The sequence below is a fragment of the Gastrolobium bilobum genome, unplaced genomic scaffold (assembly GCF_033153095.1).
Source record: "Gastrolobium bilobum isolate Gb01-03AN ecotype WA unplaced genomic scaffold, APGP_CSIRO_Gbil_v1 utg2184, whole genome shotgun sequence".
In the NCBI taxonomy this organism is placed as follows: domain Eukaryota; kingdom Viridiplantae; phylum Streptophyta; class Magnoliopsida; order Fabales; family Fabaceae; genus Gastrolobium; species Gastrolobium bilobum.
In genome coordinates this window covers 614,720-686,808 of record NW_026899222.1, presented here as the reverse complement: position 1 = coordinate 686,808, position 72,089 = coordinate 614,720, and the positions used below count along the sequence as shown (strand labels likewise).

The 72,089-nt window shown below is 34.1% G+C and overlaps 6 protein-coding genes across 6 annotated transcripts; 3 read left to right on the top strand and 3 right to left on the bottom strand.

Annotated features, from left to right (window-relative positions):
- Positions 1 to 92: 92 nt before the first annotated feature.
- LOC133288479 (disease resistance protein RRS1B-like) lies at positions 93 to 4,718 on the bottom strand. Its single transcript, XM_061486235.1, has 4 exons — positions 4,622 to 4,718; positions 1,229 to 1,739; positions 278 to 608; positions 93 to 188 (listed from the first exon to the last, which is right to left on the bottom strand). The coding sequence occupies exons 1-4, from the start codon at positions 4,716 to 4,718 to the stop codon at positions 93 to 95; spliced, it is 1,035 nt and encodes a 344-aa protein (XP_061342219.1).
- A 7,548-nt stretch (positions 4,719 to 12,266) lies between these two features.
- Positions 12,267 to 12,947, top strand: LOC133288478 (uncharacterized). The gene has a single exon (XM_061486234.1). The coding sequence runs from the start codon at positions 12,267 to 12,269 to the stop codon at positions 12,945 to 12,947; it is 681 nt and encodes a 226-aa protein (XP_061342218.1).
- A 32,482-nt stretch (positions 12,948 to 45,429) lies between these two features.
- LOC133288516 (1-acyl-sn-glycerol-3-phosphate acyltransferase-like) lies at positions 45,430 to 48,544 on the top strand. The gene is made up of 6 exons (XM_061486301.1): positions 45,430 to 45,597; positions 46,134 to 46,494; positions 46,731 to 46,880; positions 47,254 to 47,352; positions 47,436 to 47,528; positions 48,182 to 48,544. Exons 2-6 carry the CDS (start codon positions 46,174 to 46,176, stop codon positions 48,416 to 48,418), a joined length of 900 nt encoding a protein of 299 aa, XP_061342285.1. The 5' UTR covers positions 45,430 to 45,597; positions 46,134 to 46,173; the 3' UTR covers positions 48,419 to 48,544.
- Positions 48,545 to 51,202: 2,658 nt separating this feature from the next.
- Positions 51,203 to 56,191, top strand: LOC133288504 (heat shock 70 kDa protein 16-like). The gene is made up of 10 exons (XM_061486283.1): positions 51,203 to 51,234; positions 51,464 to 52,753; positions 53,044 to 53,256; positions 54,019 to 54,114; positions 54,199 to 54,348; positions 54,621 to 54,821; positions 55,288 to 55,434; positions 55,504 to 55,632; positions 55,717 to 55,847; positions 56,045 to 56,191. Exons 2-10 carry the CDS (start codon positions 51,584 to 51,586, stop codon positions 56,130 to 56,132), a joined length of 2,325 nt encoding a protein of 774 aa, XP_061342267.1. The 5' UTR covers positions 51,203 to 51,234; positions 51,464 to 51,583; the 3' UTR covers positions 56,133 to 56,191.
- Positions 56,192 to 57,551: 1,360 nt separating this feature from the next.
- On the bottom strand, positions 57,552 to 65,421 carry LOC133288513 (uncharacterized). The gene is made up of 5 exons (XM_061486298.1): positions 65,000 to 65,421; positions 63,782 to 64,502; positions 63,295 to 63,679; positions 58,102 to 58,164; positions 57,552 to 58,021 (listed from the first exon to the last, which is right to left on the bottom strand). The coding sequence occupies exons 1-5, from the start codon at positions 65,280 to 65,282 to the stop codon at positions 57,947 to 57,949; spliced, it is 1,527 nt and encodes a 508-aa protein (XP_061342282.1). The 5' UTR covers positions 65,283 to 65,421; the 3' UTR covers positions 57,552 to 57,946.
- A 1,186-nt stretch (positions 65,422 to 66,607) lies between these two features.
- Positions 66,608 to 71,022, bottom strand: LOC133288499 (uncharacterized). Its single transcript, XM_061486274.1, has 3 exons — positions 70,433 to 71,022; positions 69,372 to 69,500; positions 66,608 to 68,669 (listed from the first exon to the last, which is right to left on the bottom strand). Exons 1-3 carry the CDS (start codon positions 70,820 to 70,822, stop codon positions 67,119 to 67,121), a joined length of 2,070 nt encoding a protein of 689 aa, XP_061342258.1. The 5' UTR covers positions 70,823 to 71,022; the 3' UTR covers positions 66,608 to 67,118.
- Positions 71,023 to 72,089: the final 1,067 nt, after the last annotated feature.

The window sequence follows — 72,089 nt, the reverse complement described above, 5'->3', positions numbered from 1 at the left end:
ATATATATGTATATATATATATATATTAAGAAATTGGTAGTAAATATTTTTAACAACTAGTATTAATAAAATAGATATTAATTAAAAGAATATTATGGTACCTGGTTTTCAAGGACCATCCTTTCAAGTTGGCCACGTGTTTCAAAGCTAACCTCCATTTCTGCACTTTCTTCGAGCCCTCTCCCAACCTATATTCATGTGCTTTCATGGCTTCGCAATAACTATTTTTCTGATGCCTTACCTCTGTCGGTTCCACTTTGTAAAAGATCGGCCAGACCAATTGGTTTGTCATCTTCCTAGAGTCAAGGATCCTGACAAGTTGATCAAGTCTCGACGACGAATATGCATAGTTTTCAGATAACACAATTATAAAAAACTTTGATCTTTCAATAGCTTTCATAATAGATAGTGGAATTTGGTCCCCATCCTCCAATCCCTCATCATTCATCAAGGTTTTGAATCCCTCCTGTTCCAAAGCATTATACAGAAAACTTGTGAAGGAGTAGCGGGAATCTTTTTCACTAAAGCTGAGAAAAACATCGTAGCTGGGCGTGCGTTGGGCGACGCGTTCCACAACCTTTTGGATAAGTTCAGATTCGTACCGTTTCCTGCAAAAGTATAACTGTATAAGGCCTTTTAATTCATCCATGCACAGTTCTTGTTTTCTTTCTATTAATCAGAATTACTACTACAATATAATAAAACTATGCTTGAGTAATCAATCTGCACAAAGACAGATTGTGAAACCATAGAAAACCACGCTGAAACTCAAAATTAAACAAAACCTTTACAACACATACAATATTCCTTGTCTCCACAACATTCCTGGTTAATTAACAAGGTTACTTTTTGAAACCATAAATAAAAGATGGGAGATGCGACTAACCTCCCAGTTGACAGATATTCAAAATAAACAGTCATATTAGTTAAGAGATATAGTTAAGCCTTTGGTTCCGGGATGAGTTACTGCATGACACCGTATTAGAGTAGATGACGAAGTGGTCACGACTCCCGAGTTCCATTCTTATAACCCTTTTTTCAAATAAAAAGTTGAATTTAAACTAAATATAACCAAAAAAAAGGGTCTAACTGTGTTAAGAAATATAATAAAATTATTTATGAGCCTCCTCGTATCTCCTTAAACATTTTGGGAGAATTGGTTACATCATAATATTATTAACAACTAATACCAGAATACATTTTGGCTGAAAATATAGCATGGACATACCCAATTACCAACAGCCATCGATCATCTAATAAGTTGGCGACTTCAGACAAAGCTGACCTCCATTCCAGCACCTTCTTATGGTCGTCTTTGAACATATTTTCATGTTCTACCATGGCTTGGGCATAGCTACCTCTCTGATGTCTTACATCGGATGGATCTACTCCGTAAAAGATCGGCCAAACCAGCTGGCCCCTGCTCTTCATACAGTCAATGATCTTGACAAGTTGAGCAAGACACCGCATGGAACGTGCGTAGCTTTTGGAGAGAACAACGATCGAAATTATCGATTTTTCCAATGCATTGAGAATAGAGGGTGAGGTTAATTGGTTGCCACTCCTGGGTCGCTCATCATCTCTGAAAAATGTCTTGATTCTCTTGTCGCGCAAAGCATTGTAGAGATTAGCTGCGAAGTGATCACGGGTATCGCTGCTATAACTGAGAAACACATCGTAGGGGGTGGCAATGGCCCCTTCATTCGTCATAATGTTCCTTAATGATACGATAACCAAGTCTAGAGTACAAGCAGAGTGCTAACACTATAAAAGAATGGGATTTGACTGATAATTAGGGAGGAGGGTAAAGATGAGGTTCTGCCATATAGATCCATAAGTCCCGCGCCAAGTTGAAAATAAAATAACACTGTTGACTCTTCTAAGTTCTAAGCATCCCTCACATACACCTCCCTCGGACTGACCTTCCCACATCGGACTAGAAAATTGATTGATAACATCACTCATATCAGATAATCTGTTTTCTATAAATTATTTAAATAATAATAAATATTAATTTTTTATATTAACTTAAGGTGTTTGACAATTCCAAAACCATGGGCGTAACATCCGATAGAACCAACCAGGTAAGCACATATAAAAATAAAAATAAATACAAAATTAAATTTGATTCAAACTACTTTAAAACTAACACTATATAAATTTTATATGACTTAAAATTAATTTGATTATAAACTTTGAATTATAAATAAGTATTTATTAACTGAACAATTAAGTTTATAATTACGACAAAAATATTATTATACACATATATCACAATATAAATAACAAAAAATAAATGAAATATAAAATAATTAATTTATAAATACAGAAGCAAAATTTTGTTGAAATTTTCATCATAAATTATTTGTCGAATAGATTTTGAAAACAAACAACAATTGTCATTAAATTAAAAGAATATATATATCATAGTAGGTTTGGGGGACATTTTACTAAGAAAAAACATATTTTTGCCTTTTCATGACCTGAATATCTATAGCATAACAACTACTCAAATTAAAAGGTTGGACGGGAAGGAAAAAAAAGATTGGAATGTGATTATGTAGTAAGAGAAAATTAAGGATTAGGTGGGACCTACGCGGTTTTGCTGGTAAACTGCTCCTTCATTTTCTTGCGAATCATGAGTCACAAGATCGGTTTTCGAAACCAAGTTGAAAATAAAAAATATGATGATGGTATATCTCGTCCCCTTCTTCTCTTTCTACTTTTATTTTCCAACTGAGAAATTTCCTTCCGTAAACGTTCTCAGTTCTCACTATATAGACAATAAAGTTTCTACGTCTGTGATTATAAATATCACACTCAATTGAATAAACAATTAAGAAGATTTTTATAAAGAGGAATATTATATTTACAAATTTTTTATTTAAAATTCTTACAAATTATATTATATCTGATTGCAATACATTCTTGAGTAGAATATTAATGTATTATCGATCATATATAATATAATTTGTAAATTTATAAAAAAAAAAAAAAAATTATCGATATAACCCTACTCTTTCAATTAAACCCAATACAACCCGGGCGAGTACACTTAGGGATGGCAAAAATGAGTCAACCCGTCTTAAATGAGTCGGGTTGGATTTGCCTAAATGAGCTGCCAACCCGACTCAACTCGACCCGATACAACTTAGACCCAAACGAGCCAGTCTGCGGGTTAAACAAGCCAGCTCGCGGGTTGGGTATTTTTTTTTTAATTAAAAAAATAATAATATGATTGTATTAAAAAAAAAAATTAATATGAAAACTCCAAAACTGTCATACGCTCACATCGTCGTCACTCGTCACTTTGTATGTTTATTGCTGTCAAGTATTTTTTTTTTTTCATTTTATTTTGACCGTTTGATTTTATTTGGCTTAATTTTAATCGGTGGAAGATGAAAGCTTACATTTTGAACTTTAAACTTGTTTAGTACAAGTACATAAATAAGACTAATTATACAAAAATCAATTTTCTTGAGCCAATTCGCGAGCCAACCCACTGGCATCATTTCGAGTTAACCCGCGAGCTTTTTTTGAGTCAATTCGCGAGCTTTTTTCCGAGCTAACCCGCGAGCTGATTATCGAGCCAACCCTAACCCGGCTCGGGTCGAGCTGGGTTGAATTTTCTGGCTCGTTTATTTTTTCGGGCCAACCCTAACCCGACCCGTTTTTTACTGGTTGAATGCGGGTTGGGCCGGGTCGAGCCGGGTTGGCCCGTTTTGCCAACCCTAGGTACACCTCCCTCACGGAAATATTTAATATGCTTCAGGACCACCTAATGATTTGGTACTCCCTCTCGCAACACTATTTTTTTTTTTTCCTTTTTTATCTCTGCTATTTTTCTTCTTTTTCAATTTTACTCTTCTATTTACATTAAGGAACCACCTAAAAAATAGTGATCCCAGACCACAATAAATTCTCTCCTCCATCACGCTGCCGTTAGCTCGTTACCGTTCCCAATACGACTAAGAAAATTAATTTTTCTTAATATCGCTCATCCAATAATCAGTTTTCTATAAGTTATTTAAATAAGTTAATAATGTATTATTTATTTATTTTATGGTAATAGTTTTCTCATATCTATTATCTCCTACATATTTATTTATGTAGGTAGGATCCACTTTCATGGAGAGAAAAAAAATAGAATAAAATACATCTTGAATTTGTATGTGTAAGATACAGATTTTTTCTTTTTTAACATAAGAATAATAAATTCCTTATTTCTATTTATTTATTTTACCTAAACTTCTTTTTTTTTTAATTTCTGTTCCCGGGAACATAAATGAATAGAAAATTCGTTTGGTAAAATCGATTTGTTTTTTTGTTCTCAGGATGAACTAGTTTAATTTTTGTGTCTGGGAACAGAAAAATGAATTAAAAAAATTCTGTTTTTTTGTTTCCGGGCACAAAATGAGAAACATTTATCTCTCTCAATCACTCTCCACCTCTACCATTTTTACCACCACCACCATCATCCCGACACAACCACTGCCACCATCGTCGACGCCGTTGTCGTACCATTAGTGTCGTCGTCACTATCCCTCACCACCACGATGCTACTGGCACCATCATTATCACCTCCACCCATCACTACCACCGTCACCACCATCACAACTACCGCCGCCGCCACCACTATCACTGTCACCTTCACCACCACCACTACCGCCATCAACCATCACCACCATCTTCGCAATCACTGCCGTCACTGCTACCATCGTCATCACCATGTCACTGCCACCAACACCATCGCCACCACTACCACGACCACGACGTCACCGCTACCATCACCACCACAGTCACCAACCACCATTACCATTGTCGCAGTCACTACCGTCACCACCACTATCGTCGCCGCCACCAACCACAACCACCATCGCCACAGTCACTACCGTCACCTCCGCCACCATTACAGCACTCCCGCCATTACCATCACCACGTCATCGCCACCACTACCACCACTGCCACCTACCACCATCGCCACCGGCGCCGCCATTGCCACCACCGCCACCATGATGTCATCACAACCACCACAACCATTGTCGCCGCCACCAACCACCATTGTCGCAACCACTGTTGTCACCTCTACCACCACCATCCCCACCACACTACTGTCGTCGTCGCCACCATTACCGCAGCCATCGCCGCAGCCACTGCCATCACAACCACCATCACTATCTTCACCTTATCACTGTCACCATCACTACCATACCACCCCCTGCCGCCACCACCACAACCACACCATATGAAAAAGAAAGTGATGATCGAAAAAATTTATATTTAATAGGAATTTTTTATTGTATTATTTGTTGTGTTATCAAACATATAATTCTCATTCTCGAAAAAAAAATAGAAGATGTTATCAAACATATTTTAAAAAAAAAAAAAAAAAACTGTTCCAAGACACAGAAATAAAAAAGAATTATTTCATTTTAGAAACAGAGAAGTAGAAGAGCTGGGAACTGAGCTTGATGATGGAGGAAGTACTGGTCAATCAAACAAATGATAGCTTAAGAGCATTGGATTGCAGTGCCAGATTTAATGCTAAATTTGATCATTTGTTGGTAAAAGTCTGGCATATGAAATATTTAGGGTTTCATATGGATCTTTGTTGGATGTTAAATCTTGTTAAACTTGTTTGGATTTTTATGTTTGTGGAGAAAAACTAGCTTGTTAAATTTATCCTTCTTATGTTTAAACTAAAGAGACAGCACCTTCAGGTCGGGTGTTAATTACTTTTTCTCGGCAAAGTAATTGTTACCCAAAACTTAATTTAATGTTTATTATGTCATTTATGAAGTCAGCAGCACTGTGTGCTTTGTGGGTGCTCTCATATATATCATTCAAATCTATCATACGTATCTGTTGCTTATCTTGTTTTTGCTTTATTTATGTATTTTCGCATACTTGTGCTTCCCAGGTACATGAGAATATGAGATCAAAGGGATGCATAATAATTATTCTATTCTAGGTTCTCCGCTTTGTTCATCCTGCAAAACCTCATCACATTATGCATATCATCAACATATGCTATCATTCAAGACATATATATGCTACATATTTTTGTTACGTAACAATTACAAGTCAAAGCTTTGTTTTATTACCTGCACAAACTTAGTCATTTTGGAAGATGTGGAAGCAGATGCAGAATGTTCCAGAGACCGTAGCATAGGCATGGGTTGGTCCAACTCCTCCTCCTCCTCCTCTAAGTCAATAATTTCGATTTTCTTCCTATTGCTGGAATTATTCACTATTGGAATATCATTCAAGACTCTTTTTCCTCTTCCATGAGAAGCTTGGGTCATGACTTCAGATTTCGGAACCTGAGTAAGACATTCAGGAAGAAAAGGAGCAATGTGTTTGGGGAGCATGGGAACACCTAAAATAACCTTATTTTCATCAACAACAGGAAAATAATGTTTGGTATCGCAGATTAGCCCCCTCAAAGTTCTTCCAGAATTAACATCTTTAAAACTGACCCAGAATCCATCTCTATATATTCTGTCAACTACAACTGAAATTTCCTGGCCCTCCTCGACGACGTTCGTTAGCTCAAATTTTAATGTTCCCCTACTTTGAGGTTGTTGAACAGCAGCTTCAAATCCAGGAGGCACCAATGCATTGTCATCTCCTTCAATATTGTGGATTATCCTTGGATTCAACATAATATACTTACTCCCTTCTTCATCAGGTCTTGGGTATTTCCGCGCACGACTACGTTTGACAGCGACATCTCCTGAATCAACAGGGTTGTCATGTTGATTTGATTTGCTCATTGCTCCTACAGTTAAATAATTAAAAACTGTTCATTTATCAGCTACTTGATGAAGCATTAAAGCTAGATCAACATGATACAATAACGTAATTTTCTCACCAAGATTCCCCCGTAGCATCTAAGATATGTACCTATGGTCATCTTATATCCATGACATAATAAAAAAGCTTGTTCTCTTATATATAAATCTTTTTTGTATGCGTTAAAATTTATGTTACTTTGAAACCCTATACCTCAAACTCCTTGATTCAAAAACAGGTCCCGTTCAAGAAATATATGCACTTTACATTAATGCAAGATTAATTAAATTAGTGCCCCTATTACAATCACTTGCATTAAATTTATTCTGAGTTTGTTTGCTGAAATTCTAGGCTTCCAGCTGCCTCAAAGTTTATTCAAGTTAACACAAGTGAAGAGCTCATATTCTTTCTCCATCAAGTATACGCAACCTGACCTAATTAACTGCAAAGGTCAAGCAATACCTAAGAATGGATATAGATCCTGTCAAAATTTAATATGATTTTGTCATGCCTTAGATCACAGCCATCTATTTACAAATCAATGGTCCAACTGCAAATCATATATTATTTTGTAAAATGATAAATCACTTTTATTAATGACTGTTGATCTGTGAATGGATGACTACTATCTAAGACATGACAAGTTCATGTCAAATTTTGACACGAGAGAATCATGATCCATATAGCAAAAGTCTCATATATAACCAGGTTGGAAGTTGAAAAATAATGGAAAACTTTATAATACAAATATGATGGGAAGCTAGCATATATAGCCTAGATGTCCATCAACTGAACATTTTTGCTTGAAAACATTCAATATTGTGAAATTTTATACGTACGTGCAAACTAAATATGAGACTAACGAGGTGATAAAAGGGATGGCTTAAGTGAACAAAAGTTAATGGTAAATTCTCTTGTGCATTCCTCATTTCTCAACTAATCTGCTATATTTATTTATTTTCTTCATTACTTATATATTCTTAACATTGGTTAGCATTGAAACATTATGTCTCCAGTCAAATCAAAAAGAGAAACAAGTGCACAGCACCTAAACTCATATTCTCTAGGTTTTGCAACCCTTGGTACTTATCCCAAAACTAGAGCACCGCAACCAAACTCTCCCATTTCCTTCTCTTCCATACATCCAATGGCCTCAGTTCCTATTAAATCGCACTCTATCATTTTTGTTATTCTATATAAATTTTACATGCAATTCAATCAACCCACATTACTTTTATATATAAAAAAATCTTACGTCATTTTTTTAATAAAAAAATGTAATCATCAAAATAAAATTTAAGAAAATTGAGCATCAATAAAACGAAAATTCTCATACTTTAGTATTTGTTTTGATCAATAACTAATAAAATACACAAAATCTGCAAAAATACACAAATGATAATTCATGGCATAATTAATACAATAAATTGTTAAGAAAATAAAAATCCTCGCCAACATACCTTTTCGAGAGGCGTAACGTCGGCAGCAACACGATTACAGGAACTCCTGGGACAAATTTCAAAATATAAAAGTAATCAAAAAAAAGTTATTAAATTCAACATCACATGAAGTACAAACCAATTAACTCTAATAAATAACCACTATAATCCGTTACAATATTTGAAAACCCTTCACACACGCGCACACACATATATATATAAACCCCGGCCCTCCCCAAAAAATAATAACAAGAGAGCTTGAGAATAACATTGACAAAACCATAAAATATTTTTAATTAATGAGAGCTGGAGATATTACAAGACAGCATACGGTTTAGAGTGGTGGGGTAAGGAAGAGAATATTTGTGATTGAGAAAGCAAAAAGATTTATTTTTCAGAAAACTATGAGATTGATTATACACAGAAGAAGAAGAAAAGATGAGTGTTTTATACTATTGAACAGTTGTCTCAGCCAGCTCAGAATGAGGGACATGCAGACACTGCATAACGTATGTTAGAGCAACGCTTCTGACAAAACAAGTTATTATTTTGAATAGGATAAGTTCAAACTGAAAAAGTATATTCTTCTTTTTTTTAAGATGGGGGTTTCATGATATTATTTAATTCACTTTTAAATTTTTCCTCATTTATTACTATTAATTAATATCTATAAATAATACATATGAATTAGAAATTAATGAATATATTTAATATCAATTAATTGATAGTATAAATGGTAAATAAAAAAAAAAATTTATTAATAATACAAGAATTATTAATATAAATTAAATATTAAAAATATTCATATTTGTATTCTATTTTTAATATTAAATTCAAAAATGAAATAAAATAATATTCATCTGATATTTAAATTATTATAATATTATAACACGCACGTATATATATATATATACATATATATATATATATATATATATATATATATATATATATATGTATATTATTCTTTTAATATCCACAACAATTAAAATATTAAAGTCAAAGAATGGGTTTTAGTAACGTTAAAACGGGAAAAATTGAATTTGACTTGACTGCAGGATGGAGGAAAAAATTTATTGGACACGGTCATCAAGGCTTCACCTTTTTAAGAAATTTTAGTGCACATAAATATATTATTTTTGTGTGCAACAAATTAATTAATAAATTATTTATTGTTATTTAAAAATATGAAAAGTTTGAGAAGATCCTCTAATGTTTAAATTTTACATGATAGTTTATCAATAAAATAAAATAAAATTCACATGACTTGTTTTATGTAATATTTTTGTATCTATCTCTTTTTTTATTAATGATAATTGGACACACCTATTTAATGCATATATATGAAGAAAGAGATAAACCAAAAAATTTCATATAATTAGGTCATGAAATTTTAATATGACAGGATCCACTTTCAATGTTTGACTGGCATAAATTTATGAAATTATTTAATATGTTAGTTGTTTAAAGGGAAAAATGTGGGAATAAGAATTTAAATATTACTTTTTAAATAAATATTTACAAAAATATAGCTATTTTATAACTAAATACGAATCTATTATACTTAGACACATTCATAATTGGATGTGGCCACTCACACCCAATCCCTCGCGTAACCCAAGAAAAAGACACGCCCTATAAAAACGTGACAAGGTAGGAGAGAGACGCACCGAGTATTGGGCGTGACCCAAAACATTATTTTTTTTTTCTCGCCTATTTCTTTTCCAAAAGACCGTTGTTTTACTTTCACCTTCTTCTCTTTCTCGCCTTTGACTAAGGGTCCGTTTGGATGAGCTTTTTTTTCTTTAAAAGTTACTTTTTTTAAGAAAAAAAAAAAAGCACTTCTCACTTTAAGTTCGTTTGGATGTCTGCTTTAAAAAAAAAAACATAAGTCACAAAAAAAGTCAAAAATCTGTTTTTTTTTATAAGCTGAAAATTCTAGCTTCTAAAAATAGCAGAAGTCAAAAGTCAAATATTTTTTTCAAAAATTAAATATTATTATAAAAATATAAATAGCTTTAACTTTTGTAAAAAATACTTTTAAAATAAAAAAAGATAAAAGCTATTTTTTTTTAAAAGCGCAAAGAAACGAGCTCTAAATTGATTAAGAAATGCATCCTCTCCAGCTCACGTGGGATTTTATCCGTCCAGATACATGTCTCCCTTAATAGGAGAATGTATTGGCATAGTTAATTTATTAAGAGTGCTAAAATCGTCGAAAAAGATAATAGTTAATTTATATCTGGACCGCGCTGAATGTTAACCAGAAACACATCTGTTATTACAGGGCAAAAAATTTGTTCCATCTTGCAAAAGCTTCGTAGTGTTTAATAATATTGTAATTATCATTCACCTGGGTATGAAACTGCAAACAACTAGCATAACATCGAATGATGAAACATGCGCTTTATTGATTTCATCATTTATTCAATTTTACAGCAAAACAAACATTACAATTTGTAAAAGTAAAAGTACTCTCTGGATATTTGAAAATATTGAGTAGGAAGTTGTTAACTTCTGCATAAAAACTGCGAAGCGATAGCCAAGGAATAGAGTAGTACTAGACTACTAGTAGAGAGCGCTACACGAAACTATAGAATAGAAAGGTCTTCACAATCAGCGATCAAGGATAGAGGTCGATACATGAAACTATACGAAAAGCTCAGTAGTCATTATCCCCTTCTCTCGACACAAACTTAACAGCTCTGTAAAAGGAGCAAACTTTTTCTCCCGACCATACACAATTTCATTCCTTTCACCTTCTTCTCTTTCTTTGTTGAATGTCATATGTAAGAAGCATAAAAAAAGCAAAACATTAAGAGGCCAAAAAAAAATCTTTTCTGTCATGTCCCACGAGCGTGTCTCTCAAGTCTCATCTATCACGTCTCCTGTACGGCGTGTCTCTAGGTCACGCCTAAAAGCTGAGTGTGAATAGTCACGCCCAATTCTATACATATCTAAATACAATATATTCGTATTTAGTTATAAAACAACTATGTTTTCGTAAATATTTATTAAAAATATAATTTTTAAATATTTTTGTCAAAAAATATGTATCCTTTCAAATGATGGTTTAAAAAAAGGGAAAACATTTTTTCATGTTGCATGAGAACTCAATTCTCCTGTTGTGACCTTTCGATTTGCGTGCAAAGCTTTTTTTTTCTTTTTTTTTTAATAAATGTGGGACTCACCACTAGTTGAGTCACAACATGAGAAAATCAAACCCCTTAAAAAAAACACGTAACAAAATAGTTTTTCGCAAGAAAGATAGGTGTGGTATCTAACAAAATCTGTTTGATAAGTTTAAAGAAATTAATAGGTCTAAATCATGCCCTTTTTTTTAATAGGTTCGATCAATCTTATAATTTAACTTATATTATATTTTTAACAAAAAAAAAACTTATGTTATATTAACATGTCAGATCAAATTTTAAAAATATCATATATATAGAACTAACTAATTTGAATCAAGTAAATACAAAAGCACAGTTGGCGCGCGTAGTCTCATGCGTGCGATTTTTTTCTCTCTGTTAGGGTTTGCTGGTTCGTGACTATTGCTGAGTAAGAGAATCAAGGTAGGAGATGGAGACGGTTGATGATGGTTCGAAAGGAGTGAGAGAGCGCACGACTGAGGAAGAGGATTTGATCCAAAGGAGTGTGAAGAAGCCGAAAGGTGCTGTGGTAGTAGATGAGCATATGAATGATGAAATGCTGGAGAAGTTGGATGATGGGGTTTGCGAAGAAACCAAAGCCATTCTCCCTGAGAGTGCCAAAGCTAAGCAGGGAGGAGTTGGTAAGAGGGTTATTTCGTACAAAGACAAGTTGCTGAGACTGAATGGTGGAGAGGGAAATTCGAAAAGTGAGGAGGATGACTGGAAGGAAATCCAACGCAGGGATGAGGAGGAGGATAGTTGTGATGAGGATCTGGTTCAAGGACCTGAGGAGGATCCTTTGTGCCCAACTCTCCAGTTTTCTAAGAGTGAACACAAGGAGAGTTGCAAATAGTGGCGAAAGGCTCTTATTATAAAGTTGATGGGAAAGAGAATAGGAACTCGATTCCTGATGGCTAGGTTACAAAGGCTTTGGAATCTGGTATCGACTTATAAACTGATAGATTTGGACAACGGATATCTTCTTCTGCGGTTCCATGATGATGGGGATTATGTGCATGTGCTGGAGGATGGCCCCTGGATAGTTATTGATCACTATGTGGTGGTACAAAGGTGGCGTCCTTTCTTTGACCCGTATTATGAGGGCTTCAAGAAGATGGTTGTGTGGATTAGGGTCCCTGGGCTTTCGATTGAGTTTTATACTGCTCATTATTTGTGGAAGGTTGGAAACTTATTTGGTCGAACTCTTAAAGTTGATAGGAATTCTCTAAGGAAAAATGAGTTAGGGGATGCAGTTATCACTGAGAGAGCAAAGTTTGCCAGGATTTGTGTTGAAGTGGACCTCGGGAAGAGTCTGCTATCGAAGTTCAAAATTGGGAATAAGATATATCAGGTGGGATATGAAGGCATCCACTTAATTTGCTTCAAGTGTGGTGTTTATGGGCACAGGCAGGATCAATGTGGGGGAGAATTGCTCCCAAAAAAGGGGAATCAGATGGAAGAAGAGCCTAAGGGGCAGACTAATATGGAGGAGAAATCTGGTGGAACTACTAAGGAGAACTGTAAAGAAGAGGAAGCTTTTGGGAGTTGGATGGTGGTTTAAAGATCTAACAGGGGAGGGAAACCTAGACATGTTCTGTTGAGTAAGGCTATGGAGAAGGAGGAAGGTCCTATGGCTGTTTTGACGAAATCTGTGGAAGGGAGGGTGGTCACCAGCATGGAAGAAGGTGAAGGGAGTTATGGTAATCAGACATAGCCTATTATTAAGGAGGCTCAGACTCAAGTAGAAGGTCCTATCAAGACTGAGGTTACTAAGAAAGCTGATTTAAAGGCAGGTAGTTCAGCTGATTTAAAGGTAGGTAGTTCAGCTGAGAAGGGTGGTAGTAGTGGAGCTTATTGTCCTGAAAATAGTCCAAAGAATGTTAGGATGGATAATAGTTTACAGAAGAAAGGTATCCTAAAAGAAAGCAGAAGTAAAAGTGGGAGTAGTGGAAGTAAGAATTACAAAGGAAGCTCACTTGACTTAAAGAAGGGTGATGTGGAAAACTTACCTCTGAATGCTACTTTGGGGGGAGCTGGGAAGAAACAGAGAGGCAGAGTCAAGGCTATGCCATCTGGAGGGAATGGTAATTCAGGGGAGGAGATGGCAGCTCAAGTAAAAATCAAAGGTAAAGGGGTTGAGGCCCCTGTATTGTTGAATTCTTTTGCTCCTCTTCAGGAGGATCTGGTTCTGGAGGAACAAGTAACACCCTTGGAGGGTGTTAAGACTATTATTAGTCTTTAATTTTTTGGGATGAGGATCCCATACTTCCCTAGTAGCTGTTATGTTTATTTGCTCTTGGAATTGTACAGGTGTAGGGAAAAAAGAATTCCCTGCCCTCATTAAAGATTTAAAATATAGGTTTAAGCTTAGTGTTTTGGCTTTGTTAGAGACAAAAATAAGTGGAAGTAGGGGTGATAGAATCATAAATAAGCTGGGTTTTTCTAAAACCTTTAAGCATGATGTTGTGGATTTTGTCGGAGACATTTGGCTTCTTTGGGATGATAGGAAGACTAAGGTGGAAATTGTTGTTGTACATAATCAGTTTATTCATACAAAAAATTTTCATGTGGAGGAGGAAAAGAGTGAATTTGTTACCTTTGTGTATGGGAATCCTAGAAGGTTAGAAAGGCAAGCCTTATGGGAAGAGCTGGAGCCCATTGCTCAAGAGGTGGATGGTCCTTGGGTTGTACTAGGTGACTTCAATTCAGTTCAAAAGGCTTATGAGAAAATAGGGGGAAAAGAAGCCTGCTGGAATAGTATGAGGGAGATGAACTTGTGTTTGGCCAATTGTGATCTTCAGGACATAGGGTTTAAGAACCTAATTTTACTTGGAAGAGGGGAAAACTTCAGGAAAGGCTTGATAGACCCTGTGCTAATGAGGCTTGGAACCTAAGCTGGCCGAATAGGTTCATGTTTCATCTTCCTTATTTCAGCTCGGATCATAGACCTATACTGCTGGCTCATGAGCAGAAGAATAAAGCTGATGTTAGGGAGAGACCATTTAGATTCCTAGCCTCTTGGATGACTATGGATGGGTTTGAGGATATGGTGGAAACCAGCTGGAATACTCATCATGATTGGGACTCGGCCAGAAATGAGTTTGAGAGGAGGGCTAAAGAATGGCATCATAATGTATATAAACAAAATACTAGAAAGAAGAATATAATCTATGCTAGGCTTCGAGGGATTGATAACTACAGGAGGGGTAGATATGACCATAGCATGGAAATTCTTCAGAGGGGCCTTTGGAAGGAGCTGCAGGAGATCCTTATGAGGGAGGAATTGGACTGGTTTCAAAGGTCCATATGCCATTGGTTGAAGTATGGAGATAAGAACACAAAGTTCTTTCATTCAGCAACTATATCTAGAAGGAGACATAACAAAGTGGTTGCTTTAAGAAATGAGGATGAGAATTGGGTTACTGATAAGGAGGAGCTCATTAATATGGCCAGGAATTATTTTGTAAAGTTGTTTGCTCCTGATGAAGAGGAGACTGAAGAGTTTCCTGTGAAAGGGTTGTTTCCTACTCTTAGTAATAGAGAGAAGGACTATCTTGCTAAAGTGCCTACATGTGAAGAGATTCGTGGAGTGATTTTTAAAATGTGAAAGTTCAAAGCCCCAGGGCCTGATGGTTTGCAGGTTGTATTCTTCCAGAAACATTGGAATTTGGTGGGGGAGTCTATTTGCAGGCTTGTTATTGATATTTTTCTGGATCCTATGAAGGTTAAGGAAATCAATAGATCATTGATTTTCCTTATTCCTAAAAAACATAGTCCAGAAAATATGAAAGAGTTTCGGCCCATAAGCCTTTGTAATGTAATGTATAAAGTGGTAACTAAAATTATAACAGAGATTGAGAGACTTTATGCCTAGGGTGGTGGGCCCAAACCAGTGTAGCTTCATCAAAGGGAGACAGAGTGCAGATAACATTATTATAGCCCAAGAAATTGTGTATTCTATGAAAGAGAAGAAAGGGAGGGAGGGGTGGATGATGATCAAGGTAGATTTGGAAAAGGCTTATGACTGCCTTAGTTGGAAATTTGTTGAGGATACCTTGGAGGATGTGGGTCTTCACAAGAATCTGTCAGATCTGATTTTTAATTGTATATCATCCAGCACAATGAATCTTTTGTGGAATGGTGGTTTAACAAAAGATTTTATTCCTCAAAGAGGGATTAGACAAGGAGATCCTATTTCTCCATATCTTTTTGTCTTGTGTGTTGAGAAACTGGCTCATCTTATTCAGCTAGCTGTGGATACCAGAGCCTGGAAACCAATCATGGTTAATAAAAATGCCCCTCCTTTATCTCATTTATTTTTTGCAGATGATATCATCCTTTGTGCAGAAGCCTCTATGGATCAGGTTTATGTTATTAATCAGGTTCTCAAGTTGTTCTCTGCTGCTTCGGGCCAGAAAGTCAATGAAGAGAAATCCAGAGTATTCTTTTCCAAGAATGTGGGTTTTACTAGAGCTAAGGAGATCAGTGAGTGCTTGGGTTTGGGCATTACTAATGACCTGGGAAAATATCTGGGTGTTAATCCAAATCATAGAAGGGTGTCCAGAAATTCTTTGAACTATGTGGTGGAAAGGGTACATAATAGGTTGTCCTCTTGGAATCAAGCCTCTATATCTTTAGCAGGGAGGATCACATTGGCCAAAGATGTCCTGGAAGCTCTGCCAGCATATACAATGCAAACCACTGATGTCCCCATCAGCATTTGTAAAGAGGTGGAGAAGCTGACTAGAGGTTTTATTTGGGGATCAAGTCCTAACAAAAGGAAGGTTCATCTGGTAAACTGGGAAAATGTTTTCAGGAGGAAGGAGGATGGAGGCCTCGGTTTGAGAAATCAGAGGCTGATTAACAAAGCTTATGCCATGAAGATTGGTTATGGGGTAATGTCAAATAATGGTGCTCTATGGGCCAGGATTCTAAGAAGTAAATATCAGGTGAATGCTGATTTAATTCCAATGCTAAAGGAAGCTAGAGTTAAGTCTAGTACTTGGAGAGGAGTGTGCAAAAGCTGGAGTCATGTTCAGGATGGGGTGAGAATTCATATTGGCAATGGGAATAAAACAAAGTTTTGGTCGGATAATTGGGTCCCTGAAATATGAAAGATTATAGATAGAGTTGTTGAGCCAATCTCGGAGGATACAATTAATTGGTGGGTGGTGGACTGTGTGGATGATGATGGAGGCTGACAGTGGTCAAAATTCAGTAAATTCTTGGATGATGAGGTTTCTATGGCTATTTCTAAGGTGAACCCTCCAACTGAGGCAGCTGGGGATGGCAAGGTGATTTTGATTCACTCCTTCACAGGTATTTTTTTCATTATATCTGCTTATAATACCTTGAATATCCCTTTGGATAATGGTGATAGTAGAGACTGGATGCTGGCTTGGGAGTGGGAGGGACCTCAGAGGATTAGAGCCTTCCTTTGGCTACTTGTTGGAGAAAATTTGCTCACCAATGAACAAAGATTGAGAGGAATTTGTGTGTGGAGGCTAAGTGTATGAGATGTCAGGGGGCTGTGGAGAATTGTGATCATATTTTTAGGGAATGCAACTGGTCGAGACATATTTGGCAGCTGTGTTTTGAAGGCATGGAGTTTAATTCTTTTTGGGAAGGGGATTTTAATAGTTGGATTGCGAGAAATTTGAACAGGAAAAAACAAAATACAGAATGGAGGAGATGGTTTGGAGTTATTTGCTGGTTAATCTGGAAGGAGAGAAACAATATGGTTTTTAATGATGAGTGGGAAACTCATTCTGAGATTGTGAATTATGCTCACTCGTTCATCCATAGCATAACAGTAGCTGAGAACTTGCTTTTCAAGGCTGGACTGCTTACTGTGAACAGGTCTTATATGAATTTTCAATGGGAAGCTCCTCCCCCTAATTGGATCAAGCTTAATTCTGATGGAGCATGCTCGGAGAAGAGTATTAGGCTTAACTGTGGAGGAGTTGCTCGAAACTGCCATGGGAATTGGATCTCTGGATTTTCAAAGAGACTGGGCAGTGAAAATGTGCTGATGGCTGAACTATGGGGAGTGGTAATTGGCTTGGAATGAGCTTGGGTGAAGGGCTATCAGCAGGTGATTGTTGAAATTGATTCTATGGATGCTCATAAATTGATTACCCAAGGTTGTGAGGTATCACATCCTTGCTATATACTCATGCTTAGGATCAATGAGATGCTGGGGAAAAGCTGGATGGTGAAGACTGTGCATGTGCACATAGAATGTAATAGAGTTGCTGATTGGTTGGCCAGTCATGCTCCTAAAGTGGATTGGCATGCTGTCTGGTATAGTGAACCTCCTGAGGGTTGTAGAGGTCTTCTATTGAGAGACATTGTTTTGTTTTGTTTCCCTGTACAAAAAAAAAAACTAATTTGAATCAAAATCTATTTACACTCTTATTATTAGTTTCCGTCAACTGAACATGTTTGCTCGAAAACATTCAATATTGTGAAATTTTATACGTGAGTGCAGACCAAACTAAATATGAGCCTAATGAGGTGATAAAAGGGATGGCTTAAGTGAACAAAAGTTAATGGTAAATTCGCTTGTGCATTCCTCATTTCTCAACTAATCTGCTATTTTTATTTTTGTTTTTGTTTTTCATTACTTATTTTTTCTTAACATTGGTTAGCATTCAAACATTATATATGTCTCCAGTCAAATCAAAAAGAGAAACATGTTCACAGCACCTAAACTCATATTCTCTAGGTGTTGCAACCCCTGGTACTTATCCCAAAACTAGAGCACCGCAACCAAACTCTCTCATTTCCTTCTCTTCCATACATCCAATGGCATCAGTTCCTATTAAATCGCACTCTATCATTTTTGTTATTCTATATAAATTTTACATGCAATTCAATCAACCCACATTAGTTTTATCTGTAAAAAAATCCTACGTGATTTCTTTTTTATTAAAAAAAATGTAATCATCAAAATAAAATTTAGGAAAATTAAGCATCAATAAAACGAAAATTCTCATACTTTAGTATTTGTTTGGATCAATAACTAATAAAATACACAAAATCTGCAAAAATACACAAATGATCATTCATGGCATAATTAATACAATAAATTGTTAAGAAAATAAAAATCCTCGCCAACAGACCTTTTTGAGAGGCGTAACGTCGGCAGCAACACGATTACAGGAACTCCTGGGACAAATTTCAAAATATAAAAGTAATCAAAAAAAGTTATTAAATTCAACATCACATGAAGTACAAACCAATTAACTCTAATAAATAACCACTATAATCCGTTGCAATATTTGAAAACCCTTCACACACGCACACATATATATATATCAACCCCGGCCCTCCCCCAAAAATAATAACAAGAGAGCTTGAGAATAACATTGACAAAACCATAAAATATTTTTAATTAATGAGAGCTGGAGATATTACAAGACAGCATACGGTTTAGAGTGGTGGGGGTAAGGAAGAGAATATTTGCGATTGAGAAAGAAAAAAGATTTATTTTTCAGAAAACTATGAGATTGATTATACACAGAAGAAGAAGAAAAGATGAGTGTTTTATACTATTGAACGGTTGTCTCAGCCAGCTCAGAATGAGGACATGCACACACTGCATAACGTATGTTAGAGCAACGCTTCTGACAAAACAAGCTATTAATTTGAATAGGATAAGTTCAAACTGAAAAAGTATATTCTTCTTTTTTTTTTAAGGGGAGGGAGGTGTTCATGATATTATTTAATTCACATTTAAATTTTTCATCATTTATTACTATTAATTAATATCTATAAATAATACATATGAATTAGAAAATTAATGAATATATTTAATACCAATTAATTGATGGTATAAATGGTAAATTAAAAAATATTTTTATTTATAATACAAAAATTATTAATATAAACTAAATATTATAAATATTCATATTTGTATTCTATTTTTTAATATTAAATTCAAAAATAAAATAAAATAATATTCGTTTAGTATTTAAATTATTATAATATTATATATAAATATATATATATATATATATAATATATATTGATTACCAAATATATATATATATGTGTGTGTGTATGTGGTTAATGAAGGATAAAGTTATCTACAGATATTTTCGTAATTTTGTTTATTTTTTTATCATATATATTTTATCAAAACACTTTTCATTAATTCACCTAAAATTATATAAATATTTTTTATTAATCAAAAAAGATATAGTTTTAAATATAATTATAGATAACTTTATTTAAAGTGATTGTAGAAATGTTTTTTCTATATATATATATATAATTCTTTTAATATACACAACTATTAAAATATTAAAGTCAAAGAATGGGTTTTATTAACGTTACAAGGGGAAAAATTGAATTTGACTTGACTGCTGGATGGAGCAACAAATTTAATGGACACGTTCATCAAGGCTTCACCCTTTTAAGAAATTTTAGTGCACATTAATATATTATTTTTTTGCAATAAATTAATTAATAAATAATTTAGTGTTATTTAAAAATATGAAAAGCTTGTCAAAATTCTCTCATGTTAAAATTTCATATTACAGTTTACTAAAAAAAAATTCACATGACCTGTTCATGTGATATTTTTGGATCTATCGCTTTTTTTATTAATAATAATTGGATCACACTTTTTAATGCATGTGAAGAAAAAGATAGACAAAAAAAACTTACATCACTAGATTATCTGAAATTTTAACATGAGAAGATTCACTCTCAATGTTTGACGGGCATAAATTTATGAAATTATTTAATGTTAGTTGTTTTAAGGAAAAAATATGTATCCTTGAATGGTTTGAAAAAATAAGTAACAAAATAGTTTTTCGCGAGAAAGATAGGTGTGATATATCTAACAAAATCTGTTTGATAAGTTTAAAGAAATTAATAGGTCTAAATCATGCCTTTTATTTTTTTAAAAATAGGTTCGATCAATCTTATAATTTAACTTATATTATGTTAACGGATCAAATTTAAAAAATATCATATAGAACTAACTAATTTGAATCAAAATCTAGTTTAACATAATCTATTTACACTCTTATTATTAAATCGAGTTATTGCATCCCTTAGTGAGTCCAAATGACTCAGGACCAAAGTATAGTATTGAATATATATTAATGGTTTTTTTATAAATAAATAAAAAGACAAATACCAGTGAAGCAGTAATATGAACTACAACGCAAAAGATGATTTTCATTAAGGTCTAAGAGAAACTGAGAACTGGCCAAGGGAAGCTGTTAAGGGCTCAGTTATGAGTAGTGAGTGGTGATTTCAGCATAGTTTCAGTATGGAGAGCAATTAGGAAGAAGATGATTACTTTAATGAGTAATAAGGATATATATATATATATAAGACGAAAAATATTCCCCTAACATAAAAATGTAATGTCATAAATAATCACTCTCCAGTATTTATTGGGGGTGTGAGATTGCGTGATTATTCATATCTGAAATTGAATCCTCATATGTGGAAAAAAATATGGCATAGTCATTTTGAAAATCATAATCATATAAAGTCAATGATAATAAAGGAAGATAGAGAAAAAAATATTGAAATAAGTAGTTACAAAATCATAAACGATAATTTATCTTTATATAGTTGTGATCTTTTTACAAGATTATTTTATATATTTTTATTTTTTTCACATGAAAAGATCATTTCCTATATGTGTGGGAGTGAGGGAGTGACAAGTGCAAAAGGGACAATTTATCCTCAGATAAATTAGTGGGTAGAGCCTGTTGGGAAGCCCAGTAAAAAAGCCACACAAACTCATTTGATCGGTTCAAAACAAGTTGTAAAAAATATATTACGTTTAAAGAGGATGGTTATATTGATAATTCTTTTTTTTATTTATAAATTTACAAATTACAATATGACTTACTGGTAAGACTTCATTCAAGAGTGTTTTATTGATAAGACATAGTGTAGTTCGTAAGAGTTTATAAACAAAAAATTTATAAATATAACATTTTCCATGTTTAAAAAGTATGTATAGTTATATATATTTTTTAATAAATATGTATGCTAATTAATAACATGTTAAATATATATATTCATTAATTCTTTCTTCCCCGATAATTAATAACATTTTCCTTGTTCTAAAATTTAAAGTTGCACATAAGGAAAACCTTTTATATAGGGTTCGTTTCTTTTGCAGTTACTGCAGATAATTGATCTGCAGTAAGTCCAATACGACGTAATTTTGGAGCGTAAATTATGGTATTTTTGTAATTTTAATTTATTTCAGGGTTATAATAGTCTTTATTTTTTAAGATTTTAAGATTTTTATTAAACATTTTTCTCTTTTATAAATTGACACTTGTTTTGGTCTGCTAAGTATGGCGAGCACTTAATGTAATAGAGAAACCCTCTTCAACCTCGTTGTGGGTTGTAGTAGCAATTATATATTCCATTGTTCAGTTTTCCAGCCCCCCAAAATTGTTTAGTTCTCCAAACTAAACACTGTTTATTAATCCATGCAAATCAAAATTAATCACATATAAATTATGTTCTCTACGCAGTATATTTTCTTCAACATTCATATGTGTTATTTCTAAACAAAATTATATTATATAGAAGTGATGCAATCCTTCCGATGAAGAAGAACATAGTAAAAGGTTGTTATATAGTATTAAGATGAAGCTTATCTATTCCATATCTCACAATGGGCTGTCACTGTGTATTTTATGGAATCTTTTTCGTCTCACTCTGTACTAACAACCCTCTACTAGTGGTGGAGTACCCAGGAAGAGGTTAAGAGGGGCAATTGCCACCCCCACCCCCTCCCTCCAAATTCATGCAAATATTGGTCTTACACCTCATATAAACTTAATTAGAGAAAGGTAGTGCAGTATAAGTTCACCTCCCACAAACTTAGCTTTCCAGCTTTTGTCTTTGTTGTTCTTCATGTATAAAGAAATTATATATAGAGTACCTAGGCCGAGACGAGAGTATTTGTCAGAGTGTGATATGTTGTGCCATAACAATTGTGCACAAGAGCGTCACATGGCACATCAGTCATGTGGGTGATGATGAGTATGGTATTGTGAGGAAAGTTAAGGGAATATGATGGTGGATTGGGCTCCAAATTGGGCCCATGACACTCATTCAGTGCATAATCAAGAATAAACACTGGGTGAAGCAACAGTGTAATGAGACAAGTAAAAGAATAATTAAAGAAATGCAGGTAATTAAATACAAGGAGTAGAAAGGCAAAAACAAGTTAAGAAATTAAGATGAAGAACTGATCGAATTAATCTCGAAGTAAAATTACACCATTTAAGTAAATTTGCAAAATAAAAGGAAAAGTAACTTGAGGGAACTCGTGCTCCTTCCAGCAGTTTCTAGTTATAAATCTAACTAGAAACTGCTATTATCCTAATAACATGACACTTTATCTATAAACAACTTCCCAGTACTGACACTGGCATTATAACAGGTATCCATTTCTAAGCTGGTGTGATCGGTTCTGGCTTTGAGTCTTTGACGGCACTTTATGTACTCAAGTCTTTATCGATCTGTTGGCAGTCGAGCTCTGACCATTCCCACAATCTTGTTGATAAATTCATATTCCGACCTACAAAAATACAAGTCCTTTTAATTCATTCATGCATAGTGTTCCCTTCCTTTCTGTTAATCAGAATTTATTTCATCAACATAATAAAATTAAGTCTGACTAATTAATCTTCACAAAAAGAAGATTGCTACACAAAATACAAATTAAACTGCACTACAACTGGGAACAAAACTTTATATAGTAAGAGGTATATATCAAGTAATTAATAATCACATATTATTAAAGACTAGAATTAGTAGACATGAACTATGCAACTTCATCAAGCTAAAAGTAATTGGAAGCATATTATTACAGCACGTACTCATTCTCTTTGATATGCTCTCCTCCTTCCAGGTTGGCGACATCAGACAAAGCTGACCTCCATTTCTGTACCTTCTTAGAGTCATTTCCATACATATTGCCATGCTCCGCCATGGCGTCGCCGTAACTTTTTTCTTGATTGCATACGTCAGACTTTTCAACTTTGTAAAATATCGGTAAAACCAGTTGTTTCTTCAAGTTCTTACGCTCAATGATAATGACAAGTTCATCAAGACACCAAGAAGAATATGCATAGTTTTCGGAGAAAACAATAATTGAGAGCCTTGATTGTTTGATTGTTCTGATAAGAGTTTCTGAAATTTCATCCCCACCCTTCAATCCCTCATCATCCATGAAGGTTTTAAATTCCTCCTGGCGCAAGGCATTATAGAGAAAGCCTGTAAAGGAGTAGCGGGTATCTTCCCCACTAAAACTGAGAAAAACATCGATAAACAAGAATTTGACAGCAAGTGCCACAGTCCTTTGGATGAGTTGATTTTTGGACCTATTAAAGCACAAACCCTTTTAATTAATTCAGTAATTCTAGTCTTTGTGAGCACAATATAGTGAAGCTTGACTAATCTATCAGCTCAAAAATATATTGTGACATCAAAAATATATATATAACTACATTGAAACTAGAAACAAAACCTTTGCAACATACACTACTAAATTATGAAGCTCTGATTAACAGAGTCACCTTTTGAAACACGTGCGAGGTATAAATGATAAGCACGAGAATTGGGGTTTAACATTTCAACAAATATTGGAAAAGGAGGTATAAATTAAATAATTAAAAGTCACAGATGTTGAACTTTGTAAGCTAAAAGTAATTGAAATTTGAAAGCATAAATGCACCAGTTTCCTAATCAAAGCCCTTCAAGTCATATTTTTAACAACTAATACTAGTAAAATAATTTCAGTTATGGAACTTAGCAAAGAGTAACTGAAAGTATATACTATATATGTACCCGGGATTGAACTCCAATTCTTTTAAGCTGGCGACTTCAGACAAAGCTGTCCTCCATTTCTGCACCTTCTCGGAGTTCTCTCCGAACCTATTTTCATGTGCTTTCATGGCATTGCCATACATACTTCTCTGATTCTTTACATCGGACGAAACTACTCCGTAAAAGATGGGCCAAACCTGTTGGTCCTTCCTCTTTCTACAATCAAGCATCTGGACAAGTCTATCAAGACACCACGAGGAATGTGCATAGTCCTGGGAGAGAACAACAATTGAAATCCTTGATTCTTCCAATGCTTTTTTATAATCAGTACTGTGTGAAATTGAGTCGCCAGTAGTCTTGAATTCACCGTCATCCATGAGCACCTTGATTCCCCGGTCCCGCAAAACATAATTTAGATTATTCATGCGGCTTTCGTCGTTATCCTTACCGCTAAAACTGACATAAATATCGCAGGACGTGTGGGCGGGGGGAAGCTTCATGATCGCCGTGATTTCTTGGATAAATTTATATTCGTACCTATAAAAGCACAAGGCCTTTTAATACATTCATACACAATTTTCAGAATTTATTTCATCAAAATAATAAAATTAAAATTGACTACTTAATCTTCACAAAAATATATATATATGTAGTTACCCAAAATACAAAACAACATCCAAACTGGAAAGAAAACCTCAACAACCACACGCACACAGAGAGACAGAGTAACCCATATCTCTGATAACCTTCCTCATTAACTAAGTCACATTTAATAATTACAAGATTGGATTTTCGTTTGACGGTTCACAGATTTTTAAGAAAGACATACATAGATATTAAGAAATTGATAGTCATATTTTTAACAACAATATTATTAATAAAATAGACATTAATTAAAAGAATATTCTGGTACCTGGTTTTCAGGGACCATCCTTTCAAGTTGGCCACTTGTTTCAAAGCTAACCTCCATTTCTGCACTTTCTCGGAGTCCTTTCCTAACCTAGATTCATGTACCTCCATGGCATCACAATAACTATTTTTCTGATGCCTTACCTCTGTCGGTTCCACTTTGTAAAAGATCGGCCAGACCATTTGGTTTGTCATCTTTCTAGAGTCAAGGATCCCGACAAGTTGATCAAGACTCGACGACGAATATGCATAGTTTTCAGATAACACAATTATTAAAAACTTTGACCCTTCAATAGCTTTGATAATAGATAGTGGAATTTGGTCCCCATCCTCCAATCCCTCATCATTTATGAAGGTTTTGAATCCCTCCTGGTTCAAAGCATTATATAGAAAACTTGTGAAGGAGTAGCGGGAATCTTTTTCACTAAAACTGAGAAAAACATCGTTGCTGGGGGTGCATTCGGCGACGCGTTCCACAACCTTTTGGATAAGTTCAGATTCGTCCTGTTGCCTGCAAAAGTATAACTGTATAAGGCCTTTTAATTCATCCATGCACTGCACAGTTCTTGTTTTCTTTCTATTAATCAGAATTACTACTACAACATAATAAAACTAAGCTTGAGTAATCAATCTGCACAAAGACATGATTGTGAAACCATAGAAAACCACGCTGAAACTCAAAATTAAACAAAACCTTTACAACACATACAATATTCCTTGTCTCCACAACATTCCTGGTTAATTAACAAGGTTACTTTTTGAAACCATAAATAGAAGATGGGAGATGCGACTTCCCTCCCAGTTGACAGATATTCAAAATAAACAGTCATATTTGTAAAGAGATATAATAAAATTATTTATGAGCCTCCTCTTATCTCCTTAAACATTTTGGGAGGATTGGTTACATCATAATATTATTAACAACTAATAGCAGAATACATTAATTATGGAACTTGGTGGGCTAAATATAGAGCATGCATGAACGTACCCAATTTTAAACAGCCATCCATCATCTAAGTTGGTGACTTCAGACAAAGCTGACCTCCATTCCAGCACCTTCTTATGGTCTTCTTTGAACATATTTTCATTTGCTACCATGGCTTGGGCATAGCTTCTCTCATGTCTTACATCGGATGGATCTACTCCGTAAAAGATCGGCCAAACCAGCTGGCCCCTGCTCTTCATACAGTCAATGATCTTGACAAGTTGATCAAGACACCGCATGGAATGTGCATAGTCTTTGGAGAGAACAACAATCGAAATTATCGATTCTTCCAATGCATTGAGAATAGAGGGTGAGGTTAATTGGTTGCCACTACTGAATAGCTTATCATCATCCATGAAAAATGTCTTGATTCTCTTGTCCCGCAAAGCATTGTAGAGATTAGCTGTGAAGGTATTACGGGTATCGCTGCTATAACTGAGAAACACATCGTAGGGGGTGGCAATGGCCCCTTCATTGGTCATACTGTTCCTAATAATATGATAACCAAGTACGATCTAGAGTATAGAAGCAGAGTGCTAACACTATAAAAGAATGGGATTTGACTAATAATTAGGGAGGAGGGTAAAGATGAAGTTCTGCCATATTGATCCATAAATCACGCCAAGTTGAAAATAAAATAACACTGTTGACTCTTCTAAGTTCTAAGCATCCCTCACATACCCCTCCCTCTCGCACTGCCCTTCCTACATTGGACTAGAAAATTGATTGATGATATCACTCATATCAGATAATCTGTTTTCTATAAATTATTTAAATAATAATAAATATTAATTTTTTATATTAACTTAAGGTGTTTGACAATTCCAAAACCAGTAGGACGTAACATCCGATAGAACCAACTAGGTAAGCACATATAAAAATAAAAAGTAATACAAAATTAAATTTGATTCAAACTACTTTAAAACTAACACTACATAAATTTTATTTGCCTTAAAATTAATTTGATTATATACTTTAATTTGAATTATAAATAAGTATTTATTAACTGAACAATTAATTTTATAATTACGAAAAAAGTATTATTATACACATATATCAGAATATAAATAACAAAAAATAAATGAAATATAAAATAATTAATTTATAAATACAGAAGCAAAATTTTGTTGAAATTTTCCACATAAATTATTTGTCGAATAGATTTTGAAAACAAACAACAATTGTCATTTAATTAAAAGAATATATATATATCATAGTAGGTTTGGGGGACATTTTACTAAGAAAAAACATATTTTTGCCTTTTCATTAATCATGACCTGAATATCTATAGCATAACAAGTACTCAAATTAAAAGGTTGGACGGGAAAAAAAAAAATAGATTGGAATGTGAATACGTAGTAAGAGAAAATGAAGGATTAGGTGGGACCTACGCGGTTTTGCTGGTGAACTGCTCCTTCATTTTCATGAATCACGAGTCATAAGATCGGTTTTCGAAACCAAGTTGAAAATAAAAAATTAAGAAAACTATTTATCTTTTTAAATGATACAACTTATATCATTTTATTCTTACAAAGAGGTGAGACTCACACCTTTATTTTTTTTTCATCTCTCCCCTTCTTTATCTATCTCTTTCTCTCTTTTGAAATGACACAATTTTACATCTTTTAAAATGACACATATTGTTATCAAAAAAAAAAAAAAAAAAAAATGACACATACTTTTCAATAAAAAATATGATTATGGTATATCTCGTCCCTTTCTTCTCTTTCTTCTTTTATTTTTCAACTTAGAAATTTCCTTCCGTAAAACACGCCGCTGTCAACGTTCTCAGTATGTAGACTAGTGTTATTAAAATCGGACCGACTCAAGAATCGGTAAATCGGTCATATAACTGGTCCAGTTGAAGCAACGTACTGGCTATGCATCAGAATCGGTGTGACAGGTCCAACTCGGCCGGTTATCATGAAAACTGGTGACCCGGTCGGTTAACCGATGACTCGGCCCGGTCCCAAAAAAAATTTAAATTATTTTTTTTTTAAAAAAAAAAGCATAATAGATATATTTGAATATTTTTTTGCTTATTGACTTACATAAGTTATGTACCTCCAACACTAATATTATCTCAAATTATGCGCTATCTAAAATTTTTTGATTTGATTTATAGTTAGAGATGTCATTTTCTGAACCTAAAGCTCCGTATCACGATCATTATATTTTTGTTTGATCCTTTATCGGATAATAATATGAGATTTATCATTTTGTATATTAAAATATTTGAAATTTTTATCATTTTTTTTAGATATTTGAGTATGTTTATAATTTTTTAATATAAATTATAAAATTACATATAATTACCAGGTCATGCGGTTGAACCAATAACCCAGTACCTTGACCGGGTCAATAACCAGGCCGATTTTAATAACATTGATATATAGACAATAAAGTTTCTACGTATGTGATTATAAATATCACACTCAACTGAATAAATAATTAAGAAGATTTCTATAAAGAAGAATGTTGTATTTAAAAAAAAATATTTATAAATTCTTACAAATTATGTTATATTTGACCGGTAATACACTCTTAAGTAGAATATTAAGGCTCGTATAGTGGACAAGATAGGATAAGGATAAGATATGATATGTGGCTGATAAAGGTAGGATATAATATGGAGCTGATAAGCCTATATCATGTCCTGTGTTTGATGAGTACCTGATTAACAATCTGATAAGATTATGTAGAAGAAAAAAGGAGAAAGAAAAAACAAAATATAATGCAATAAATACAAATATATTGGGTAGCGTGGAGATATATTGGGTATCCAATATTTGTATCTTATTCTGTTGAATCCTAACTCAGCTACCTCCATAGAATAAAAAATCATGTATTGGATAGGATAAAATGAAACAATAGGATAAGCTAATATATCCTATTGACCCACCAAACAGAGCATATCTTTGGTACTACTGTAGTATGTACTCATTTACTAAAAATAGAAAAAGGTGATAGTTTAGAGGAAAATAACCATACAAGAAAGGGTAAAATGGTAAGAAAATATATTATTTTTTTCAAATTGAGTAAATGATACACTGAGTCTTCAGTACTCCGTAGTGCTGAAGATATTTTCCACCAAACAAGAGATAAAAATAGGATATGATAAGTTGTCATATCTTATCTTCTTTATCAAATGCTCCAAACAGGCCCTTAATGTATTACCGGTCATACATAGTATAATTTGTAAATTTATAAAAAACAAAAATTGTCAATATAACTTACTTTTTTAAGTAAACCCAATACAAGGCGGGCCGGGAACACCTCCCTCACGCTGCCGTTAACTCGTTACCGTTCCCAATACGACTAAGAAAACTAATTTTTCCTATTATCGCTCATCCAATAATCAGTTTTCTATAAGTTATTTAAATAAGTTGATAATGTATTATTTATTTATTTTATGGTAATAGTTTTTTCATATCTATTATCTCCTACATATTTATTTATGTAGGTAGGATCCACTTTCATGGAGAGAGAAAAAAAATAGAATAAAATATATCTTGAATTTATGTGTATAGGATATAGATTTTTTCTTTTTAATATAAGAATAATAAATCTCTTATTTCCATTTATTTTTTTTTGGTGAAAATATTTCCATTTATTTATTTTACTTAAACTTCTTATAATAAAAAAAAGAGTTTTATAAGAGTTATGTTGTAGGAAAAGTGATTGTGTAATGTTATAGAGATTCGTTTTGCGTGCCTTAATTTTTTATTTATTTTTTTGTTTTAAAAAGTGTGGACCCACAAAATGTTGTGAGGGTAGGAAAGTTTGTTGTGTTATGTTAAAGAATAAAACGAAAACCTTAAAAAAAAGGCTTCACTCATTCTCTCTCTCCCCCCTCTGTATTTTGATTTTTGCCCATCAACCACATGGACAACACGATAGGAACCAAGGGGAGTTGAATATGGTTAGTTGGTTACAGCTAATCCGGGAGTTTTGGGTACGTAATACAATATTCTCAAAATCAATTTTTTTTAATTTCTGTTTTCGAAAATAGAAATGGATAGAAAATTCGGTTGGTAAAATCGATTTTTTTTGTTCTCAGAATGAACCGGTTTAATTTTTGTGGGATAGAAAAAAGAATTAACAAATTTCTGTTTTTTTCCATCACTCTCCACCTCTACCATCTTTACCACCACAACCATCATTCCGACACGACCACCACCACCAACGTCGACGTCGTTGTCGTACCACTAATGTCGTTGTCACCACTCCCACCACCACGATGCTACTGGCACCATCACCACCACCTCCATCTATCACTACCATCGTCACCACCATCACAACTACTGCCGCCGCCACCACTATCATTGTCACCTTAACCATCACCACTACCGCCATCAACCATCACCACCATCTTCGCAATCACTGTCGTCACTGCTTCTATCGCCATCACCATGTCACTGCCACCCACACCATCGCCACCACTACCACGACCACGACGTCACCGCTACCATCACCACCACTGCCACCAACCACCACTACCATTGTCGCAGTCACTACCGTCACCACCACTGTCGTCGCCGCCACCAACCACCACCACCATCGCCACAGTCACTACCGTCACCATTATAGCACCCCTGCCACTACCATCACCACGTCATCACCACCACCACCACCGTCACTGGCCCAGCCACTGCCACCACCACCACCATGATGTCATCACAACCACCGCCACTATTGTTGTCGCCACCAACGCCACTAACCACCAATGTCGCAACCACTGTCGTCACCTCTATACCACCACCATCCCCACTACTACTGCCGTCGTCGCCACCATTATCACAGCCATCACCGCAGCCACTACCGTCACAACCACCATCACTATCTTCACCATATCATTGTCACCACCACGTACCATACCACCCCTTGTCGCTACCACCACAACCACACCATATGAAAAGGAAAGTGATGATCCAAAAAAATTTATATTTAATATGAATTTTTTTATTGTATTATTTGTTGTGTTATCAAACATAATTCTCATTCTCGAAATAAAAATAGAACATGTTATCAAACATATTTTAAAAAAAAAACTGTTCCAAGACACAAAAATAAAAAAGAATTATTTTATTTTAAAAACAGTATTAGAGAATAGAATAATTATCGTGCACAGTTTTTGATCTCATATTCTCGTGTACCTGGGCAGCAAAAGTATGCAAAAATACACGAATAAAGCAAAAACAAGACAAGCAACAGATACGTATGATAGATTTCAATGATATGAGAGGACCCACAGAGCACACAGTGCTGCTGACTTCATAAATGACATAATAAACATTAAATTAAGTTTTGGGTAACAATTACTTTGCCGAGAAAAAGTAATTAACACCCGATCGACCTGAAGGTGCTGTCTCATTAGTTTAAACATAAAAAGGATAAATGTAACAAGCTAGTTTTTCTCCACAAACATAAAAATCCAAACAAGTTTAACAAGATTTAACATCCAACAAAATCCATATGAAACCCCAAATACTTCATATGCCAGACATTTACCAAACAAATGATAAATTTTAGCATTAAATCTGGCACCGCAATCCAATGCTCTGAAGCTATCATTTGTTTGATTGACCAGTACTTCCTCCATCATCAAGCTCAGTTCCCAGCTCTTCTGCTTTAGGTTCTCCGCTTTGTTCATCCTGCAAAACCTCATCACATTATGCATATCATCAACATAATGCCATAATTTAGGTACACAACAGATATATTATTCAAGACTACATATATACTACATTTTTGTTACTTAATAATTACAAGTCAAAGCTTTGTTTTATTACCTGCACAAAGTTAGTCATTTTGGAAGATGTGGAAGCAGATGCATAATGTTCCAGAGACCGGAAACCATGCATAGGCATGGGTTGGTCCAACTCCTCCTCCAACTCCTCCTCCTCTAAGTCAATAATTTCGATTTTCTTCCTATTGCTGGAATTACTCACTATTGGAATATCATTCAAGACTCTTTTTCCTCTTCCTTGAGAAGCTTGGGTCATGACTTCAGATTTCGGAACCTGAGTAAGACATTCAGGAAGAAAAGGAGCAATGTGTTTGGGGAGCATGGGAACACCTAAAGTAACCTTATTTTCATCGACAACAGGAAAATAATGTTTGGTATCGCAGATTAGCCCCCTCAAAGTTCTTCCAGAATTAACATCTTTAAAACTGACCCAGAATCCATCTCTATATATTCTGTCAACTACAACTGAAATTTCCTGGCCCTCCTCGACGACGTTCGTTAACTCAAATTTTAATGTTTCCCTACTTTGAGGTTGTTGAACAGCAGCTTCAAATCCAGGAGGCACCAATGCATTATCATCTCCTTCAATATTGTGGATTATCCTTGGATTCAACATAATATACTTACTCCCCTCTTCATCAGGTCTTGGGTATTTCCGCGCACGACTACGTTTAACAGCGACATTTCCTGAATCAACTGCATGGGTTGTCATGTTGATTTGATTTGCTCATTGCTCCTACAGTAAAATAATTAAAAACTGTTCATTTAATTATCAGCTACTTGAAGAAGCATTTAAAGCTAGATCAACATGATACAATAACGTAATTTTCTCACCAAGATTCCTCTGTAGCATCTAAGATATGTACCTATGGTCATCTCATATATATCCATGACATAATAAAAAAGCTTGTTCTCTTATAAATCTTTTTTGTATGCGTTAAAATTTATGTTACTTTGAAACCCTATACCTCAAACTCCTTGATTCAAAAACAGGTCCCGTTCAAGAAATATATGCACTTTACATTAATGCAAGATTAATTACATTAATCCCCCTATTACAATCACTTACATTAAATTTATTCTGAGTTTGTTTGCTGAAATTCTAGCTGCCTCAAAGTTTATTCAAGTTAACACAAGTGAAGATCTCATATTCCTAGTCCATAAAGTATATTCAACCTGACCTAATTAACTGCAAAGGTCAAGCAATACCTAAGAATGGATATAGATGCTGTCAAAATTTAATATGAGATTGTCATGCCTTAGATCGCAGCCATCTATTTACAAATCAATGGTGCAAAGTGCAATTCATAATATTTTGTAAAATGAAAAATCACTTTAATTATTACCGTTGATCTGTGAATGGATGGCTACGATCTAAGACATGACAAGTTCGTATGTCAAATTTTGACACGAGAGAATCATGATCCATATAGCAAAAGTCTCATACATAACCATGTTGGAAGTTGAAAAAGAAGGGAAAACTTTATAATACAAATATGATGGGAAGCTAGCATGCATAGCGTAGAGATGTCCGTCAACCGAACATGTTTGCTTGAAAACAGTCAATATTGTGAAATTTTATACGTGCGTGCAGACCAAACAAAATATGAGACTAATAAGGTGATAAAAGGGATGGCTTAAGTGAACAAAAGTTAATGGTAAATTCTCTTGTGCATTCCTCATTTCTCAACTAATCTGCTATTTTTTTTTTTCATTACTTATATATTCTTAACATTGGTTAGCATTAAAACATTATGTCTCCACTCTCCAGTCAAACCAAAAAGAGAAACATGTGCACAGCACAGCACCTAAACTCATATTCTCTAGGTGTTGCAACCCCTGGTACTTATCCCAAAACTAGAGCACCGAAACCAAACTCTCTCATTTCCTTCTCTTCCATACATCCAATGGCATCAGTTCCTATTAAATCGCACTCTATCATTTTTGTTATTCTATATAAATTTTACATGCAATTCAATCAACCCACATTAGTTTTATCTGTAAAAAAATCCTACGTGATTTCTTTTTTATTAAAAAAAAATGTAATCATCAAAATAAACTTTAGGAAAATTAAGCATCAATAAAACGAAAATTCTCATACTTTAGTATTTGTTTGGATCAATAACTAATAAAATACACAAAATCTGCAAAAATACACAAATGATCATTCATGGCATAATTAATACAATAAATTGTTAAGAAAATAAAAATCCTCGCCAACAGACCTTTTTGAGAGGCGTAACGTCGGCAGCAACACGATTACAGGAACTCCTGGGACAAATTTCAAAATATAAAAGTAATCAAAAAAAAGTTATTAAATTCAACATCACATGAAGTACAAACCAATTAACTCTAATAAATAACCACTATAATCCGTTGCAATATTTGAAAACCCTTCACACACACACGCACACATATATATATATATATATATCAACCCCGGCCCTCCCCAAAAAATAATAACAAGAGAGCTTGAGAATAACATTGACAAAACCATAAAATATTTTTAATTAATGAGAGCTGGAGATATTACAAGACAGCATACAGTTTAGATCAGTGGTGGGGTAAGGAAGAGAATATTTGTGATTGAGAAAGAAAAAAGATTTATTTTTCAGAAAACTATGAGATTGATTATACACAGAAGAAGAAGAAAAGATGAGTGCTTTATACTATTGAACAGTTGTCTCAGCCAGCTCAGAATGAGGGACATACAGACACTGCATAACGTATGTTAGAGCAACGCTTCTGACAAAACAAGCTATTATTTTGAATAGGATAAGTTCAAACTGAAAAAGTATATTCTTCTTTTTTTTTAAGAGGAAAGGGGGGGCGGGGTTCATGATATTATTTAATTTACTTTTAAATTTTTCCTCATTTATTACTATTAATTAATACCGATAAATAATACATATGAATTAGAAATTAATGAATATATTTAATATCAATTAATTGATAGTATAAATGGTAAATTAAAAAATATTTTTATTAATAATACAAAAATTATTAATATAAATTAAATATTAAAAATATTCATATTTGTATTCTATTTTTAATATTAAATTCTAAAATGAAATAAAATAATATTCATTAAATATTTAAATTATTATAATATTATACACACACGCACGAATATATATATATATAGGGGTAAATATTTCTAAAATTATTTTAGATAAATTTATTTACAGTTACCATTTATAACTATGTTCTTATGAGAAAACATAGTTATAACATTAAAACTGTTTTTTTTTTCTCTTCTCAATTACTTTTCGGAACTTATTTGCTGACATGGAGAGAGAAAAAAAGCAACTTTAATGTTATAATTATGTTTTTCCTGAAGAACATAGTAGTTATAAATTGTAGTAGTAGTTATGAATTATAGATGTAGATAACCTTATCTAAAGTGACCGTAGAAATATTTTTTTCATATATATATATATATATATATATATATATATAAATATTATTCTTTTAATATACACAACAATTAAAATATTAAAGTCAAAGAATGGGTTTTAGTAACGTTACAACGGGAAAAATTGAATTTGACTTGACTGCAGGATGGAGGAACAAATTTAATGGACACGTTCATCAAGGCTTCACCTTTTTAAGAAATTTTAGTGCACATTAATATATTATTTTTTTGTGCAACAAATTAATTAATAAATAATTTATTGTTATTTAAAAATATGAAAAGTTTGACAAGATCCTCTCTTGTTAAAATTTTATATGATAGTTTATGAAAAATAGAATAAAATTCACATGTCTTGTTTATGTGATATTTTTATATCTATCTCTTTTTTATTAATGATAATTAGACCTCACATATTTAATGCATATGAAGAAAGAGATAAATTAAAAAAATTCACATAATTAAATTATATGAAATTTTAACATGAGAGATCCACTTTCAATGTCTGACTGGCCTAAATTTATGAAATTATTTAATCTGTTAGTTGTTTTAAGGGGAAAATGTGGGCAAAAGAATTTAAATATTATTTTTGTAATAAATATTTACAAAAATATTGTCATTTTATAATTAAATATGGATCTATTATACTTAAACATGCTCAGAATTGGGCATGATTCCAAGTTCCAACTCCAGACATGATTAGGAGAGAGACACACTTTATAAGAACTAAAAAGCGTGACTAGATAGGAGCGAGACACGCCGAGCTCTGGGCGTGACCCAAAACTTTTTTTTTTTTCTGGCCTTTTTCTTTTCCAAAAGACTGTTGTTTTACTTTCACCTTCTTCTCTCTCACGCCTTTGACTAAATTGATTAAGAAATGCATCCTCTCCAGCTCACGTGAGATTTTATCCGTCCAGATACATGTCTCCCTTAATAGGAGAATGTATTAGCATAGTTAATTTATTAAGAGTGCTAAAATCGTCGAAAAAGATCATAGTTAATTTATATCTGGACCGCGTTGAATGTTAACCAGAAACACTTCTATTATTACAGGGCAAAAAATTTGTTCCATCTTGCAAAAGCTTCGTAGTGTTTAATAATATTGTAATTATCATTCAGCTGGGTATGAAACTGCAAACAACTAGCATAACATCGAATGATGAAACATGCGCTTTATTGATTTCATCATTTATTCAACTTTACTGCAAAACAAACATTACAATTTGTAAAAGTAAAAGTACTCCGTGGATATTTGAAAATAGGAAAAAATGTTTATCCTTTTAAATGATACAATTTATATTTTTTCAACTCTCACAAAAAGGTGGAATTCACACTTTTTTTTTTTTTTTGTCAATTCTCTCTCCTCATTTATCTATCTCTTTCTCTCTCTTAAAATGACACAATTTTACATCCTTTAAATTGATACACATTTTAACCTTGAAAATATTGAGTAGGAAGTTGTTAACTTCAGCATAAAAACTGCGAAGTAGCCAAGGAATAGAGTAGTACAAGTAGAGAGCGCTACACGAAACTATAGATTAGAAAGGTCTTCACAATCAGCGATCAAGGATACATGAAACTATACGAAAAGGTCAGTAGTCATTATCCCCTTCTCTCAACACAAACTTAACAGCTCTGTAAAAGGTGCAAACTTTTTCTCCCGGCCAACGGCAGACCCAAAAAAAAAGTTTTTTTTTTAAAAGAAAATTTTAAATGTATTAAAAAATATATAAACAAGAAAAAAAAATTATAGGGGTTGGTTGGGTTGGGTCTATGTTAGTTAAAATTCCAATTTAAATATGTGATTTTATGATTTTACAAAAAAATTTAATCAAAACGATTTCACCAAAATTCCAAACATTTTTACGATTTTATGAATTTTTACGATTTTTTTTATATTAGGATTTTATGTTTTATGATTTTTTATTCTCCTTTCGATTTTAGGTAAGATCCCCATTTTAACTACCATGATTGAGCCTATGTTTATTTTTTTTTTCAACCTTCCTAAATCTTTTTTCTTTTTTTTTTGCTTGACCTAAATCACCTATCTTTTGAAAAAAAAAATCTCAAACTTGTGTCTGCGAGTACAGACAGCGACAACTATGTGTGTCCGCCACTGCTCTCGACCATACACAATTTCATTTCTTTCACCTTCTTCAATGTCATATGTAAGAAGCCTACAAAAAAAGCAAAACAATAAAAACTGAAAAAAAAAAAAGTTTTCAATCACGCCACTACCTACGTGTCTCTCTCATGGATCACGTCTCAGGGCATGTCTCTTAATTGGGTCACGTTTGGAACTGGTGTGAGTGGTCACGTCCAATTTCAGTGCAGTAAATTTGTATTTAATGGTAAAACAACTATGTTTTAGTAAATATTTTTTAAAAAATAATATTTAAATTTTTTGCTGAAAAATATATATCTTTTTAAAGGATGGTTTGAAAAAACAAGTAACAAAATAGTTTTTCGCAAGAAAGATAGGTGTGGTATCTAACAAAATCTGTTTGATAAGTATAAAGAAATTAATAGGTCTAAATCATGCCTTTTATTTTTATTTTTAAATAGGTTCGATCAATCTTATAATTTAACTTATACTATATTTTTACCAAAAAAAAAACTTATATTATATTAACAGTTCAGATCAAATTTAAAAGATATCATATAGAACTAACTAATTTGAATCAAAATTTAGTTTAGCATAATCTATTTACACTCTTATTATTAAATCGAGTTATTGAATCCCTTTAAGTGAGTCCAAATGACTCAAATATATTAAGTTGAGGACCAAAGTATGGTATTGAATATGGGTGCATATATTTTTAAAGGACACAATTTGTATTTTTTTAGTGTGTTTACACTATGTATTACTGGTAAGACATAATGTTGATACGAAAAAATGATTTTTTTCACTTTACACATCAGCTTATGTGACTAGAAAAAGAAAAAAAAAACAACTTTTTGTATTAACACTATATCTTATCAGTAAAATATAGTGTAAACACACTAAAAGAACACAAGTTATTTTCTTTAAAAGGACACATTTTTTCCATTCAATATTAATGGTTTTTTTATATATAAAAAAAAAAGACAAATACCAATAAAGCAGTAATATGAACTACAGCTCAAAGATGATTTTCGTTAAGGTCTCAGACAAACTAAGAACCAAGGGAAGGTGTTGAGGACTCACTTATGAGTTATGACAAGCTATGATGCACGGACACTGACACGGGACACAACACGACACATCGATACGTTAATTATAAAAAATGTCATATTTCGACACGTTGGGACACGTTTTGATATTAAATAAAAAATATAATTTATATTTAATACATATAAGAGTCTATAATAAGTCATATAACCAATCAAATATTTAAATTTCATAACATAAATATAAATATAAATAATTTTACTTACTTTGTTAATTTTTCATGTCAAATTTCATAATAAAAAAATTATTTTATAAATTATTTTTTATATTTAGTTAATAAAATAAAATTAAGATTTAAAAAAAAAATGTGTCCGAGCGTTGATCGCGTGTCCAAAAAAGTTGACTGCGTGTCAAAAAAACGTGTCGGAACGTGTCGAAGAGTTGACCGTGTGTCCTCAAATGTTGACCGCGTGTCGAACGCGTGTCGGAGCATGTCCGACATGCAAAATTTTGAAATTTTGTCGTGTTGTACTTTTCAGATGACAAGTGAGTGGTGATTTCAGCAGAGTTTCAACGAGAGCAATGAAGAAGAAATTGATTACTTTAACGAGGAGTAGGGATATATATAATACGAAAAATACTCCTCTAACCTAAAAAATGTACTGTCATAAATAATCACTCTCTAGCATTCATTGTGGGCCTCGCTAAGGTGTGAGACTGCGTGACTCTTCATATATTTGAATTCTCTCATGTGAAAAAAAAAATATGATATGATCATGTTAGGAATCATAACCATACAAAAGTAGATCAATGGTAATAAAGAAAGAGAGAAAAAAATATTGTAATAGGTAGTTACAAAATCATAATCATTAATTCACCTTTGTATGATTGTGATCTTTCCATATAATCATGTCATATATTTTTTCATATGAGAGAAATTATTTCCTATGTGTGTGGGAGTAAGGGAGCATCAAATGTAAAAGGAAAAATTTATCCTCAAATAAATTAGTGGGCATAACCTGTTGGGAAGCCCAATAAGAAAACTACACGAACCCATTTGATCAATTCAAAACAAGTTGTAAAATATATATCGGTTCGCTTTTTCTGCAGTTACTGCAGATAAGTTATCTGTAGTAAGTTCAATACGATATTATTTTGGGACGGAAATCATGTTATTTTGTAATTTTAATTTATTTTAGGGTTATAATAGTCTTTATATTTATAATTTTTTAAGATTTCAATATCAAAACGACGTCGTTTTGAGAATAAATGTAGATAACTTATCTGCATTAACTGCAGAAACATTTTTTTCCAATATATATATATAGGGTTTTATAAGAGTTATATTGTAGGAAAAGTGATTATGTAATGTTATAGAGATTTGTTTTGCGTGCCTTAGTTTTTCCTTTTTCTTTTTTTGCTTTAGAAAGTGTGGGCCCCACAAAATGTTGTGTGTAGGAAAGTTTTTCGTATCATGTTAAAGGACAAACTAAAACCCCGTATATATATATAGAGAGAGAGAGAAAAAAAAAAATATTTATCCTTTTAAATGACACAACTTATGTCATTTCACTTTCATAAAGAGGTGGAACCCACACCTTTTTTGTCCACTCTCTCTCCTTCTTTATCTATATCTTTCTCTCTTTTAAAATGACACACATTTTTTCCTATATATATATATATATATATATATATATATATATATATATATATAAAGAAGAGGGTTATAATGATCAACTTTTTTTTTACAAACTAAACTATGTTTTATCGATAAGACTTCACTCAAAAGTGTCTTACTGATAAAATATAAGGTAGTTTGTATGAGTTTATAAACAAAAATTTTGTAAATATAATATTTCTCATGTTTAAAAAGTATGTATAGTTATACTTTTTTTTAATAAATATGTACGCTAATTAATAACATGATAAATATATATTCATTAATTCTTTCTTCCCCGATAATTAATATATATATATATATATATATATATATATATATATATATATATATTATTATATTATTATATTATCAAAAGAATTAATAGTTTCAGAAAGAATAAAAAGACTATGGTTTTCCCCGATAAATAAGCTTGGAAAAGTTGAAAATTTTCCTCGTATGGTCCTTAAAATCACACATTCTCTTGTAATTTTTTTATCATTTATTTTCCCTATATTTTTTTCATCCAAAATCATGTTAATTTAACACTATTAAAATTTTAGTGAGTTTGACCATTTTATCCCTCAAAAAATCACTTTAGAGTGTTTTGTGTATAAAATTTCCCTCGTTCTAAAATTTAAAGTTGCACATAAGGAAAACCTTTTATATATTGACACTTGTTTTGGTCTGTTAAGTATGGCGAGCAATTGATGTAATAGAGAAAACCTCTTCAATGTCGTTGTAGGTTGTAGTAGCAATTCTATATTCCATTGTTCAGTTTTCCAGCCCCCCAAAATTGTTTAGTTCTCCAAACTAAACACTGTTTATTAATCCATGCAAATCAAAATTAATCACATAAAATTATGTTCTCTACGCAGTATATTTTCTTCAACATTCATATGTGTTATTTCTAAACAAAATTATATTATATAGAAGTAATGCAATCCTTCCGATGAAGAAGAACATAATAAAAGGTTGTCATATAGTATTAAGATGAAGCTTATCTATTCCGTATCTCACAATGGGCTATCACCGTGTATTTTATCGAATCTTTTTCGTCTCACTCTGTACTAACAACCCTCTACTAGTGGTGGAATACTCACGAAGAGGTTAAGAGGGGCAATTGCCACCCCCACCCCCTCCCTCCAAATTCATGCAAATATTTGTCTTAGACCTCATATAAACTTAAGGGGGCGTTTGATAGAGGAGGAATTTTTTTTATCCGGAAATCTCGATTTTCAAAAATATGATTTTTACCTTCAGTTTATGATAATATCCGAAAATTTAAAATTTAAAAAAATTCAGTTTCCCAAAAATCTCGAAGAATGACGCGTATCTAACGCTCCCTAAGAGAAAGGTAGTGCACTAGTGCAGGATAAGTTCACCTCCCTCAAACTTAGCTTTCCAGCTTTTGTCTTTATTATTCTTCATGTATAAAGAGATTATAGAGAGTTCTTCAAATTTGATTTGTATTGATCCACTATCGTGTTACCCTGCTTAAGTTAGTGTAAGTTTTATTTCTTTCGCTCATCACTCTCACAAATTTTTGTAACTCCACCATTGCTCCCTACTCTCTTCAAGAAACGCTTAATGGTATTGTCTGAGCAAATGGTAATTCCTAATTTACCACCAAAAAAATGGTAATTCCTACAAACTCTAATATGAATGGGAAAGAAGATAGTACAAAAAACATTCCATATTTTTTTCTAAGGGGGAAAATAGTTAAATTAGTTAAGTTTCTAACACTTTTAAATTTTGGTTTGGTTGGAAAAAATTAGAAAGAATATAGGTGTAAAAAAAATCACAAGGAATAAATGATTCTAAGACAAAATCACATGGAATTTATGAGCTATTTCAAATGAACTTCCTTAAATGATTTTCATCCAAAAAAAATTTCCTATCCTATATGTCTTTTTAAAAAATTGCCCAAGAATTATTTGTCAATATTCAATTACTTGTACGCGCTGGCGGACCTAGTCATGCGCTATTGTCCGCACTTGCGGACATAAACCTTTTTTTTAAAAAAAAAATTGAATAGTATGTGGTGGGGTACCATTTAGTTGGTGACCTATAGTTTGGATAGACTGGCGGAGAGACATTGGCTGTACTGCCTCTTTTGTGAGAATAATATACCTGAATGTCACACCTTTGAAAAAATATATCACACTGTCACGGCACCTTAGTCGCTGAGGTACTCAGCTACTATGGACCGGACACGTGACACGTGGCTGAAAAAGCGAAAGTAGCTACCTTATGTAGCGACTTTGGGTTGGGTAAGACAATTTAAAGTCGCTGGATAAGGAAGCTAATTTGACCTACAATCTTGCACGACCAAAGTAGCTAACATAGGTAGCTACTTTGGTCTTATATTTTGGTTCAGTCATGTCTGTGTTATTTTTTTACTTTTCCATTTTTTACATTAATTTAAAATAAAAAATATAATATTAAGTATCCTATAGTTTACCGTAACTAATACGTTGGGTAAGAAAAATAATTCATATCAAATAACTTATGGTTTAATCCTATACTAAAAGAAAATATAAAATATAAAAAATTTAAATATCATTTATCCTAATATTTAAAGTACCCAAAAATAATTACAATTAAATTAAATATATACATCACAAATATTGAATAAAATATTAAAATCCTTTTATAAAACTAATTCATTTAAGAAAAATAATTCGTATTGAATAATTCTAAAATATTGAAGAATTAAATATATATACCCAAATATAGTTACGGTAAACTATAGAATACTTAATAATTCTAAAATAATTTCAGCCACCGGAAGAATGACATGACTGAACAATTTTGGTATAGTCGTGAGTTGATATATAAGACTAAAGTAGCTACCTATGTTAGCTAATTTGGTCCTACAAGATTTGGCCAAATTAGCTTCCTTACCCAGCGACTTTGAATCATCAAAAAAAGTATACCATAATCGCTGCATATCATGGCTACTTTGATCAAATGAATAACATGTGTCTTATCCAACCCAAAGTTGCTACATAAGTTAGCTATTTTGGGCAACCAAGCCTCCTAGGAAGTGTCACGTGTCCGGTCCATAGTAGCTGAGTACCTCAGCAAGTATGATGTTGTGACAATGTGGTATATTTTTTCAAAAGTGTGATATTTAAAAATATTATTCTCACAAAAATGACAGTACGGTCAATGTCCCACTAGCGGACCGGTACTGCTGTAAATGGATAGACTGGCAGACCTAGTCGCTATCTTCCTTGTAAATGGTGACTTTTTAAGAAGCACCCCTTGCGTCAACCGGAAGTCTCCCATTTATTTTCAAAATGAATTCCAATTATATTCTAAGGTTATCTATGTGGTGGTAGCCTTTCTCTATATTGTAATAGATTAGTTGATTTTTCATTATTATTTTTTTTATTTTTTAATATATTTAAAATTTATAAAAAAAAATTCAAAGGCTTTGCCCCCGAACCTTGTTATTAAATGTGCGAACATGAATATATATTTCTCGGTCTACGACTACTTGTATGGATGGTAAATGTCCTCAGGCGTGTTGGTATCGAGTCAAGATCTGATATGAATTATGATTTGTGTCAAAAAAAAAAATTACGCAAATTATATATATTAATACAACATAATATGAATAATTTGTTAACTTTAAAATATATTGTGTATGTAAATTAATACGATATAATATGAATAACAGGTCAACATGGGAGCTTGTTATACTGGTTAGCAGTTATTAATCGGTAAATATTATAATTAAAATTAATTAATGAAACTAATAATTAGTCCATAATTAAGAAAGAAAGAAAAAAGAGGAAACTCTCGTGTTCCAAAACTTTAATTCTTTATAAAAATAAATGATAAAAATGAACAATACTTGTCAATCAATCTTCAATCCAGTAGAAAGTGACATAAACAAATGATAGGTGACGCTGATTCAATTGTGTGTAGAATGATATATACGTGGCTCTCAATTCTCTCGTATCGAAAAGGACATAATATAATTATGTGGACAATTATAATAATATTAAGGTGGATAAATAATAATAAAAAAATATAGAAAAATATTAAACTAAATAATTATTAAATCATAATCATTAATTTATTTTTATATAGTTACAATTATCGATTTTTTTATCTTTTTGCCCCTTATTAATTAATTAATAACTATTTTTCTTCTGATTCGAAACTATCTACCAATCTGTTCCTCTTTAATCGACTACCTTGCATTTTTAGTCGATTAAATGGTCAAAACAGGCAAAAATAGTTGTTGGGAGATTTAATCGACTAAATCTTCCTATTTAATCGATTAAATCTCCCAACAGGCAACAAAGGGAAACAAGTCTGTATGATTTTTTAATCGATTAAGTAGGGAGATTTAGTCGATTAAATCTCCCAACAACCATTTAATCGATTAAAAATGCAAGTTAATCGATTAAAGAGGAGTAGATTGGTGGATAGTTTTGAATTAGGAGTAAAATGATTATTAATTAATTAATGAGGGACAAAATGATCAAATAGCCTATAATTATCCCAATATTTTCATATCATATTTTTTTTTTAAGAAGTAGAGAATTCAGTTCCGGCTCAAACACACGTAACATAGTAACATGGGACATCCCAAAATCCGCATAAACCTAAAGCGTCACGAAAGTTAAAACAGCATATTCAACGACATCTAGTACAATCCGACCCTAATTAAACTCCCATCGAAATAAAATACCCCTCCACTACCTTAAATTAAAGTTCTTACTATTTAAATCATTTCTTCTTTTTAACATTTTTTAATCAGTCATGTGATTTTGTATATCAAGTTTTTTTTTATTATTATTTTAAAGGAGAAAGTATTGATTTAGTCACTATATATAAAACAAAATTCAGTAATTTCAAAACGACATTATTTTAGATTATAAGATTAAAAAATTATAATGACAAAGAATAAAATAACCATGCAATAAATTAGAATAACAAAAACACCAAATTTCTGTGACAAAACAATATCATTTTAGACTCGATAATTTATTTTCATTGATAGGAGAAATCTTTTACTTTATTTTAAATTATTCATATTATTTTTTAACTTAATTATCTACCCATTTTGTTTAAAATTTTATAACTTTCATTGATGTAATAAAAAAAAATTAAAAAAAATATCTTATTATATTTAATTTCTTTTAAATTGATTTTGCATAAATTTACTATAATTTGTATAAGAAGCTAAATAAAAAAGACAAAAAAAAATGAGAAGCCAATAGTTTTAAAACTCGGGAACTGTGACCTTGCTTACTTTATTTCAATGCCATCTTATCTCAGTTCTCAGGCACATTCTTATAGGCTCCCTCTTCCTCTTCTGAGCGTCACCAATAAATACCATAATACATTTTGTCTATTTGTCATTACTCTGACTCTCTTTGTGGATTTGCTTCTATTCCCAACAACCACCCTGATAGAGATTGACTGCTACTGCTTTCCTTCATTTTCCTGAGCTTTCTCGGGCAAGTTTCCGATAGAGCGGGAGGCAAAGTCACATACTTGGTAAGAATGGTTTGGTGGGTCTTGTCCAAGCTCTTTCTGTGTTGGTTTGTTTGAATGCTGAGAAAAACTGATGAATAGTCCCTTCTAAATATTAAAAGCGAAAAAGGAAAAAAAAAAATCCCACTTTTCCATGCAAGATGTGCATAGATAAAGTTTGAAGATTTTGACGTTTTTTTTTTACCTGAGGGGAAAATTTACGTTTTTTGGTTTTATCCGTTCAGTTTCCTGGGAAAGGAACGGATTTTGGTGTCATTTTTCACTCTCCTTACGAAGCTTTTCCTGAAAATGTGTTTTGGTTTTCTGAAAACTTTTGGAATATTCAAGTCATAAGTTATTTGGTTGATTACTTCCTATATGGACCAGAGAAACAGATTTTAGTCTATAAATTTGTTCTGTGCAACGTACGTGGTTTCTCTATCCAAACAGATGATTTCAATTTGTCTTTGTCCTTGTTCATCAGATCCTCAGCAACCAAATAGAATAAATATTTTTTAATTGATTTTAATACCCGAGCTGTTCTGCTTTGTCCTGTTCAGGTGAACTCTATTAGTATTAAAAAAATTCACAGATTTTGTCATGGAGAATACTGGAGGTGGTGCCTTTTTGAGGAATAGAAGGTTGGAGAGCTTTATGAATACAAGCTCTGGCCAAAGGGTGGAAGAACCTGCAAGAATTTTAGTGAAAGATGAATCAGGACAAAGGCGAAGGACGGATGTCTATACAGATGATGATGGGTGGGTTCCAACAATCATATCATGGATCAGAATTGTCATATGTTTTGTGTCTATGATGGTCACAACATTCATATGGGCATTGATCATGGTTGTGTTTATACCATGGCCTTATGCGAGAGTTAGACAAGGAAACATTTATGGGCATGTGACTGGTAGAATGCTGGTAAGCTCCCTTAAGTATTTAGTTCTGCATACTGCTTCACACTTTTGGAGTGAGTAGCTGCTGGAATTTCTAATCTTTTTTGTTGATTGATTTTTATATTTGGATGACAAGATGAAAAGGCCAAGTGTTTTCAATTTTTTATTTTTTTATTTTTTTTGAGGTGACACGATTACTTGTATTAAAATTTGTGGGGCAGCTTTGCTAGTTATGACTGATATTTCAAATATTGGATGTAGATGTGGATTCTTGGTAATCCTATAAAGATTGAAGGTGCTGAGTACTCTAACGAGAGGGCAATTTACATTAGTAATCATGCATCTCCAATAGACATATTTCTTATAATGTGGTTGACTCCTACAGGCACTGTTGGCATTGCCAAGAAGGAGGTACATTTTAATGCTCTACAGTTATAAATTTTTCCTTCCCCACTTTGAATGCATAATTAAAAAATGGTCAAGATAAGTGGTGTCTTACGGGGCATTATGGATTAGAGGGACTCTTCTTGTCTCTTTAGGATCAATGTCCTGTGCAAGTCCTCAGTTGGGATTGCATTTGTTCTTGCCAAAGCTATGGAAATGTCTTTTCATGTTAAGCTCCAATTCATGAACACTGGACTTACATGCTTGGAATTATTGGTGTATCACTATCATGTATGCATTTATGTGCATTTTTGTACACAATGCAGCATTGAAAATCATTATTATGTGCATTAAGTTTGCCAGTGAAAAAAATGCATTCAAAGCTTCAGAAACTATGCAGATAATATGGTATCCTCTCTTTGGGCAACTTTATGTTTTGGCCAACCATCTTCGTATAGACCGGTCCAACCCAACTGCAGCTATTGAGTCCATGAAAGAGGTACAGAGCATTATTCCTGCGTCGTCTATCACATACTTGTACAAGGTTCTAATTTCTTAATCATTGCAATTTGTAATGTTCAGGCAGCTTGTGCAGTTGTGAAAAACAATCTGTCCCTGATCATTTTTCCTGAGGGTACCAGGTCTAAGAATGGAAGACTACTTCCTTTCAAAAAAGTAATCATCTACTTCACTTTCTTTACAGTTTGTAATTTGAGTGGCATTGCATAAGAACTAGGATTATAAACTTGTATTCATCTAGCCAACCACTTGGAGCTACATTGGCCAGTTCAAGCATTCGATTGGGGATTTCTCCTTCTTAGCTAGACTTTGCATTTAACCTATAAAAAACATAGTTCTTCATAGAGTGATATAGTTCACTTTTTGTTACCTATGAGTTGGATGCAGAATATGAATTTCATCACTTGTTCTATCGTCCACCAGAAGATAACACATTATATAATTTATTTACTTAGAGAAAGAGACCTTTATATAGATATCATTAAAATTGTACTCGATTTGTCATTGAATGACTGAGATTATTCACATGACATGATTATGTTAAGATAAGATATAAGAGGATTCATTCTCATTCTATATTTTTTAATCTTAAAAGTATTTTGTTTTCTCATATGGAACTAATGTGTAGATGATTCATTCATAGGAGGGTTATCTTTCACCAAATTTGGGTGATCATGGTCTTGTAATCATCAGAGTTTTGGTGTTTTCCATAACTTGAAGGACCTTGAGAATAAATGAATTTACTCCGGTTCATTAGCTGCGGTCATTTTGGTTATGCTTCATATCCCATTACTCCACTTTTCATGCAGGGTTTTGTTCATTTAGCACTGCAATCGCGCCTCCCCATTGTTCCAATAGTCCTGACAGGAACTCATCTAGCATGGAAGAAAGGTAGTTTACATGTTAGACCAGCCCCTCTAACTGTTAAGTATCTTCCTCCTGTAAGTACTGAAAATTGGAAGGTTGACAAGATTGATGACTATGTCAAAATGGTGCATAACCTGTATGCTGAACATCTTCCAGAGACTCAGAGGCCTTTGCCTTGAAAAGTTCCAGAGCCAGAACAAATTCTTAGCTAAGTTACCTCTTCCATATAAGCTTGAGAGAGGTTCCTCTAAAAGGCTGCAAATTATTTAGCTAAATAACTTAATATAGATTAATCCTCTAATATTCTTCCTTGATATTGTAAATTAACTGCTTTAAATTTCACTTATGAATACCATTTGGTCTTTTGGTGATTCTTGTATACTGTATAAAATTTGTTTGATCAGCTTCTGCTGGATTCCATGAACCACTAATGCTGTAAAGAATGTGGCATGATTTTCAGGGATGATTAACTATTTGGATGAATAATATACATTTTTTAAAAATGTTTAAGACGTTGGCTCTACATTATAATTCCTAGATTTTCTCTCTTTTATGGGGGGTCTAAAGAGAATTGACTGTGAGTCGGTAATATTTTTCAAATCAGTGAATTACCTTTTAATTTTTTTTAATTATCAATTCAGTTAAAAAAAATTGTATGGTCATATGGAAATTTAAATTAAACTCTTGTTATTTACCAAGTGTTTTTGCTCGTTATTCAATGTCTAGTAACTTAATTTACAAGCTAAATACTGCAACGAAAGTTGACTTGAAAAGGATGATTGGTTTTAACTTCTAAACAGTAAATTGTGGAAAACAAAAATATTCATTCTTTTTTTTTCTTTTCTTTTTTGAAGTATTCATGCTTTATTGTGAGAGGAACACATGGGATCATATCAATCTAGAAAGTAATGCTAAAGGGGATTATGGCCATCAGAACCCTCAAAACACTTGCAAATCATTCGATGGGCCCCCAGTTTGGCTAGTTTAAACTAAATCCATTTTGTTTATACTTTAACAAAAAAATTATAATTTATGAAAAAATTTATAAAATCACTTTTTTTAAAGTTTATACAAAAGGAGAAAAATCAAGATTGCAAGAATGATTATGGAATTATGGGCCATAATTGAATTGGGAAAATTTTCTTTTAATTTATTTTGTTTTTAAAGTAAGTAAAGATATATTTGTCTTTGTTCACTTTAGAGAAGGGTTGTCTTGTTACTCAGAAAATGGTTCCACCTTGCAAGCATATTGTATAGCCACTCTTACGAGAATTATAAAAGTTGGTGCTCACTTTGGCATAGATCACCGGTATGTTTGTTTTATACTGCCGTTAGACTGATTTTGAAAAGAAAAAAAATTGATGTTAAAAAAAATGAAGTTTTTGGAAATCATATTTAAAAATAAGTTTAAAAAAATTCAATTTTTTTTTGCTGGACTTAAAAAATTGATTTTCTTTGTATGATAAAGTATAATCACTTTTGAGATATAAATATAATATGGTTTTAAAAAATTTATGAGTCCTATTCAAAAGAAAAAGTATAATTTTTTTTTTAAATTCACTTTGGCCGAATTGATTTTGAAAATCCAAAAATTTAACCAAACAAATAAGCTATTCTACAATCCAAATTTATTCGCCGCAAACGTGATAGTAATACAAAACAAACATGCCATTGACTACTTACTAGTTAGGATATGGAAATTGACTGCTAAATATTGTTTCTAGCTTTGTTGTTCAACTCTTTATGCAGAGATCTTAGTCAACCACGCTTTAACTCAGATTTGGATTTTGTTTGGGAAAAATTTATATGTGAATATATTATAATACTTTAGATTTTTTTTATTTTTTTGGTAAAAATACTTTAGATTTTTTTAATAACATTAAATAAGGATTTAAAATCATTAAAAATAAAAGTTATCTCCTCTTACATAATATTGTTTGGGGTTGGAAGGAAAAAAACTATGATAATAAAAAATAATATAATTTTATAATAAATTAAAATTATAAAAATATATATTTTTAATAATAATAATAATAATAATGAGTTTTGTGGAGAGATGGAATAAGTGAATGAAGAAATATTAAGGGGGTGTAGTTACTAAATTAATTGGGGTCGATGGTAGATGAACTCAAACAAAAAATACGAAAGAGTTGAAAAAAGATAAAAATAAAAATAAATAAATAAAATAATATATATATATATATATATATATATATATATATATGAGGTAGGATCCTTTGACACTGGTATCAAATTTAAAGTTTGACACCTCATCTGAGAGCCGTCAGATCAAAAAATATAAACAACTCTAATTTGTAAGCAGTGTGACACCGTTGATCTTTTTTGATCTAACGGCTCTTAGATGAGGTGTCAAACTTCAAATTTGACACCAGTGTCAAAGGATCCTACCTCTATATATATATATATATATATATATATATATAGGGTTTTCGTTTTATCCTTTAACATAACACAACAAACTTTCCACAACAAAAAAATAAATAAAAAATTAAGACACGCAAAACGAATCTCTATAACATTACACAATCACTTTTCCTACAACGTAACTCTTATAAAACACACACACATATATATATATATATATATATATATATATATATGAAAGTAATAAAAGAAGGGAAAAAGAAAAAAAGGACTAAAAAGAAATCATCTAAAACATAAGAATAACAACTGTGTAACCCTCCACGTAGATTTTCTGCGTTTCGTTCTCCAATTCCAAAATGCATAAAAAAAAAATTAAATCCTAATAATAATAATAATTGTTATATATGTGCACCCACGTAAATTGATTATTGTGAAATTTGCATGTTGATGAGTGTTGCTTTTCATTATTTTGGAGGGGCGATACGATATATGGCTTGAGCGAGTGAAGTGGCGATTTTGTCTCTCCACCATCACTACGTACTTATGCAGTCCCAAGTGCTTCCACATTCCACCTTTCATCTTTCTCTCCAAACCCTCTTCACCAAATCAGGTATCTTCCTTTCTCTCTTGTTATTCATTTTGGATTGCCTCCATATTTTTTTTCTTCTCTTCCGTTTCCTGTTAAATTGAAAGCATTTCTTCAGTTTCATGGCTTGGAAATGGAGGAAAAATCAACCACAAAATGGGTTTGGCTTAAATTATTGGTTTTGGTAGTAGTACATGATATTCATAGAAAGTTCCAATTTTGATGTGTTTGTTTCCAACTTTTTGTTTGGCAGTGATAGTGATGGGTGAAGCTTAGGTTTTTGGGCCAGCCTTGTGGAATCTGGTCAAGTTTTTGAATTTTGGGTTGTTGGTCAAGTAGAAAGGGGGAATTGGATTGAATTCAGTGAGTTGAAATGAGTGTAGTGGGGTTTGACATTGGGAATGAGAACTGTGTCATTGCTGTAGTGAAGCAACGTGGGATTGATGTTTTGTTGAATGATGAATCCAAACGTGAAACCCCTGCTGTGGTTTGCTTCGGAGAGAAACAGCGGTTTTTAGGGTCTGCTGGTGCTGCTTCTTCTATGATGCACCCCAAGTCCACAATATCTCAAGTGAAGAGACTAATAGGCAGGAGATTTAACGACCCTGATGTTCAAAATGAGCTGAAAATGCTCCCAGTTGAAACTTCTGAGGCCCCAGATGGTGGCATTCTGATTCACTTGAAATACTTGAAGGAGACTCATACATTTACCCCGGTTCAAATTGTAGCAATGCTCTTGGCTCACTTGAAGACTATAACTGAAAACGATTTGGGGACCTCTGTTTCGGATTGTGTTATTGGGGTTCCATCATACTTTACTGACTTGCAGAGACGGGCATATCTCGATGCAGCAACAATTGTTGGGTTGAAGCCTTTGAGGTTGATCCATGATTGCACTGCAACTGGTCTTGCTTATGGAGTTTACAAAACAGATTTTCCCAGTGCAGCTCCTGTGTATGTTGCATTTATTGACATAGGTCAGTGTGATACTCAGGTCTCCATTGCAGCATTTCAGGCTGGGAAAATGAATATACTTTCACATGCTTTTGACAGGAACTTGGGGGGGAGAGACTTTGATGAGGTTCTATTTAGTCATTTTGCGGCAAAATTTAAGGAACAGTACAGCATTGACGTGTATTCTAGTGCCAAGGCATGTAATAGGCTGCGTTCAGCATGTGAGAAGTTAAAGAAAGTTTTGAGCGCAAATCTAGAGGGGCCTCTGAACATTGAGTGCTTGATGGATGAAAAAGATGTTAATGGCTTTATCAAGAGGGAGGAATTTGAGAATCTGGCTGCAGGATTATTGGAGAGAATTTATATTCCTTGCAACAAAGCATTAGCCGATGCAGGCTTGACTGTAGAAAATATATATTCTGTTGAGTTAGTTGGTTCAGGTTCTAGGATTCCAGCTATAACTAGAATATTAACTTCTCTATTCAAGAGAGAACTCAGCCGAACGCTGAATGCAAGTGAGTGTGTGGTTCGTGGTTGTGCTCTTCAGTGTGCAATGCTCAGTCCTGTTTTCCGTGTCAGAGAATATGAGGTTTGTATATTGAAACCAAATATCCATTATTATCCTACCTATATGATATATATTGCAGATTAGATTTTTGAGTTCGTAGATGCTTATTAGAAAAGTAATAATTACTAACTGACCCATGTTTTTATCTAGGTTTATTTTCTGTATTTAGATTGTCTACTTCTCTTTTTTTCTATCTAAATGGGATATCTGACTTTAATTTCTCATAGATATCATGTCTTTCTTTGAAGTATTTTATGATAGCTTGTATCATTCTCTAGTTAAAATTAATATAATTTCTCATGTTTGTTCAGGTCCAGGATTCTATTCCTTTTTCAATTGGACTTTCATCAGATGAAAGTCCAATTTGTGCAGGATCAAATGGTGTACTTTTCCCAAAAGGCCAACCCATTCCTAGTGTTAAAACTTTAACATTTCAGCGCAGTAATATGCTCCATTTGGAAGCATTCTATGCTAATCCAGATGAAGTACCACCTGGGACGTCTCCAAAAATTAGTTGCTTCAAAGTATGCCTGCTTTCGAACTATCTTGCCATGTGAAGGAGTTCAATTCATTTAGTGCACATTTATTATCTGATTTATATTTTTCTTCGCGCACCCCCACCCCTCCAGCAAAAAAAAAAAAAAAAAATCCTTATTACCCTCTCTCTCCTTGCTTCTTCTTTTGTGTGTTTCATGAATAGCATGCAAGATGAGTTTTTTTTGGGGGGATCTTAATTTCACTGTTTGGAACTCAATGGCTCTTATGTAGTAATGTTTGATTACAGAAAAAATTGTGTTTAGTAGATAGTAATCATGATCACAATCAGAAGCTTTCACTTTTGAGCTGCAAGTTGTCTACGACTCAGTTATCTAGAAGCTGTTGTGCACTCATGTGCAACCATCCAGACCTTCTGTCTAATTCCAGTTGATTGTAGGCTTCAAGTGAGAAAATTTACTTAGCTACTTATTTATGTGATAGGATTAGTTACTTTTCAGTTAGGCAATTGAATAGTGAACAGTGTGATTGTGGAGCATTCATTCATTCATTCATTCTCCTACTCTCTCTCTCTCTCTACATTCATTTCTCTCTATCTTGCCTTCTTTTTCAGTTTTTTATATCTAGTATTACAAATTATTGACCTCTAGAAATTACAGGACTGTAATGCTATAACTCGAGTAGTTGTGATATACTGTTATTCCTTGTGACAATGATAAAAACAGTGATTTGTTCTGCATGCCCACAATTTGTTATATATGCTTATGCATTTGTTCACCACTTCTATTCAGATTGGTCCTTTCCATGGATCCCATGGTACTAAGACGAGAGTTAAAGTTAAAGTTCAACTAAATTTGCATGGCATTGTCAGTATCGAATCAGCTACAGTAAGTAAGAAGCCTGAGTTCTATCTCTCAATATTGTGTTCTGTTTTCTGAGAGATCATGATTTGCACATGTACCTGTCTTCAGTTGGTCGAAGATCATGTGGATGATTCAGTTCCAACTGGTGATTATCATTCAGCTTCTACAGCAATGGATGTTGAACCCATATCTGAGACAGTTGAAAATGTCATTGATGATAGTATCAATAAAAAAAAGTGTGAATCTCCACGTCATTCTGTAAGTACTCTCACGTTAGTCTCTCTCTCTCTCTCTCACACACACACACACAGATGCACACCTCTTTTTAATGGAAGATCTCTTATGTTAGATATTTCTTCCAAATCATCCTTTAAACATGAAAAAGTTTACTCCAAAATTTTATTATCTGATCATTTCTGATGTTGAATTATGTGACATGTCTGTCACAATTTATTTATAATCTCTGTGATATTGTATCAAAACATTGGTGTTTTGAGTAAATAAAGTGTTACTATCATGCCTTTTTACAGGCTGATGGTACAAGAAAAGATAAAGCTAACAGAAGGCTTCATGTACCAGTGAATGAGAATATCTATGGTGGAATGACCAAGGCTGAGATCTTGGAAGCTCAAGAAAAAGAACTCCAGTTGACCCAGCAGGACAGAACAATGGAGCTAACCAAAGACAAGAAGAATTCCTTGGAGTCTTATATCTATGAAATGAGGAGTAAGGTACAGATTCAACATCTTAATGAGATGTAAGGACTGGGTTCTGTGATTCAAATACTTGGTTTATGCCTTCTCTCATTTCTTCTGCCTCAATAGATTACTGTCCATTGGATGATCCTTTTTTTTTTTCCTTGTTTTCATAATATTTACTTGAGGTGTTCCTTTTCAAAAACTAGAACTTTAACTTTGGCTATGTTCATGTGAAAGTATTGATTGGATTAAATGAGAAAAAGACAGTCACCAAAGAATTGGTTTTTCATGACTTGCTGTCATGACTCATGAATAAATGTAGACTGAAACTAAGATTGTGAAGATGCTCCATACTTTACAATCCAATCTTCATAGGATCTGAAGTTAAAAAAATTATCCTTCGTCTGCCTTTTGATGTTTTATACAAGCCTTTCTTTGTGTGTATGCTCTATTTTTCTTGATAAACTGACACTAAATATATTTGCGTATGTGTAAATAGCTCTTCAACTCATATCGGGGCTTTGCAAGTGAGCAAGAGAGGGATGGCATATCTAGGAGTCTGCAAGAGACTGAGGAGTGGCTTTATGATGATGGTGATGATGAAACTGTACATGCTTATTCTGCAAAACTAGAAGATATAAAACAGGTTATTTTTGTTTCTCTAATCTCTATGTTTCCCATGCCATACTTGTTTACATTCTCCGTCTTCCTGTAGCTGGTGGATCCAATCGAGAATCGGTATAAAGATGAAGAAGCAAGAGCACAAGCCACGAGAGAGTTGTTAAGTTGCATTGTAGAAAATCGCATGTCTGCAGATTCCCTTCCAGCCCAAAATAAAGAACTGGTATATTGTCAAATAGGTGAATAAATATTATTTTGGTATGCAGCCCTTACTATCAGCTTTAAAGTGACAACTTTCATGTTTCAGATCATCAATGAATGCAATAAAGCAGAGCAGTGGCTAAGAGAGAAGATGCAGCAACAAGATACTTTACCTAAGAGCTCTGATCCAGTATTTTGGTCAAGTGATATCAAGAGCAAGGCAGAGGATTTAAACTCGTATGATTTTACATTTTACCATTCTGGTTTCCTTTTCAGAAGTGTATAATTGTTGGGTACCATGATTGTTCAGTTGGGTCTAAATTATACACCCGCTGGTGCAAAGCACTGTTCATATACTCCAATTAACACGTTTGTCATAATATCACTTGATTTTATCTCAAGACTAATGAATGTTTTATTTTGATGGGTTTCAGAGTATGCCTACGGATATTGGGATCTAAAGGTTCTCCAATTCCAGAAGACAAGAGTGAACACAATCAGAGTACTTCTAATCATCGTTGAAGACAATGATGTGGTGATACCCAACTGAAGACCTAAATTTCTTTAGCTGATAGCTGCTGACAACCATAGTTTTTTTTTTTTACCACTTTTTTCCGTGTCTGGGAGGGTTGAAAGAGGTAATTCTAAATAGATTAGTGTTTGTCTTAAAAATATTGAATCGTGATTGTATTATTTTAAGTGAGAAAAAGATATACACAATAGAAATCATAAGAATAGAAACTAAGAGATTTTTTTAATTTAAATTTTAAATAAAATAGACTAGTTTTAACTAAAAAGACAAACATTTTTTTTCCAATTCTAAATACATGAAGTCATTGGCAATTACCAGTCCAATCTTTTTCTTTTAAAGCGTCCAATGTTTTTATCTTGATATGTTATCCAACCTTTTCTGATGTCACTTGGGGTGTGTTTGGTAGGATAGTTTTATTTTGTTGCTCGGAAAAGTTCACATGAGATGCAAAGAAAATCATGTTTGGTAGGAGTTTTCAAAAAAATTGCCCAAGATTCTAATTTGCATGGAAATGTGACATTGTGTGTAAAATTTTATCCATATTACTACTTGAGAATATTACATAGAAGATGGTATTTTGATTTAGCTGTGAAACAAAAAGTTTGGGAACGAAAATTCAAACACAAATATTCCTGAAATAATGTGCCAAAATTTGATAGGTAAGGGTTACTTTGATAATTTTAACTATTTTTCAATTAATATTTTACCTTCAATCAAACATAAACTGAGAAAACTTAAATTAATTTTTCTGGTAATATTTGGGCTTACCAAATAACTTTTTTTTAACTTTTCAACTTACTTCCTCACTATATTGCTAGTAATTGTAATTTCCTGGTAAAAAAAATTTATCTTCTGCCAAACGCCGCTCTTTAGATCCTTCAAATGGATTCTGTTCCAGGGGAGAAAATATGTACGAATTATGTATATATACTTTTTTATATACGACATATTTGTCGTATTTGTGGCATTTTTATCCCTACTCCCGATTGTTCGCAGCCCGTCGTGCTGATTTTTTTTTTTTTTTGATACACCGTCCTGCAGATTTGAAAATTAAACTTACTACTGGGCTTTATTACATTTTAATAGAATTAGTATTATTAAATAAATGCAATGCTGCAATCCCTTTTTTCATTAAAAATTTAAAAAGGACATAAAGGTTTTGCAAGGTAAATTCCTAATTTTCGGGTAAGATTTGTGCATCGCCTGCAAGCTTCATTACCTAGTATTTATCAATTTAAGTAAACAGCATAGAGAGAGCCAGAACACTTAAACGAAGTAACATAGAGGGAAGGAGAGGTCCTCTCAAATGTCTTCGTTCAATTGAACCTTGTTTTATCCTTCTTTTTCTTCCATTATCTTTCATCTAAACATACCCGAAAAGGGAAATGATGCAGAATTAACAAGGGGCAAGAAGCTCACTATGTAGTGGTTTCTATTCAAATGGGGATCATAAGCGCAAAGAGAACAAAGTGGTGAATCAAAAGAAAGAGTGAATCGAGGCATCATTGTGGATGCGAAGACAAAGTGAATCAATATCTCAAGCTACAGTTTCATGGTAGCAAGACTGTCGATATCTACAGAACCACTTGGAGCAACACAAGACAACGAGCCCTCAATCGATTTCCCCGCACGTGATGCTGCACGCTACATTGCTAGCTTCCTTGCTCCCATCCATAACACATGACACCAGAAGTTCATGGCAACTTAACCCAATCAGACCTATAGGGTAATGTTAGTCATAAGATCCACGAGTAATTTACAGGATGTGGGCCAGGCGTGGAATAAATGCCTTGCCATCAAATGTTTAGTTTCTCTTCTTGGAATTTGTCTTCTTGACACTAGTTTTCTTTTTTGATTTCTTGAACCCTGCTCCACTCTCCTGTAAGCATCAAAGGCATTCAGTGCAATAACCAATCCAAAAGGACAATAAATATCAGAATAGTAAGCAAGTCGATGTACCTTCCGATATTGTCTATAAGCACTTCGGCCTGTCAACTCCTGCCCATTTTTGTCGACATAAACCTACAGTAGGAAGATAAAGAATCAGGATCCGATAGACTAATACAATATGACTACAAGATATTAGTCTACAGGAAACTCAAAGACAACTAAATCAAGAATTGCAAGAATGACTACCAGATAAGCAAAAGCCAGCAGCATTTGCAATATCACCATTCTATGTTCATGACTAGTAGAAGAAAAAACGATTCAGAGAATAAATTGCTGAATCAATTAAAAACAATCAAAGCAATAACAATTTTATTTTTTGGAGATATATACGTTGATTTCGCAATTCGACCCGGGCATGGTGAAGGCCAAAGGTCTACCCAAGAGTATTTCTCCAAGAAGCGAACTTTCAACCTTGGAGTTCTGTAGAATATTCTAGAGTTTTCTACTTGTTTCTAGCGACTTGTCCCTTTGAGTAGTGTGATGCCTCTTCGGTTACTGTGTATTTTATTTATTACTTCAACTCCTTAACTACCTTGTAATCTGTATATAAAGATCCCTTTGGGTGTCAATCAATATATGAAAAATACATTTCAGTCTTATATTTCATCATGGTATCAAGAGCAGGTTATCCTGTGGTCATATTGTAAACCTCCACGTTTCCTTCCGTTTTCCATTTTTCACTGTTTATTAAAATAACTCAGAAACCATATCTGGACCCCTCCAGTCACGAAACCAAGGCCACCATTGGACTCAGAAGCCATTTCCGAGTCGACCCACGTCAGCCCCGTCGCCGGAAAGTCAGCCACGCGCCGCCACTGCAGAACTGCCTCTCCGGCGCGTGTGAGCCACGCGCCGCCCTGCCGGCCTCCGTTTGTCACGCGGCTTTCACAGAACGGCTCGCCTGGCCTTCCTCTTCCTGTTCTGGGGGTTTAAATCACGATTGGAGCACTCTTCTTGCTGGGTCCAGTTGGTTCCTCTTCGTGATTTTTTGGTTCTGAACGATTGGAGTTCCTTTTTTACTTTTTTTATTTTGAACAATGGAAGTTGAAAATATTGAGGCTGAGAATAAGCATTCTGAAAAAATATCCGGTAATGTTTCCGGTGTCTTTCCTCTTCCCTGTTCTTCGTCTTCCGGAGACAACCCAGCTATACAGATTACTAACCACCGTTTAAACGGTAAGAATTATGAGCAATTTCAGAAGGTGATGTCTCAATCTGCTGAGGCAACTAGTCATGTTGCTCAACAAGGTATGGCATTTCATGTTGATCATAATAGTCGTTGGATTCTTGATTCGGGAGCTTCTGATCATATGACAGGTAATGCATCCCTGTTTTGTTCTTATACCCCTTATTATCACCAGTCACGAATAAGGACTGCTGATGGTAGTTTCTTTAATATTGCGGGAAAAGGATCCATTAAGCTCTCTGAACATATTACTCTGAATTCTGTCCTTCATGTCCCTTCTCTTACTTGTAACCTTATCTCTATTAGTAAACTTTCCTCTGAATTGCATTGTGTTGCTAAATTCTCTGCCAAAACCTGTGTTTTTCAGGAACAGGATTCGGGGCTGATGATTGGCAGTGCTAGAGAGGAAGAAGGGCTTCACTATTTTGAAGAAGATTCTCATGAAAAGAGATTTTTTGCAAATCACTCTTTATGTTTATCAGACGATTGTAATGATGTTTTGTTGTGGCATCGTCGTTTAGGACACCCAAATTTCTTTTATCTTCAAAAGCTGCTTCCAAACTTATTTATCAACAAAAAACCAAGTTCCTTTTTTTGTGATGATTGTCAGTTTGCAAAACACTCTCGTGTTTCTTATTTCCCTAGAGATTATCATGTTTCGTCTCCATTTACATTGATTCATAGTGATATTTGGGGCCCAGCTCGTGAAAAAAATATATCTGGAACTCGTTGGTTTATTACCTTTATTGATGATCATTCTAGAGTATGCTGGGTATATCTTCTAAAAGATAAGTCTGAAGCTGCAGCCACTTTTAAAAATTTTCATGCTATGGTACAAACTCAATTCCAGACCTCTATCCAAATCCTGCGAACTGACAACGGTACTGAATATTTTAATTCTGTTCTTGGTGATTACCTAACCAAGCAAGGTATTATCCATCAAAGTTCTTGTCCTAACACCCCTCAACAAAATGGGGTGGCTGAAAGGAAAAATAGACATCTCATTGAAGTTGTTAGAGCCCTCTTGTCTACAATGCATGTCCCTAAATACCTGTGGGGGGAGGCTGTCTTGACTGCCTCATATCTCATCAGTCGGATGCCCTCTCGCGTCTTGAATTTTCATTCTCCCATATCTTGCCTTACCCGCTCTTTTCCCTCCTTTCGGGCTCTCTCTTCCCTTCCTCCAAAGTTGTTTGGCTGCGTGGTTTTTGTTCATATTCCTCCACATCAAAGGTCCAAACTTGACCATAAGTCTGTTAAATGTGTCTTCATAGGATATCCTCCTAATCAAAAAGGTTACAAGTGCTACTCACCTTCTCTTCGAAAGGTCTTTGTTTCTATGGATGTTACTTTTTGTGAAACACAATCATTTTTTCCCTCGACTTCTCTTCAGGGGGAGTCTATTGGTATAAATGAAGACAAGTCTTGGAATCAAAATAATTCTACTGTCTTACCTTTACCCTTGGAAACATCTGTTGTTTCTTTACCTTTGGAGTCAGGGGGAGTTAATGTACAGGAGACAAGGACAGCAATTGTACCAGAGACTAGAGATCCTCCCGGTAAATGGGGAAAATTCTACAGCAGGCGTAAATCTCCTCAAGATCCTCTAAACTGCCAGGATTCTGACCCGAGACCTAGTTCCAGCAATCCACTTGAGAACACTGGTACAGCTGACCTAGATGTGCCCATTGCCCTTCGAAAAGGTACTAGATCTTGCACTGCTCATCCTATTTCTCATCACATTTCATATGAAAAGTTATCTCCAGGTTTTCGTGCTTTCAACACTATATTAGACGGTACAAAAATACCAAAAAATATCCAAGAGGCACTTAATGACCCTAAATGGAGGGATGCAGTCTTTGAAGAAATGGATGCTCTTAAAAAAAATGGAACTTGGGAGTCCGTGGCACTTCCCAGAGGAAAGAAAACTGTAGGTTGCAAATGGGTGTTCACAATAAAATTTAATGCAGATAACAGCATCAACAAATATAAGGCCAGATTGGTTGCCAAAGGATTTACTCAGACTTATGGGATAGACTATCAGGAGACGTTCGCTCCCGTTGCCAAACTTAACTCTATCCGAGTCTTACTATCACTTGCTGCCAACCTTGATTGGCCCTTGCATCAATTGGACGTAAAGAACGCTTTCTTAAATGGGGACTTACATGAGGAAGTTTACATGGATCCACCACCTGGTTTTGAACAGGGAGATGGTTCAGTATGCATGTTGAAGAAATCTCTTTATGGACTTAAACAATCCCCTAGAGAGTGGTTTGAAAAGTTTACTCGTGTTGTTAAAGAAAGAGGATTTATCCAAGCTCAGACTGATCACACTTTATTTTTTAAACACTCCGATAGTGGCAAAATTGCTATCCTCATTGTTTATGTTGACGACATAATTGTCACAGGTGATGACTGGGAGGAAATAAAATCTTTAAAAGGGGGTTTAGCTAGTCAGTTTGAACTAAAGGATCTTGGATCTCTCAAATATTTCCTTGAAATGGAAGTTGCTCGTAGCAAGGCGGGAATTTCCTTATCTCAGAAGAAATATATTCTAGACCTGCTACAAGAAACAGGTATGCTTGGGTGCAAGCCTGCAGAAACTCCAGTTGAACCCAACATTAAATTGGGAATTGAAGATGGAAAAGATGTTGACAGGGAGCAATACCAAAGGTTGGTAGGGAAGCTGATCTACTTATCTCACACTCGGCCTGATATTGCATTTGCGGTTAGCATGGTTAGCCAATTCATGCATTCTCCTAAGGAAAAACACCTTAATGCTGTTTATAGAATCCTCAAGTACCTCAAAAACACCCCTGGTCGAGGAATGCTCTTTAAAAGGGGACACAAGAGGATGATAGAAATCTATACAGATGCTGATTGGGCTGGCTCTGCTATGGACCGAAGATCCACTTCAGGATATTGTACCTATGTCTGGGGAAATCTTGTGACCTGGAGAAGTAAGAAACAAACTGTTGTTGCCAGAAGCAGTGCAGAAGCAGAATTTCGGGCGCTAGCCCATGGCATTTGTGAAGGAATCTGGTTAAGAAGGCTCCTTGGAGAATTAAAGATATCTTATTCTCTACCTGTGAGACTCTATTGTGATAATAAGGCTGCAGTCAGTATTACTCAAAATCCTGTACATCATGACAGAACCAAACATGTGGAGGTTGATCGTCATTTTATCAAAGAAAAATTGGAGGAGGGTAGTGTATGTTTGTCATATATACCTACCAAGGAGCAAACAGCCGACATTCTCACCAAAGGATTACACAAACCCATCTTTGAGGATTTAATTAGCAAGTTGGGGATGATCAATATATATCTCCCAACTTGAGGGGGAGTGTAGAATATTCTAGAGTTTTCTACTTGTTTCTAGCTACTTGTCCCTTTGAGTAGTGTGATGCCTCTTCGGTTACTGTGTATTTTATTTATTACTTCAACTCCTTAACTACCTTGTAATCTGTATATAAAGATCCCTTTGGGTGTCAATCAATATATGAAAAATACATTTCAGTCTTATATTTCATCAAGTTCAAACAGCCACTTTTAACCGCACCCTTTGGATAGCAATGACAACTTTATATCTTTAATTTCTACCATGAGATGTAAAACACAGATATCTTCTACTTGTAAGTTGTTTCTGTGTCTAGAATAACATGGAATACAATGACATAATATCCTACAAAATGAATACATAGGCAGCAGAATTTTACAGAAAGAAAGAAATGTTTTTAATATAATATCAGATACGGTAACAATGTAACATAACTATTCATCTTGATGGCATGGGATGTTGACATAAACAATGGGAAATAAGTATATAAGGCTATATTAAAAGATAGAATCCTAAGGATCAAATCATAGGACAATTTTTCACTGCATCTATATAACACTTCAAAAGCATACTTATATGGGGTGCTTTTTGCATTTCAATTTTAAACAATATAACAAATCAGTTTACATAACTTCGGATGACCAGCATCTAGCAACATGAGAAAGTAAATATAACATACCTTTCTTCCCTCTGATGATGTATACCAATGACCAGCAGATTGACCACTTGCTTGAACACGTCTTTTGCCTGCATCCTTTGGCATACTCTTGGGTTCCACCCAGTTTTCAGAAGCACATGAAACATTTGACGAGTTTGATTTGTTTGTTTTATTTGTTCTTTTTGACATGCCGGTTTTAGTGCTATTTCTCTTTGTTCCTTTCTGTCTACAAGATTCTCCATGGCTGAACGGAGAATTAATTTTGGGATCCACCCAGCCTCCAGAAGCATTAAAGGTATCCTCAAAGACCAAGTTTTTTCCTTTGTTTTTTCCCCTTGTTGAGCTGCTAACATAACTTTTTTGAACTCCCTGCGTTTTAGAAGCTCCTCCACTGTTAAATTGTCCCCTGAAACCAAAACACATAAAAAATATAGTATAACATGGTTAAAGTTTTCTTTTTTAATTATTACCAAAAGATAAAAATGGTTAAGAAAAGAATATAAGTTACATGTAATCGATATTTGAGACGTTAGGTTGCTGATTCACTCTGTTGACACCTAGCGGAGAAAAATTACACAGGCGACTGCGAACTAACTTCTGAATTCTGGGATCCTCATGAAAAAAATAACGATGAGCAGGAGGAAGAGGGTCTGTTGATTCCCATAGTTGTTGATCCCTTTGGCAGCTAGAATTGACCCCAAGATATCTCTCATCATGACTTTTAGATGCATCAATCCCTGATTCCTCCACTCCCTTGTACTTGGGAGAACGAAAGTATTCTTCACATACCTCATTGAAGGCTGGTGTTGGAATGGAAAAACTCTTCACTGGAGAAAAATCTTTCCAAAGATCCTGATTTTGGTTCATAGTAAATGATGTTTTTCTATTTTGTTCAAAAGAAGTCACAGGTTTGCTTAGGGTATGCATTGCTTCCTTCGAGGGAGGATCAACTTTATTCGCACCACTAACATCTTCACCTACTGGATCATCAGAATCGGAATCAAGCAATTGAAACCTTCGGAGAGGACTAGTTTTTAACTTTGGAAACACCAACCCTCTTGGGCCCGTCTCCAAATTAGCAGAATCAGAAGCTGAAGTATCTGAAGCTTGCTTTCTTTTTCTTTCCCTACAGTTGCCAGATGAATGAGGAGTTAAAACTCCACAACCATTCAACGAGACTTTTGAGCTGCTACACACAGAATGATTCCATGCCGATGGATGTGCACGTCCTAATGTTACAGGAAATAAAAAAAAAAAAAACACTTTATAATCAAGAATACAAACCATTCATAATTCAAGATATTATTAAAAATTAATGAGCAGAAAAGCAGAATCTTAATGCAATGACTGACTGAAAGATAAAATTTATAAAAGTTAACAATAACGAGTGATGTGTAGAAGTGATAGTGAAATTCCTTTGGGCTGGGGTGATATAAGTAAGGGGATGCCAAAGCAGTTGAAGGGAGAGTAACTGTAGTGGGCAGTTATGCAGGTGATTGTGGCTGTGATAGTGTGCTTAGTGGGTGGTTATGTATAGTGCATGTGGAGAAGAAGCTGTGACCATTTTCCTAATCAGAACAGCATCCAATGACCAATATAATTGATTTGAACTAATGACAGAAGCATTAAGTCGTGAATTTCAGTTAAGGAGTGAAACAATAAAATTGATTTGAACCAATGATAGCTGAATTTCAGTTAAAGAATATAATTGATTGTGTTAGCTAACCTTGAACAATATCATCATCTTGTGAGGAGAAATCCTCAATGTCATCGTCGCCGTCCAAGCGCGACGGCGGCTCCACTTGCTTCGGAAGGGACTGCGGCGGACCTCGGCGGAGGCGCTTGAGGATACGGCGTGGCGGATCGGGTCGGGTTTCGGGATCGGAGTCTGAGACTTGTGGGCCCAAGTCGTCGTCGTCGTGGTTGGGTGGATTGATTGGAGAATGTGGAGGGGTTTCGTGAGCGAGATCAAGCCCTAGAGAAAAGGAGGGAGCTTCACAGTCCGCCATAGGAAACGAAAACAAATCCACGGGATGAGAGAGAGAGAGAGAGTTGAATTAAGATAAAAGGGATTTGAAATTGGTGAAAATGGAGGGAATTGAAATTCCAGTTCGTGCCAATTTGGCGGGGTAGCGTATAGAGAAGATACTGGTGGCGACCAGGATTCTCTCAAAAGCTTCCTTTCTCACCTCTTTCTTTGTAAATCAGTATTTTTTATTTATTTTTTTTGAAAAAATCATTTTATTTGAAGAACGACACCAACAATTGTGAGTACGGTGTTTAATAGCAATGGAATTTGTAGGAAATAATTTTAATAATTACTAATTCTAACAAGGCAACCTTAAAGAAAATATTTCATGAGTTCGTCTAAAATTGTGTTGGTGAAATAATTATGTTTTTCTTTTTTCTATTAGTGGTAATTTTGGTATTTTTTAAAAAAATTAACTCTGTTAACAAAATTTTGGATGAAAAATCAAATTATGGGGTAGTGATAAAAAAAAATTAAGTAGGGGGATAAATGATTAAAAATTTCAGGAAGAGGGTTAAGTGATTTTGAGAAAACTTGTAAAGGAATTTTTGAAGTTTTTCCAATTAATTTTGAGAACAATTCCAAACTTGCAATTGAACCCAAAATGGTGACGTTTTAGGACGAAAATCAATGTATTTTTATAATTATAAATAACTTCAAGGTTATAATAGTCTTTCTTATTATAATTTTTTAATTATTCAATTCAGAACGACGTCATTTTAGGAATGTACGTAGATAACTTATCTATATTAATTATAGAAATATTAAAGCCTTACTTAAAAGTTCTAGAGCAATATTTCGTGATTTATAAATCTTCTCTCCTTTAATCTAAGTTATCATGATCTTTTAAGGAAATTCCTTCTTCTTCTTTTTTTTGTATGCCGGCCAAATATCCCATAAACTTCAACTCTATGAGTGGAATTAATATGAGTCGGAACTTAATTACATTTAAAACTCCTTACTCCTCACCCCTCCCCTGGATGTATTTAATAAAAATAGTTAGGTTGTCTCCCTACTCTACTTAACTCTGTTGTCAACTGAAAATTCCTTTTAATTCTACATTGGAGTTTTCCAAACATTAACTAGGGCTACCATTGTAGAGCTCTTAGGCAGTTCCTCTTTTGCACTTACTCTGTAATAACTAATGACCCTTATAGCCGGAACTTGAATCAACAATTATAATCAGCAAAGGAAAACAAAAAAAGCTAATCTCAATTTCATTATTTTTCATTAGATATTTAGACAACTCATACTATCAAAGTAAACAATAACGAAGACAAATAGATCATCCTTTTTTCTGTCCCGGGACCACAAATCATCCTTGTCATCCACAATACAATCTACAACAAATCCTAAGCGACATCAGCAATGACAGAAAATCAAAATCTGGGAAAGATAATTCTATCATCTATACTATATAACAATCTGGGAAAGATAATTCTATCATCTATACTATACTATATAACAGCATAAGTTACATGCTTCTCATAATTTTTCTGAAGATCCTACATAATGAAGTAAGGCCCGTCATCACAGATTACAAAGCAAGCTATTTTTCCCAAGATAGTCCACGGTTTGAGGTATTTTCCACAAAGGAATGAAAAGATTATCTCCTAAAGTTTAATATGAATGATAGTAAAGAACTGAAACACGAATAGTATGAGGCATAAAATGTAAATTATTCATGGCCCCTCATCACTCCTGAGCAGTTTTTCCATAAGCAGCATATTTGTGCCTTTACAATCTAAAATGAACTGCTTCCTGTGTTAGTCATTCATTAGTTATACAGGTGGGCAATCTATGCCTATGCTCCCATCTAAATCTTCTGTTTAAGAACATGGCGCAACTGAATCTTCTGGCTTTCCATTCTAGCCTCCAAAAGTTTGGCTTTCAAACTATTCTTCAGTCCAGTGCGAGGAATGCATCCTTTCATACCTCTATGTGTATGCGCTGAATCAGGAGGACTTATCTGGTATAGAAGGTCTTGTGGGCTTAGTCCACCTTTACCTGATCCATGATCAGGAGACATGATGCCCCCATTAGATAACCTTCCATTTGAAAGCCTCCCATTCATTCCCTCCAAAGAGATTATCTTGTAACTATCCCCATTGTTTGGGTATGACCTCCAAAGCCTCGCTATGGATGATACCTTTTTTGATTGCTTTGTCGGTATAGAGCACACTTCACTAATTTCAGCTATTGGTATCTCCTCACCTGCATTTTCTTCCCATTCAAGCACACTCCTCCCTGAGATATTACTCTCTCGATGATTCTTGTTCAAAGATTGGACACTCCCGTATGGTGAATAACTGGAGCCTTGATCCTCAACATGACTCACAGTTTCCCATCCACTTTCATCTCCTTCTATATCTCCATTGCCATCCACAAATACATCGGAACGCCTATCCTTCCTTGTTAAATTGACTTCAGGACTCACTGTGTGAATCTTTGAGGCATGACTAGCAGGACTGTGAGAAACACATGGTTCAATCTCCCTCTCATTGGGTTCACCAAAATTTGCATCTTCAAAAATGGCAAAAATATCATCCGAATTGTGGGGTTCATATGAAAATCCCTTGATGTCTTGAATGTTCATTGCAGCTGCAGCCTGTTTAAGTGACTCTGCCTCTCTCATCTCCTTTGTGTTTGGATTGACGCTTTTTGACTTGAGAAAAGTTTCCAAATCTGCAACAAGTTTATTCATCTGTGAATACTTCTCTTCAAGAGCAACTTTTGCATCTATCAACTTCATTTGAACACGTTCTTCACGCCATACTTCAGCCATCTGTAACATCCTTCTCTCCTCTTCCACTTCTTCCCTAAGTTTCATAGATTCCCTCTTCAATGCTTCTATTTCAGCCTTGTCTTCTCCAATTTCCTTGGCAAGTTCATCACACACTTCCTCAATCAATTCTCTGGCCTTCCTTTCCTTCTCATAATCTTGCATGTAGCGCTTTGCTGATAGTTTGGCATCCGCCAACTCATTTACCAACCTAGAATTGACAATTTCAACCTTTTGGCGACTTTTCCTTTCTCGATTCAACTCTGTTTTAATGTCATCAATGTATGCACGGATTTTCTCATGCTCTCTGCTTCGCCACTGGGCCCTTTCCTCATTGACTTTCTTCAGGAAATGCTCAAGGTTTCTTTTGGAGGAGCGATGTTCAGTCTCAAGCTCCTGAATTTGTGCACGAGCCTGCTCTAGTTCAGCTTCAAGAGCAGATACAACAGATACAGCACTTACCTTTTTGTCAAGAAGTTTCATGTGGCTGTAGATATGGTGGGCCTCATCAGATGTTTTTAAACATGAAGGATCCCACTTTGTTGCACCCTCCATTTCAGTGTTGGAAAATTGGAAAGGCTCAAGCTGAAGAATACAAAGTAGGTTCAAAATTAGCAATTAATTATTTACTGTTCCACTTTTGACAAGTAAATGCAGAAAACTTTTTAAACCCTTTCCTCAGCTAGAAATTTTAAAAGCTATTTTCACCATGTGGGTTTACATGAAAAAATGTGAAAAGTGTTTTGTCCAAGCCATTTTACATAAAGCTCTACATTTATACATAGCATGGATCTAAGCAATTATTAGTATTAGTTGTTCACTCCCAATGCATGCCATCCAATAAATTTTTCTTCTATAACATTTCTATTCATCTGTTTCAAGTTTCAACATTCAATTTGGGTGCGCCCCATAGGCTGGTAGGGGTGGGGGTAGATGTCAACCTATATGTGCATATGTATGTTTGTATGTGTTTGCAAGGATGGGCCTTTGATATATTATTAAAAATTTCCACATGACTAAATCATGAACCACACGTTGCTATGATTATAGTTTGTTGCTATCTATGGCCTAACTAAATGAAATAGTATCCTTCTGCACAAAGCATGAACTTATGATGATTAAATCAGGTAATTACATGACCGGCCAGGTAACAACATCACAATGCAGTAAAGGGTATAACTTCAACATGAGTCATTACATGTATATGACCTTCCCTCAATAATTTTCAATTATGAAGAGCTGTGACACTTCTAATGGTTATATTGAAGTAATAAGGAAAAATCATACCTCAGAGAAGTGTCCCCTCTTTATCCCAGAGATGGAACAAGGACTTTGAGATAGATTTTTCATATCAGAACCATGATTCATGCCATTTGGACGACCAAGGAAGCTGAGCCCTACATGGTCAATTTCATGCTGCAAATAAGTGGCATCAGTAATGAGCTAAAAGTGGAAACCTATCAAATTGATAATGAAAACCCTAACAAGTTCTGAAAATGATGCTAACCACGTGAAAGAGAATGGCATGACAATAATGTGGAAGGAAGATAATCAAAATTCTAGTTCAACAGGAAAGTACAGATATCTAATAACATAAATCCCATGCGTAAGGAATATAAATCAGTAGATCCAAATAAAGTCCTCCGAACTTACTTTCAAATAACCATCAAGTATTATGACTTCATAATGGAAATATTATTAACACTATAGTTACAGCGTGTTTGTTTGACACTCTGCCAAACATGACACACATCTAATGCAGTTTGATTTGGATGGCTATGATTTAATGAAGCAAGTATTCCCAACATGGTGAATGAAAGAAACTAATTCCTCCTTCCCCTGACTGAACACATGTTCGCGTCTAGGGAAATCTTAAACAAACAAGCAGAAATCATCAAGTATAATAAAATCATCAAGTATAATAACATAAAATCAATTATCTACACGGACAAACCCTACTCCACTCATTTCTCCAATCATTAATAAGAATGATAATTTTCTTTCCAATAGAACCACATCAATCCCGAGCAAACTAGCCAAAAAAAAAAAAAAAAACTTTTTAAGGCATTATGATAGTTTTTTTTCTTTCATCGAAAGTCTAATTCATAACTCTCAACTCCCAAATTGAAACCTGTACAACAATGATAAGAAATCAAGGATAGAATCTCAAAAGTCACAAGCCAATGTAAGACTTCAAAATCAAGCAACTATAAAAAAAAAATCAGCATAAAAGATTAAATCTCAATAATAGACTTCAGAAACAGCAAACATATGCAACACTCACATGGAAATGAAGAAAACTAGGGATCTCGAACAAGAGAAAAATCCAAAAGGGTTACCCGAGTTACCTGAGGTCCGAACCGCCTTCTGCTATTAGCCATAGTCATCTCCGGCGGATGCAACCGCCACAGTCCGGCGGCGAGCCTCCGTGCGGATACGGCAACTTCCGTCTGCTTCTTCTCATTCCGGCATGTTCTCCGACCGAAACCAGCGACAGACTTCTGGTCCTCTTCGAGTGGATCGGCATTCCTGTCGTGGATCTTCCACTTCAACAGAGGGGTTTCTGGTCTGCTCCGTTTACCACCCGGAGCCCCGTATATCCTCAACCGGGTTCCCGGAGTTCTGGGTTTTCGCCGTTGAAAAGGCTTCAGTGGTTGAAGATCTGAGTCCGGTGAAGGGTTCAAGGTCTTGGTAGAAATTCCTGCCAGCGAGTGGTGAGACTTGCCGGAAAACTTCATTGTCTCCGGTGAGTGTCTGCCATTTAGATACACAGAGTCAAGAAGTAACAGAGCTTGTTTGCAAGAACAATATGAATGAATGAATGAATGCCCGAAAGAAAGAGAGATAGAATCTGTGTGTTGGTGTGATGTGATGAAGTTCGTGAAGTGTGTGAAAGAAGAACACGAGGGAAGTACAGAAGAAAGAGAAAGAAGAGAGACAGAGTTTCACAGATTACACTGAGAAAACGACGAACACATGTACAGTCATACAAATACAGATACACAATCCGTATGTCTTGCCGTGCCGTAACATTTTACGGTCAACGTATTCTTACAATGATTCCACGCGCGGGGAAATCATCATACGATGTCGTTTGGGCCTTGTTAAGGCTGTACTAGAGGAAGACGACGTTGTCATGCGAATCATTCTCACGCGATGGAATATCATGGAACATTGGAAACCTCCTCATTTTATTACATTTTAATGTTTGCGAGATTCGATTCTTAATGTTTTGTTAACTTTATGGCTCTTCTCATATAGAATTTTGGCATCTTCATATTATGTGATTATTAATCTTAATTATTTATTAATAGATCACTTGTGATAAATAATCCTAGGTTGAGGGCCAAATAAACAAATCAAGAGTAAATTAAAGTAAACACAAATCGGAAAGCAAATCAAAAACAACAACTGACAAATTGGCACACAAGATTTTTAATGTGAAAAACTCAATGTGAAAAAGAAATTATGAGACTTTTATCGGAGTTCATCTAAAACTCCATTATCACCAAATAATGATAATGGGTACATAATCACAATGTTCTCTCTCTATTAGTAATAAAAGAATCAAATAATATCATCTAACAAATGAAAATTAAAAGATAAAAGTGAGGAAGGAAATCACCAATAACACTCTAAAGTAGAAAACATATATGCTATTCTAGAGACCTCTAAATCACATAGCGGTTGTTGGAATATGAAATACTAGATACCATGAACAGTCCCCTAAAATTTGAGTCCATTCCAACAAAATTTTGATATTTGATTCACCCAGGAAAACCTTATTTCTTTTCTTTTTCTTTTTCACTCTCCTCCTTTTTTTTATTCTCTCTATATTTCTCTCTCTTTCTTCTTGTGTTAAATCATTCTTACATTCTCGTTGCAGCTACTTTTCTATTGCACTAGGGCAACATAGTATCAAATAGGCTAAGGGCCAGCTAAGGTCATAAACGTACTAAATATCTCATTCCATAATCGTAAGGGAGAAAACCATAATCTAATTCT

Coding starts and splice junctions, on each gene's coding strand:
- LOC133288479 (XM_061486235.1), bottom strand. CDS start 4,718: ATGGTAGCAGTGACGGCAGTGATTGCGAAGATGGTGGTGATGGTTGAT. Junction 1,740..4,621: donor TGATAGTGGTGGCGGCGGCG/GTAGTTGTGATG, acceptor CTTGTACTCTAG/ACTTGGTTATCGTATCATTA. Junction 609..1,228: donor CGATGGCTGTTGGTAATTGG/GTATGTCCATGC, acceptor ATACTTTTGCAG/GAAACGGTACGAATCTGAAC.
- LOC133288478 (XM_061486234.1), top strand. CDS start 12,267: ATGGGAAAGAGAATAGGAACTCGATTCCTGATGGCTAGGTTACAAAGG.
- LOC133288516 (XM_061486301.1), top strand. CDS start 46,174: ATGGAGAATACTGGAGGTGGTGCCTTTTTGAGGAATAGAAGGTTGGAG. Junction 46,881..47,253: donor TTGGCATTGCCAAGAAGGAG/GTACATTTTAAT, acceptor GAAACTATGCAG/ATAATATGGTATCCTCTCTT. Junction 47,529..48,181: donor GACTACTTCCTTTCAAAAAA/GTAATCATCTAC, acceptor CTTTTCATGCAG/GGTTTTGTTCATTTAGCACT.
- LOC133288504 (XM_061486283.1), top strand. CDS start 51,584: ATGAGTGTAGTGGGGTTTGACATTGGGAATGAGAACTGTGTCATTGCT. Junction 52,754..53,043: donor TCCGTGTCAGAGAATATGAG/GTTTGTATATTG, acceptor ATGTTTGTTCAG/GTCCAGGATTCTATTCCTTT. Junction 55,848..56,044: donor AAGGCAGAGGATTTAAACTC/GTATGATTTTAC, acceptor GATGGGTTTCAG/AGTATGCCTACGGATATTGG.
- LOC133288513 (XM_061486298.1), bottom strand. CDS start 65,282: ATGGCGGACTGTGAAGCTCCCTCCTTTTCTCTAGGGCTTGATCTCGCT. Junction 64,503..64,999: donor AGATGATGATATTGTTCAAG/GTTAGCTAACAC, acceptor CTGTAACATTAG/GACGTGCACATCCATCGGCA. Junction 58,022..58,101: donor CTTATAGACAATATCGGAAG/GTACATCGACTT, acceptor TGATGCTTACAG/GAGAGTGGAGCAGGGTTCAA.
- LOC133288499 (XM_061486274.1), bottom strand. CDS start 70,822: ATGAAGTTTTCCGGCAAGTCTCACCACTCGCTGGCAGGAATTTCTACC. Junction 69,501..70,432: donor GAAGGCGGTTCGGACCTCAG/GTAACTCGGGTA, acceptor ACTTATTTGCAG/CATGAAATTGACCATGTAGG. Junction 68,670..69,371: donor AGAGGGGACACTTCTCTGAG/GTATGATTTTTC, acceptor TGTATTCTTCAG/CTTGAGCCTTTCCAATTTTC.